Genomic DNA, 53892 nt, shown 5'->3' on the forward strand with positions numbered 1-53892 from the left:
TTGAGTCTCTCAGGACTGTTCCTTATTGGGATTCTGTTAGTAACTGTATTTAGTACTGTAGAGGCGGCAGAATCCAGCCTTCGGGTTATCAAATAGAACTCAGAGTATGTCTATACTAGTTGGGCTGCTGTGTTGATGCTCTTACCTGGTTGTATGGTCATTCATATTGATTTTAATCAGACAACAAAAAGGAAAATTGACATGTTTTGACTAGATTCAATAGTTGTTAAGCTATAAAAGCCTACAATGCACTTATATGACTTTGGGATAACCCTAATTTTAAAGCCTTTTAGACAAACATGTAATAAAATTTGGTTCAATCCTATGATAAGCAGAAGCAAAGGCTTTGTAGTGAAAACGTATTTGTTCAAAATAGATCCTACCATATAGTCAAAAGAGGAAAAAAACAAACTCTTCGGTATACAGAAAGTAGTTGTCGAATTTTCCCAAAAGTTGATCCAAGTATAAAGCATAACCACAGTTAAAATATGTTACAATTTCAAGCCACTCTAATGAGTAGTTGCCGAGAAAAGCGCGACAAAAATGTCAATTTCCTAAATATAAAGTCAAAAATAAAGTTCTTCATTAACCGGAAGTTGTCGTCGAATTTTTGGGATAATGTATCGTACCGTATGGCATACCTAAGTACGAATATAATGTGCTTAAACCTCAAGCTACTGTGATGAGTAGATGCTTAGAAAAGTGCTACGAAAATTTCAACTTTCAAAATATAGTTAAAAATAAACAAGAAACACAGACAATGGTAAAACTGTATACCCCCTCTGATTCGAAACAGAGGTTTAAAAATTACTTTCCCTATTCAAATATTATACAATCCATTTTTTATGATTTGAAATGTGAACAGAGCAAACTATGAAGGCCTTCATTGACTCAGTACTTCAGTACTTTGATTTATATTTATTATAAAAGACATTATTAAATGAAGTTCATAACTATAATACAAGGATAGTCTTTACCATATCCGACAGGTGGCTTTCCTGGACCTGAAATATGTCCCAAACTTAGCGGGAAATGTTAGTGGGGACTTTTTCGGGACAGATTCGCATATATTTGTATACGAATAAAATATACAATTGCAATACTCAACTACACATTACCCTAGTAAAGTAATTTATGCACAGAGGATTCCACGTAATTGCATACCTGATTATTGTATATTTCTGTTTATTGCATAGCATTTTCAAGAACCAAATCATTTCCAATCTCTTCATGTTAAAAACTCCTCTTAATTGCATAGGTCTAAACAGACATTCCTGTTTATTGCATATATTTTTCCCAAAATATTATAAAAATTGACACTTTCTGGTCTTAATGATGTATTTTTAACTATTACTCGATTAAAAGGTGTACATGTAACTAATTCAGCTGTTTGGTATTATGTTTCTATAGTGAAAGAGTAACCAAAGGAACCAAGATTCTTTGACTCGTTGAACAGTCAGTTTTCATTGTCCAGATGGATACACCGTAACTATCCACCAGTTCATGATGACGATCATAAAACTTCTGTAGTGATGTCTTCTATCTTTTAGCAACATAACTCTGTTCCAGAAGCAGAGTTGTAAGAAGCCTAGCGCGATACAAAAAGTCTGCGTAGTTACGATACGATTTGGCATAACGTATGAGTTGTGATATCAAAACTCTATACCCAGTTGCTAAAGGGATGTTGCCACAGATTCATGAAAGGAAAGTTGGCGATACGGAATGAAAAGTCATCGCTTTTGTCGTATAGTTTGGTCAATAGTGAATAGTTTTCCTTTACATCGTTCACTAAGTGTAGGCCAAGATATGAAGCTGAAGTTAGTCAAAAAGCCATATAACTTTATTTCTTTTTAATTACATTATGTTGGTTTAATCAGGGAAGATGTATAGGAACATAAGACCACTACACCATACCCTGATAATTACATATTCATGTTAATTGCTTATTTTTCTTCTGACAAATTAGGTATGCGATTAAGAGGAATCCACTGTATTTAGTATTACCACTGGAGACTATTAGGGTGTTGTATAAAACTCGTGGAGTATTTAAACATGTATAATTTTCTTATTTATGAAACTATGGCGAGCGTAGCTAGCCGTATTCTTTTTAAGGTTTTGCTCAGGTCAGCTGTCGCTCGGTGTTAAATAATTGAATATAAATGTCGCATCCAAGTTAACATGAGTACAAATCTACCCTCTCCACGAATTATTTCTTAATCGATTCACTAGCCAAGGTCAGAATATTTATTTTCTAGCAATTTTCAAAGTCCGACAATTTATTTCCTGGTACGATGAGGCCAGATTATTTATTTCCTACATAATCAGAGACAGATTATTTATTTTCAAAATTTGTCCCCCCCCTAAGAATCTAATGGTCGTTCCCTTAGTCCCGCCGCGCGTTTGTTTTGGATGAGACCTTTGGATGATTTCTGTATCCATTTGGACAGAACTCATTAGAGTCATTTTAAAGATACCATACATATGCAGGTTTCAGACAATATTTATTTTAATACATGTGTACACAAAGAATTCCAAAGTGGTTTATACTCATGTTCAGCCTGTGTCATTTGGGAAATAAAATAGTAAATAAAAATGCACATTATAGCTATCTTAGGTAATATACAAGTAGATGTCACAACAAAGCAATATTATACAAACGTCCCAGAATGTGACGACTCTATTCTCTACACTGCTCCATCGGATCAAATTGATACAGGGAAGATAATGTAAACGCATATTGATTTGTTGTGACATGCATCATTAATTTGATCCTCTATCCTCACAATAACACCTGAATGAATTGTTCCGTACTACCATACACCGTGTCCTAAGTTACAGCCCTAGATTAATCCTACGAGGAGGTATGACCCGGTCAGCGAAAGCTATATTTTTTATATAGCCTAGTTGTCTAGGGCGCTGGACTGCGCAGGCGATGTTGCCATAGATATCACAGCGGTACGAGTTCGAGTCCCGCGGAGGGAACGACCAAAAAAAATTTTCAGACCTTTCTAAACGTTTACATTATCTTCCCTGATCCGATGGAGCAGTGTAGCGAATAGAGTCGTCACATTCTGAGACGTATATATATATAGATAGATAGATAGATAGATAGATAGATATAGATATTAATACTGTTATTATTCTAACGAACAATTTGGATTCATTCACTGAATAAAGACTTCCAATTGCAGAGACGCAGGGCGGACCCAGAAGGGAGAGGGATCCAGAAATTTTGTAAAAAGTGGGGAGGATGGGCTCCATGTTATCATTTGCTCATTTCTGCAAAAACATGTGTAAATTGCTGTCATGACAATTAAGACAGGGGCGGATCCAACCCCCCCCCCCCAAAAAAAAAGGGAAAGGCAAAATTTTCGGTCCTTCAAAACAGGGGGAATTTCAAATTCATTTAGCCATAATCATAGTTCTGTTCGTTTCTACCTGAAATTTTGCACAGAATGCTCGTTTTTATTCAAAAACTTGTCCAGAAATTGAGACCCTAACAAAACAGCATCTTTCTGATATAGACAATTTTCATGGCTCTGAAATGCACCGTCTTTTCTCGTTGCTTTGGACGAGTTAGTAAACGGGCGATTAACTAAAACGGGTTTAAAGCCGTCATAATATTCATGAGAAAAATGACTTTTCAGGTATATAATTTTTTGTTTATCTTAGAGTTGTACTGCCTAAAATATCCCCTACATCATAAGAACGAAGAGAAGAATCCTGGTGGAAAGCCTGTTCACCTAAGTCGCATCTTGGGTAGTTTCAATCGAGTCATCACAGATATGGTTTTCCAGAACTGTCTGCCTTGATTCATCGTCGTTTGAGACAGAAAAAGAATCATTATCAATGTTTGTACCGTCTAAAATTTTGCTATTTTTCTGCGATTCTAATACGGTTTCAGCGTCGATAAAGATATTTGAATACATGGTGTCGCTCCTCTGTCTTGTCAAACCATTATAGCGAAGTGATTTATTTCAAAACGGAACCCATGTATCAAATCTAAATCATCACTAGTCCACTTAATTCCGAATGCAGGGTCATCATGTATGACCGGAGATCTTCGTTCACCGATGGATACACATATTGAATCGGCTTACCAATGATGGATCATACAGTAGATGACCAGTGGAAATTTTGACACATTAAGGAAGCTTCAAATTCAACTGCTGATTGTTTACATCGCAATCTATCGACCTCATCGGTATTAGCGAGAAAATAGTGACCATGTGATTTGTAATCATGCTATCATCGGACATTGCTTCATAAATAACAGGGTGCAGTTTATTGATCCGCACGAATATAGAGTTCGACGCAAACCACACATCTCAACAAACTTGAATGCCTGTTGTCACCTGAAAACAATAGCAAAAAGTGAAATAGTGGGCCTAGGATTGGAAAATCGAGACAACTAACTATTGAAAAATGTAGCTGTCTGGTATTATCGCTTAAAATTCATGCCGTTCTAGGCAAACAAGGAAGATTGGTTGATGTAACCATAGCTTTGAGCAAACTATTAACAAACCGCAGCTGTGAGCTATAGTTGCCGAGAAAATATTAAAATTGGATACACACATGTACACGCGTAGACAGTAGAAATCAGGGTGGAGGGAGGTCACTGACTTCCTAGTATATATATACACTAGTAAACAGACGTATTTTTTTTCACATATTAAACCATAAATTATACACATCAACATATCAAAAGATGGTAGTTTTGGGAAACCCAAATTGAATGGAATTTAACCATAAATCGTCTGCTGCCTGAAATTCACATTGTGCCATGTCAGATTGTCAGATTAAACAATTACATGATGCTGAAACATTTGCTTTAACTTTTTGTTTTCCTATTTTATCACACACTAAAGACACAATTACAAATGTAATTCAAGTGAATCTCACGGGTATTTAAATCCTTAACCTGTATCATTTTTGATCGCTACATGTAAATATTCAAGACATGTACTTAATTTGAAATCAAAACAGCACTAACTTTATAAAATTCTAAACTTGTAGTAACTTAATAAAAATGAAGGATGTTTGATGAATTCGAATATAATCATTCTGAAGTGCTAGGGATTTCTGCTGGTCATTGGAGGAAACATGGTCATATAGGAAATGTAGGGTGTCTTTTTTACCTCGGACCTAGAAGCCAAGACATTCATGAACAACAAATCATTAACTAAAAGATTTGACAAGACAGATAATAGACGGATAGTATCATATAATGAGGTACTAACACCTCAATATTTCTATCCCCGATGTAAGAATTTTCAAGTACCCCTCTCAAGCCCTGCGTTTCCTTGTTTGAAAAAAAAATACTTACTAGAAATAAAATATGATACACTGTTGTACAAATAATTACCATCACTAGGGGCCTTGACAGCGAAGTAGTCACAATCAATAGGCTTGAACAAATTCTGTTTTTTTTTATATAACAAATAACAAAATAAGTATGTATATATCTTTTTTTATTGTAAAGTTGTATATTATACAAATAAGGCAATAGCTAATATCAACTAACAATAGGATAAAAATAAGTGAAAGACTACTGTTTGTATGTCCTAATAATATACCTAAAATTAAATATTCTTATAGGAACATTCATGGAGTATATTTTTGGGGCAAAAGAACAATGCACTTAAAAAATCAAGATAATTTGCATAAGTTTTTGATAGTCTTACAATTAGTTTGATGGAGTAGAAAAGTTTCCTAAAGAAGAAATTTATTTTATCAATTATAAAGTAAAATTTCAAGCATCAGTTAAGAAAAAGCACACATGCAACCCCATTATGTATTAAGCATTGAGTAGTGTTGTTTCAAACTAAAAAAATTATTTAAATCACCAAAAAGCCATCATACAATAGATTAATACAGTCAAGGGATTAACTCTAAGACAGTTTGTTATATAAAAATATTGCAGTGGATATGTTTAGTCTTGTTTACATTTAACATTGCACCATTTTCCAAGTAAAGTTATAAAATATTGCCTAAGCTAGCAACTGAACAATGACAATAAGTGTCTGATACAAAAATACAACATTCAATCAAGTTAGCTAATATTGGAACTAAAATTCCAGAATGCTGAACTTCTTAGGAAGGAATTGATGAATTTTAGACCAATTTTCTCTAGTGTTTTAATGACAGATTATTTCACTATACAAGGGCATTACTATATCATGGGATATTAAGAAATGATATAGATAACTGATAATACAATTCATTACAAGGAACATTATTGTGTTTTGTTTTGTTTTTAATTTATGATCAGAATATGGACATACATTTTGACATCAGATCAATTGTTCCTACAGTCACTATTAATGTTACAAAAAAAAAACTTATAAAACCAAAACAAGCTAATAATTAAATAAGACAAGAACTAATAACAACTCGTATATAAACTAAAACAAAACCTTTCACTTAATAAAATATTATATACCAATACAAAACACAAGGAAAATTTGGTGTATGTGATTTTTCTTCTGTCAAAAAATATATGCAATGAATAAGGTCTCTGAATCATAAATACATAATATCTTTCTGAAATAAAATATGCTTCATACTTCTCATTCTTATCATATATCAATTCATTTGGAAAACAAAACTGCCTTTAAAAAAGTGATTTTAGTGACTTTACTTTGAGTTAATTGTTACACATTTTGCATAAACTTCTTTTCTATATACATAGCACCATTGTTTCAAAAAAAAAAAAAAAAACTTCTATCAAATCTCCCAACTTAAAAAATCAAAAACTCTCCATGTAAAAAACTTAACATGATAAATGGAAACACTCTTATATCTAAAAGAAATGTTAAACTCAAAATTCTACCACATGAAGTGACATTGAACATCAAAAATAATTTACAAAGGTACAAAAATACTAACACAATGTTCTTTGTTTCAAAATATTTAATTTCAGCTGAAAGTTTTGTAGCAGACTAAATGGGAATAGAAAAAATGCTGATTTCATTCATTTATTTATTTAAAGCCATAAGTACACACTGTTAAATGCACTATCAAGCAAGCAACTTTATCCAAGTAAGCAACTTTAGCACTAGCTCAAACAACTAATCCTTACAGTCATTGGAATTTCATGATTTAAATTCATTCTTTAAACTTAAAAAAAAAAAATTGAAAGAAACTTTTCATTAAAGCAATTTAATATGATCACACAAGACATACAAAATTTCCATACAAAGATGAATCTATGATTGTGAAGGGCATGACTAATTGTGAATAAATAAAAAATATATGTATCATGCATAACATTAAGTAAACATATAAATTATATTGAGAACACGTGCTCTTCATCACACTTTAATCAAGTATTTACTACAATTTTATGACATTTTATGCCAATTGATAGTCATGAATATTCAATGATTTCATCAAAAGCGAACAAAAATTTCTATCAAAGCCAAACAGTTAAAGATCTATTCTAAACAGCCAAACAATTTCATTCAATGAACATAGATAACTCTGTTTTATGACAATTCTTCTACTTTATTGTAAATTTTACCATTTCATACAGAGTTTAATATACATGTAAAAACATGTGTTCTATGATTAAAAAAAGATATAAAAATTTTTCATATGTGATCTTCTATGCTCCATTTAAAGAATTATAAAGTCCTAAAATCTTCATCTTTATGAGGCAGTTGTGTACCATGGTCTTCTACGATGCCAACGTATTTGGTAGCCAGAGTCGACACGGATCTTGATAGATGCAGCTTCGGCAGCTCGAACGGTTTCTTTGACAGCCTGCATCAGGTTTTGTGCATTTCCTACCAACATTTCTGTGGCTTCTTGATCCTCCTCAGAACCTGTTAGAAGCATTGTTAATTCATATATTAGTTTAAATTCAAATGGTTATCATATACAAACTCACCAAATTACTGATAAAACCCAATCACATGTATTGATAAAACTGTTTTCAACATCAAATTAAAAAAAAAAAAAAAAAAAAAAAAAAAAAAAAAAAAAAAAAAAAAAAAAAAAATGTTATATTCTAAAATTATTTTTTAAGTATTAAATTAATAATTACTTGATTTTTTGCATCTCATAATTAATTGCAAAGAGCACTCTATTTTTGTATGAATATATTTATGACTTTATCATATACCCTTAAATCAGCAGCAAATTCTATGTTTGTATACAGTTACACATGCCAATGATAAAATGTTTTCACTGTAACCATAGCAACGACCATTCCTTAGCAACCACCAATTTTGGGCCTAAAAACACATTCATTAGGAAGTACAGTAACACCTTCAAAGGGAAATGTTTACAGAGGTAATTCATCAGTTCTATATAAAAATGATTTTCTTCTGTTGTTTCTCCCAAAGAATCTAAAACATCCCTTCCCTAAATCATTTTTGTATTGACAATCTTGTCTAATATTGCAAAATCTTGAAAACATTTTATTCCAAAACATTCTAGTGTCAACACTTTGTAACACAAGGTCAAGTTTTACTTCAACAATTTGACATTTCATTTAAGGAGGTAGAACTAGAGTAAGGGACATAACTCTTACAAATCATCGAAACATTTGTTTAAAGCATTTTACATCAATCTCATGTAAGCCTCAATGTAACTTGGATTTATTTCATTCTATTTCAAATGAAAGCTTGATAGGCTTTTGATGCAAACAAATCACTGATTTCAAGATTTATGTCCCTTATCCCAGGTCTACCTCCTAAATATTGTGGGATAAGGCATTAATCGTCTCTATGAACAGAAAGCCCCTTTTCAAGAATTGCTATAAAGGTTTCAAGAACACATGTAAACCTACTAATTTGTATTCATACGATGAATACATGCAGAATCATAAAGTTACTGATATCATGCTGATACAAAAAAACTGCTTATCGATAATTATATAACTAGTAGAACTCTTCAATTGAATTTAAACATGTGTCAGTAATTAAACTGAATCACTTCTAAGTCATACATGTACCCCAAAGGAATTATGCTGCATTACACATGCTCTTGATGATAAATCTTTCTATATATTACACATGCTATTAATGATAAATCTTCCTATATATTCAAATAAAATGCTGGTAATAATGTACAACTTGTTGTAAAGATCAATATTAGTTTTTTATGAACATCAAAAACAAAAATAAGGCATCTAATGGGACATTAAATGATATCCCACCACATGGATCAAGCTGAAATTCAAACTTGCTCTGTATTTTATGATGTTCAAGAAATATACAAAGTTTGAAAAAGATTTGTCAATATCTTCTAAAGTTATCATCTGCAAACAATTAGGGGATGGACAGACAGACGGACATAACTCACTATTTTGTGCAGAAATTTGTATAAAAAAATGAAGGGATGGACATATACGGCTCTATTATAAGTCTGCACATCTAAGGATTCTGAGCATCACTGAATGAATAAATATTTGAATATTTGCCTAAAATATATATAAGAAGAAAGGGTACTCTTCTTCTAACAGTAGTTATTATAAAAAATAATCAAAAACAACAATGACCTACAAAATAAAAGGACTTTGTGTCTTTTACTCCCTCAATTACTTTATAAAAATAGGCAGTGGCTGCTTGTCCACACATTCGAGGACTATGAGCCTCTTCAGGCTTATCGTCCACACATTCGGTTTGAGTCAATAATACACAGAGTTCTGATGGAAATGCTTCATTTACGTTATGTGGAAATTGGGAGAAATTCATTTTATATAAATATATAAAAATTGTATATAAATACAAATAAAAAATGATACAAATACTACAAAAGTTATTAAATCGTACCTGATGTAACAAATATTGATTAAAAACCATTTAGAATCAAGACAAAATACACATTTAACAAACTTGAAAGACAATTTTAAACAAAAGTAACGAGAATTCCATGCATCAGCACCGTTAAAGTGCTCTTTTGTACATGGAATATTTTACATTTTCGTCCAAGACTTTATTTCAAATTTTTGAAACATCTAGTAAAGACGTGTATGATGCATTGACTTTAACACCAGACATTATAACTTCGGTGACTAGTTTTTTGTCTGACCAACATAAAATCTGTCCATTTTCAGTTTAAGCATGTGGCTCGCTTCCACTATCAAATATGCAGCTCGACATATATATTACATGAACAGAAAACTGTCCAGTTTAATAAATGTGATCACAGTTTGCAAACTCATTAATAGTCGTACATTTGCGGTTAAGTTTGACAGTATTTCTGTACCACTTCAGGCATTTTCGTCCTGATTCCTTATGTTATTGACGCAAACCTGATGTGTGAACAATTAGTCTGAAGAGGCTCCCCATCCACAAATGTGTGGACGAGGAGCCACTGTCATAAAAATGATATGTCAGGAGCTGGATGAAACTTTTGATGAACCCACCTCTACAGAAATTGCACAGGAACTAATCAATAACTTTTTTAATAAGCTACAAATGCAAGTAAATTGATGCACAGACATGTTAGATCTGCATACTTAAAAAAACCATGCTTTACACATGTATGGACAACAGTATAGCCTAACACAAGGGGCATAAAAATCATAAAAATCAAACCATTTTAGAGTTATCCTATGACTTATTGATGGATGGACATTCCTATCTCCATCAAGAGACTGAAACCTTTAATGGTAATTACAGTTGTAGATTTGAACATTTATAACAGATAACATACAACCATTCCAGAAAGTGGTCTCCCACATCCATTTATGGCTTCCAATGAAACCAGTTATATAAACTGATTTAATTGTACTTATGTTCACTATATATAAAGTTTCAAGCTAACAAGATTAAGGTTTGGGTTGTATGAGGGCTAAAATTGTTCTTTTTTTCTACTTTATACAGGCTACTATTGTTCTAATGAAATTCATTTGAAACCAGCTTCATATACAATTAATTAAGTTAATGGGATTCTCACAAAAAGGCTAAATTTCATATGAACTAGGTCACAAAATTTATTCTGATTCAGTAGAAGTCATGAGAAAATTCTGTGTAAATAATTTGCCTGTGTGGCATGTTTTTAAAACATATAAAAGATTTGTGTTACAGTCTTCAGTGAAAATAAGTACAATTGCAATTCAAGAGTACACTGAGTGTTAAAACTTACTGGATTCTGTTTCCATGGCAACAGGTTACAGAAGCAGGCAGAAATAAAAATAATAAAAAAGCAGTATTAGTAATTAATCATTTAAAGCAAATGTCATATCCCATAACAAAGAAGAACTGACTGAGACAGGTTAATGTTACCAAGGAGAAGAGGTAGCTTAGATAGAAATAAGTGGGTGATAAAAACAGTTATTGGAAAAAAAAATGGAACAAGTGTAAAAGATTGCATGTCTTTTTCTTTACAAAAATAGACAAAACTGAGAAGAAATAAACTCTGAAAGCCTTATAATAGATCATCATGTCATTTCATTATGATGAGCATTATAGTTAGCTTGGTCTTGCATTGACAGAAAGACCATTTCCCGATGAAATATCTTAGGTAGTATCTGGACAATTACAATGAAACTCTCTACCATTTTATAGGTATTGTAACCCAAGTCTGGTAGAAAATGTGTCAAATGTCTGGTTATCTACTAAAGAAAGTTCATCAAGTGTATCCCCACCTATATTTCCTGAAGATTACTATATTACTCGCTGCAAAATGAACTTAAAATATTTTTTTTTTCTGACACTAGAAGTAATAGTAAATTGCAATTAGAAATTTCAAAGTACCTTTCAGTCAGTTCAACTTATGCAGACAAGTTCATGCACTGTCAGAAGCACTTGACATGAGTCATTGATAAGCATCAATTCATATTAACAGTTCAAGAGTAAATAATCATTTGGAGGCAGCTCCAGTAAATATCATGCATATGTAAAATGTCTTCATTAAGTTATCAGCCAAGAAGCATTCAGTGAGGATAATTAAAATGATCATACATATGTCACCGTCTGCAGAATAAACATTTTGTATTTGATGTTATGTTTCCTGTTACTCATTCAACATTAAAATTTGATACAAGTGTAAAAAATAATAATAAAATCATGATCTTCCACAGTTTTGTTTGTTTGTTGGGGTTTAACGTCCTAACAGCAATATTTCAGCTATATTCAGATGATGAACATGAAATTGATGATAAAATGAACATGAAATGATGATGAAATGAAAAAGGGATGGGACACAAGGACAATGGGGTCGACAATTTTGATTGCCACTGGAAATAGGGAGAGGTCGGTAGGGTCGGTCTAGCCCCCTGCTAGAGTTCTGAGCACTATTTAGTCGCCTTTTACGACAAGCTTAGCACTGCTAAAGGCCTATTCTTTTAACACTCGGACCTGCACGGGGAGATCTTCCACAGAGATTCCCAACTTTCATGTTAAGGTTAAGAAAAATAATCCTGTTTGAACATATATGATTTGCAGATAGCAAGTACAGTTATGCTATTCCACATAATAAATTAACACCTAAGCAGTTTTTCATGCTAAATAAGGCCTTCCATTGTTAACTAAATCATCCTTACACCATCAAAGCCAAAAGCAACATCCCAACCAATATAATCGAACAGTGTAAACCATTAAGTAGCTGTCTTTGTAAGAATCATGCAAAGTCTGGAAAATGTGATACACTCCAAAAAAGGCTACATATTTTTATTTTTGTAATTAAGTTGTTTATGGGTCTATACTATGAAGTGTATAATTATTCATTCAAATCCGCCTGCTCTTAGGAGTTAATCAACATTGAAAATCCAGTAGATTCTATTGTATTTGAGTGTCATTTACCAAGTTATCTCCCTTACTTTCGAATTCTACAGTGTATTCTATACAATTTTTATCTCCTATGAGCACAGGTTATATGAGAAACCAAATGTTAATTTTTGTTTACTAAAGCATATTAAACAAAATATCAAAAATAAAAATATGTTGCCTTTTTACCCATGAATCACATTTTGCATGATTCTTAGCTGGAGTACTACTTAAAAGCTTGATAACAATAAATATTTATGAACAAGATTTACACATCTATCAGCCTGTTATTATCTATAAAAGCTATTATTTAATTGTCTTGTAAATTCAAGTTGAAACATCCTATGAACTTCACACAAATAACAGACTATGGGACAGACGGACATTAAGTGCTCACTTTTTGTCTCCATACACAAGACAGAGCATATGAGTGAAAAATAAAAAAAATCACTACAAAGTGTGGAGCAGATAACTCTCCTGACACACTATTGTAAGTGCTTTAGGTCTACAGGTTAAGTTCACATGTAAGTTTGAAATGCATGGAAAAAGGGTGGGCACATACATGACAAACTGCATTCTTTGGAAAAATTCTATCATTATTTGTCACTAAGAAAATCAGGGTAAAATTGGATTAGTTCAAAACTACAATTCATGTGTCATCCCATGCTGAATTACCACACGCTATCTCGCTTCCATCAGGGGCAGGTACTGGCTCTATTTAGTCATAAACAAAAACATATGTTATCTTTTTGTTCATTCACCAAGTTTTCCTCAGTTTGTTCCACACATTATGCTTACATTTTTCTCATGGATTCTTGGCTTTAATTGTTTGTCCTACAGAGGGTACTTTTCATGAGGTTAGCAGGAGATTGAAATTAAAACCTTGCTAATTTTTTTTAATTTAAGGTGCAAAAATTAATTACTATTAATTTACACCTCTTTTCATAAAAGAAATATGAAATATGGCATGTGCATAACTCACAGTACAGTATCTTTATTTTCTCATCAATATTTCCTGAATTTACTTGTTACAGAAGTGATACTTGTCTTAGGTAATTGTTAATTAAATATAAATCTCCGGTCTTCATAATAAAGCCAGGGGCTTGTTCAAGTGGTAGTGGGCCTGATAAATTAGCTTCTACAAGCCAACAATTTCTTTGTAAAGGTTTGTACAATGATATTCTAGGCCTGTGAACTGAAATATTAACCTTAAAGACTGCAGTTTTAACTGTTGGTATTTGTTAATTCCTTTATACTCCTTTCTGTTATTTTGGCCATGCACAAATCAAACTCTGCTTATACTCAGTTTAGTTTTCCATCCAACATTGCTGAATTTGACTTTTTTTGACAGGTTGCATGAAATCAATACATGTATTTTACAAATGTGCCTGATATTGACATTAGTAGTGGTATAAAGTTTCTTATCTAAGACTTTGAAATTAACTTCTGTTTCTCAACTTAAATTAATCATCTGCATAAATACTAGTGTATAACCTCTGTGAATATACAATGTGAAGTCTGTTTTTTTCCTGGTGTCTAGATTAGGAAAAAGGTAATTTCACCTGGTAAATTTAGATTTATAGGAACATCATCTATGAGAAAACAAATGAATAGCATTATTAAATGACTGAAAATTCAAAAATTGTTAAATCACCTTCAATAAGATCAAGTTAAACTCTTTCAAGAATAAAGGCATGTTAGATTAAAGATTGATATCAAAGAAATTATTAGAAGTTAAAATCTGAACATAATGTTAGTAGTTGTACCTTGGGCTCCAAGCATGGTGGCTTTAACTGTTGATAAGATCTTCAGCTGTGTACCAATAGTAGGAATTCTCTCACAGACTTGCAGTAGATTCTGTAAGTTAAACATATGCTTTATAAGTCATAACATAGGCAACTGAACCTCACTGTTTTCACTAATTTTAACACCAATGGAAAACATTCAATGATAAGAAGAATAGGCATGATTTAATTTTTTTCAGCAATAGCAAGGCAGTATTACAAAGCATTTAAATTTGCCTGTTTAACTAAACCTTACTAAAGTATCAGGGTTACGCATGGCATCAGGACTGAGAGGCTTAATAATTTTGTCTTACCATTGGTATCATACTAACCTAACCCTTTAGCAAGACACCTAAACACTTGTAAAGATGTTCAGCCATTTTTGTCAGATTTTTTTTTAGTTTTTCAGTGTTTTCAATAGATAAAACCTATGGAAAATCTTGAAAAATCCTTTTACCGTCAAAATTTCAAATGCTTATATTTCAAAAACTACCTATTTATAATTGTTTTCTATCTATACTATTCTTGCATTAAAGATCTTAAAAGATTTTACAACCCTATGAAATCCTTGCCATTCTTAAATAGAGCAGCAAACATCCTTAAAAAGGAAAGTAATACACATATTTTTTTTACTCAATTTCTAAAATTTAAAAGTTGTGCTTGCAAGCAAGTCACATACAAGTCCCCTCACATTCTGCAAATGATCACAGAATCCAAAAATTTAATTCAGTGTACAATTTCAAGCCTATATACCAAGTTTCATAAAATTTGGATGAAATTTACACTGTTTTCCAGTGGGGCAAATTATTTTAGATGGCAGCCATGTACAATAATCCAAAATATGAAACTTATTCACACTTGGATGGTTTTATATATCCTTTAAGTTTGGTGAAGATATCTCAAGCAACTTTTCCTACATAAAGGAAAAGCATTTGAAAAATCACAAAAATCAACCAAATTTTCATTTTGTTTGTTACCATGGTAACACATGAAATATCAGTTCGCTTCTTATATTATAGAGATCATCAAACACTACCACAACACCAAGTTTCAAGTTGATAACTAAATACATTTAAGAGATATCACCATGTCCTATAATATGACCTATGCCTCTTTTCGATTGAAGCACCACTTTTTGTGAAGTGATCATCTATGTGTTAACATTCCCAAAATGTTAAATTTAGCATACAATTTTAAGCCTGAATATCAAGTTTCATAAAATTCTAATGACATTTACACAATTTTCCAAGGTGGCACCTTATTTTGGATGGAGGACATTTTAAAATGGTGGGTATCTAAAATAATCCAAAATATGCATTCAATCACATTTAGACTGTTTTATGTAGCCCTGACGTTTGGTGAAGATATCTCGTCATTCTTCCTACATAAAAAAACTGACATCATTTTTTGTTACCATGACAACACAAAATACATCGTTTCACTTTTTTTTGCATAATATTGTAGAGCTTATCAAACTCTATTACCACACCAATTTCCTGGCCACCTAGGTTTCCCAGATATCCACTATGTCCTAAATTATGACCTATCCCCTTTCTTGCCAAAGTGCCACTCATTTCAATTTTTTTTGGTTGCATGCACATCTGTGGGGAGAGGCCCAACTTCTGAGAAAGTTTTGTTTTTTTCCCTCCAGTAGTTTCTGAGAAAACATGCCGACAAGTTCATCAGTAAAAAAAACGTACAAAAACAATAAGTCCAAGACACTTCGTGTTCGGGGAGTAAATTAATAACTTGTTAGGTCCTCGAACACGAAGTGTCGGGGACTTATTAATAACTTGTTTTCTTTCTATATCTATCAATCTATCTATCTGTCTATTCATCCTTTAGGTATTATGATTGTAGGCATTGCCTACAAGTGACAGAGATATTTGTACTAATTAAACATTCAAGTTTGTTGATAATGTGCCACTACATTGTTATATTACTGATGTTTTGATCAATAGGAAGACGTGAGACTTCCTATAACACAATAGTGACAAACTGTGTGTCTGTGTTAAAAGTTCAAACTATCACTTCCAAACTGTGTGTCATTTCTGAAATATATCATTTCTGACCAAACATTTTTGAGCTATTCAGAGCATAATTGTGTGTGTTTTCAGTAGTTATAGCTTGTGAGGGTCTCCGGGAAGATTAGCATCTAAAGTAACTGCATAACCCTCTGGAAATAAAAAATTCATATTATTATTATTAACCGGTATATATGTGATGTTGCTGACACTTCATCCCTTTTACCAGTATTACAAATAGCCTTCCTCTAATTACTTACTGTCCTCATTTTCTTATCAGTGCACTCAGCAGCCAGCTTCTGTGCTAGTTTAGCTACCTCAGAGGAAGATTCAGCAATCTGTTTAGCTGTAGCTATCAGATCTTTCTTTGTTCCACCTTCTCCTCTATAAAGACATCAAAGATAAAAATTTTCCAAATGAAAAATATAATTTAGAAATATACAATCATTTGAATGTGTAAAGACAAGACAGTATAAGAAAGGCATATTTTATCCACTGTCCTATAATACTACAGTATTGCTTCCTCCCATAAAACAACTGTAAATTTTTTCCACTTAATCCAAATTTTCTTGACTGCTATAATTACCAGTAATGATTTTTTTAAATGTTGGTGATGGAATAGTGTTGTTATCACATTTTGCTGTTTTTTTTCTCTTAATCTGTTTAGCTATATAGGATGTCCAGAAAATAACACATTTAACAACAGGACTTATCTATTGCAGCCAGGTTTGGCTCTTGTGGACTTTTTAGGTTACATAAAATCAATGATACATTAATCCAATATTTATATGCACGGGACATAACTTATTACTTTACTGAAAATTCTAGTTTTGTTTATTATTTAGTATAATAGAACAAATATTGACTGGTAATTTGGGGAATATCAAGTCATATAATGTTTAATAATACACAAATGCTTGCAAAGGATTTTCACAGTAAAACATTATTTCTGCATCCATAAAACTTAAAAGCCGATCATTTGTTGGTTTAGAACAAATTTGTCTAATTAAATGATTAACTAACATTTTAAAAAAATTTAGTATAATTGAGTTCATAAGTCATGCAGAGAACAGTTTGAAAGTAGCTTAAGACATATTAATGGCATTTAACATCATTCATGATAAGATTTATCAATACACTTGCCAGTCACAGTAAAGCTAAGCATTATTTCTTTACTTTATAATAAATGCTAAGTCTAGCTAAAATTGGTATACAGACAATTAAAGATGTTTTTAACCAGAAATATGACATAAGAAGGTTGAAATTGGCAGTCAATGCATGCTTTAAAACAGTAAATGTGACGTGATCAAAGGAAAGGACCAGTGTGATGGGTCATTTATTGGTTATAGGATTAACGCAAAAGAACCTTATAGAGTATTTCAGTAAAAAAAGCTAAAAAGAAACAACTTTGACACATAGCCTTTACAATCATAAAATGGTTTTTGTATTTTTGTATCATTAAAACAAAGGATTTAATGAGGTAACACAGGTTTGGACTAAAGGTTCTCCTCTTTTTTACCGATAGAAATACAGTTGGCTTTGATATGAATATGGATTCCTCTTTTCAGTAATGTATATATGAGTTTCACAGCTATAAATAAGAAAGATGAGATATGTATGATGAAAAGATAGAACATATAGTAACATTCATAATTTAATATTTACTCTTCCCATCTGAAAATACAGTAAATAAATATGGATTTCTAAATGAAAAGACATCCTAATACTTCAGTAGTAATAATAAAGAATGAACTAACATCTATACAGGCAAAATTTCAAAGACCCCATCTACAATAGTCACAATTTAAAAAAAACGGGGCATCTAATAGGACATTAAATGATACCCTCCCACATTGTGTTGTATTTAATATACACAGACACATGATAAATTACAAATCATAACATAGCCTAGGAACAACTTTCACAGTTCTATACAATTCAAAGAAAGATTCCAATTCATCAAAAAATTTATGGGGGTAAAACAACATAAAATGGCCTTAACTTCTGCATAATGTGTATAAATGATCTGATCAAACTGAAATTCATCTGGAAACCATTGGCATAGCCAGATGGACAAGCAATTTTTTGAAGAGTATCACATAATACCCACTCCCTTGGTTTAAAGTGGGCAGTATATAGTGTTCAGGATTAGATTTTTATACCTTCCCCATCATTGTTGTCTAATTGATTTATAAAATTGTACATAAACAAGACAGATACGTTAATAGTATATACAATTATACCACATTTACCCTTGTAAAATTCTGAAATACAAATCAATGTAACACAATATCACATGAAATGGTCATATGGTATCTGCAATTTATCATATCCACATAAAAAATATCCCTGCCACAAAATAACTGTTACATGTTGGTGAGTACCAATTTTTTTCTTTTTTTATTGTAATCCCCCCTTAATTATTTTTCAAACATAGGATAGTACACGGAAACCCAAAATTTAAAATACCATAACCAAAAAATCGATTCCCCATTAAAAAATGCCAACAATTTAAATTCTTCTAGAGAAATAACTACAGTCTTTGTATGTAATTGTTTTTACCATACAGTCTGTATACCTTTGCTGATACTTTGGTTTATCAGAATAAAGCATTTATATTTCAATAATTAATTCTAATCTATTTGTAAAATAGTTTTTATACATGTATATGTTCAGTAGTTTGATATGCAATTCTCCTTTCTAAATCCTCTTTCTGACATCTGATACTTTCATAGTTTCACTTCAGATTTATTTCAGTAGGGACCTTAGCTTTTGAAGGATAAAATAATTCTTCATAACTTCTTAAGCTGCAAGGCGTAATAAAGAAAGTGGACCCCTGTTACATGTAATTTAGATTTAAATGTGCAACTTAAATCAACCATTACACAAGGGGTAACACAGTTAACCACAGGAACTAGACTTGTTCTTCCACTGATGAAATTCTTAGGTAGTTAAATGAACAACTATGTAACTTGCTACAATCAAATATTTTTCAGTATTTAATTTATTGTAGATATTAAAATATTGCTGTTATCTAATGATATAAAAATCTAAACTATTGGGCTTACCTGACAAGCTGACTGAGTTTTGCCATCAGCAATGCCATTCTCTTTGCAGCAGCAATAATTTCATTGTCTTTACTGGACCACTGTTTGGTTTCCATATGCAGAGCATGAGCTGCCATCTACAACATTAACATTTGTATATGAGAGGTCAAAACAGCAGTCAGTTGCACATTAAACAACTTGATGATATCATGTGCATACTGCAAAAATTACTATTTTCTACAAAGAAAAGACTAAAAATTACCAAATAACAAGATACTAAAAATTGGCATTGTATTGAAAGACTATTTCCTTTTGAAAACACTACTTAAAATGTACCATCATTACAATATATAATAACTACAACTTATAACACTATTACATGTATGTAGAAGGCTGTGCTCAGCTTATTTGTTGATTTGGATTTGATTGTCAAAATTTAACCACAGGCTATGTAGGCTAAGACAGTTAGTTGATGGTCCTACTTGAGATATTTTCTTGACCTTTATCACTGATATGTAAAATAAATTGTTGAAAACAGTATGTACTGTTAACAGTACTGTTGTCTTGAGTGATGCCTGGACAATGCTTGTGAATTATTATATTGATAGCAGTGATTTTCCCTGATTAAAAATTTATGACAATTCACAATGTGAAATAAATTTGCTAATTTCATTCTCTACCTCATGCTAAAACATCACAAAAGGTCACAACATGAATATCAATCTGCCGTCCACAAAATTTAAAATTTATGTTGAAAAAAGCATCCAATAACGGAGAAAATCTTTATATTACATAGGATAATCAATTGGTTATATTGAATAAACATAACATTATTACTTATGCTAGAAACACATTAAGATTGAACTTGTGTGTGGAAAAAGTTCCGCACTCATTAAAACTAGGCATTCTTCGTCACTCGTGATGGTTATTAACACTTACCAATTAATTATTCTATTATTTGATGGACCTACCATAATAGGTTGATTAGCCTGTGGAACAGGGAAGTCCTCTTCATCATCTGTGTCAGGGGGTGGTGGTCTGGCTGGGGCTGTCTCATGTGGCAGGGGAGGCCTTGGTGGTCCCTCTGTAAATATTACTGCATGTGTAATATATCTGAACAAACTTATGTGTGGATGAGGTTAGTATTGTAGGCTTACTTCTCTGAAATATTACTATTTATACTAATGTAATATATTCGTACAATAAATTCAAAGAAAAATTTTCAAGAAGTGTACCTTAATGGGGACAAACTGAACTTAATAAAAGCGTTTCAAATCAACTGTTACTTCAAGGTTAACTAACTTTTAACAATTGCAAAGTGGATTCTCTCAAAAACAGAAAAAAAATAACATACTACAGTACTTCTATATTTAGATTGTTCTCATTCCATGTATACAGTTAGCGGTTATTCAATGTCATTATGACACCTTAAAGTATAAAACATGAACAATGAATTACAATCATATCATTTATCAACATATAGATGTGTTAAGGATATTAATTGGGAATACTATCAGATCACAGGGAATGGGAGATTGAGGGAGAAAATTGGTGATATGCAGGGCCAATAACATGATAATGTTAATTTATATTCAAAATAACTCCTCCAAAAATATAACAATATCACTCAAACAAAATCTGTATTTCACATTGTCATATAACATTTCAGGCAATTCAAAGAAAAAAAAAATGATTCAAAACTTCCGCCACACAGCAACTGAAACAAAACAAAAAAATGTCATTCATAAAAATAAAGTATTAAAAAAAAACATCTTTAAAAGGAAAATAACAAATGGAATTAAGATTTGAAAAAAAAAACCAAAAACAAAAACACAAACAAAATACCAAAAAAAACCCCCAAAAAAATGATATTAATGTAAAAATCAAATACACATGCAATACTTTACATAAAAACTTCTCTAATTAGATATAAAATTTACATAATTACTTTAAAAAAAAATCATATTAATCCTTTTATTATCCAGTCTTATCCCAAGGATTTTGGATAGTACTGTATTCAATGTGTAATATGAAATTAATGGGTCCTGAGGTGCCACTTCATATTCCATGTACTTTTTACCTCCAGAAAAATTAATTTGTGACCAAGAAGGGGTGACTTGATTAAAAATCTTGTCGGCAATATTATAAATATGACTGGCTTCAGACACCTATGCAGTGATCAACAGACCTGTGTGTTTACTGCTATCGGTTGACCTTATAGGATGCTGTTAATGTCCTCAGGCAAATATGTTTCCTGTCATATTGATTTTTATCAAACTTTAAAGCACAGCACTGTTAGCAAGATAGCACAGTACTTATGTCAATGTGCAGTGCTCAAACTGGACAGTGCTGCAAAAAGCAGCTTTTTAAGAGCCTGGGGAGAACACTGTCGTCCCATCTATTTATTCTGAACCTTCACATGATAGCTTACCCATGAAATAGAGAAGTTTTTATGTGTTTAATGAAGGGTTGAACAAGTAGTATAGTTTTTTTACTAGCAGTTCTAAACACATGCTTTCCATCATTTTAGTATTTTTTTTTTAAGTTTTCGCTATGTCTTAATGCTTCATACAGGAAATGACTTCCATTGCTAAAACACATTACACTAACCCTTGATGTACTAGGTAAAATTGAATGGGCTGCATTTCAAACCAATGGTCCCACAATAAACAAAAATCATAGAATTTTCTTTATCTTTAAGGTTAAATTTAGCAACACTTAAAAACTAAAAAACTAAAATTGCACATTACAGTTAAATTACCAATAAAAGGAATAAATGACATTTTGTTTTAGATATTGACTTCATAATACCATGCCAACTCTATTGGGCTCATCTGATACATCACTATCATAATACAAAATGACATTCACTCAACATTTAATCATCCTTCCACCATTTACTATAGAATATGTAACTCTCGTCACATGACTGTTGTTTTACAAGACTGGGTCCTAGTCTACCATTCAAATGCATGGAGATTTGTCATTTAGAAAGTGTTGAGTTTAGTATTAAAAACAAAACATATTTTTTGTGTGAAAATACCGATTAAAAATTACACAATATCCAGTTTTACATCATAAAAATGTACAGAAAAGCACAAAGTAGAAAATTTTGCATTGTAATGCAGCATTTTGAGAACCTGGAAGTAAACAATAAGATGCAGATCGGTCATCAGATTTCAATACGTTCTACATTGGAAATTCTGTAAAGGAAAATGAAACTAGAATGAGACTAACAAACCCAATCAGGAGTAGGATCGAGAATTTCAATTTCTTTCTCTGAATTTGATATTTAAAAAAATACAAGGGTAAAGTTCTCTTACCCCTTGACCAGAAATTAACATACATATTAACCCTTCAGATAAAGTCTCAGTCTGAAATAATTTGTTCAAAATATCCAGGGTTTTCAATAAGAGGAGGCACCAGTTGAATTTCACCTCTTCATTACAATGAAATAACCTGTTAAAATCTGAATTTTGTAATAAAACTTATGCAGAAAAATCTAATTTCACCTGTTCAAATCTTAATTTGAAATTCATGAATATCTAATGTTTGTTCATTATTCAAAATATACAATATATGTGAGGGAAATTATATAATTACAATGAATAAAGATAGCAGTTACTTATTCAATGTTCCGTGTAACAAATTTGAATAATTCCCATGTGATATACATTGTAAATTTTATAATTTCACTCTCAGACTTTCTCTGGCCAAAATGTCACAACACACACATCAATCTGCTGATTGCAAAATTTAACATTCATTTAAAAAATTGAAATATATTATGGAAAATTTATATAATAAATAGAATGCACAATCAATTGGCTATCGTAAATAACTAAAATATAATCACTAGTGTCAAGATTTATGAATGTTTGAAGATCTAATTTCTAAATAATCTGGTCGCTCTTCAGCACTTGTCATCATATATTTGATCTTTAACTCTTTCCAATTACCAGTAATTATCAATTATCAGTAATTATCAATTAAAATTTCTTCAATTTGAGAACTCCGTGTTAATAATCAGTTTGTTAGTTAAAACTTGGATGCACTTCCCAAATCAAAACAAAGGGAAAATCCACAGGTTCAGCCTTGGATATTTTTGTGTTCAGGCTAACTTGACATTTCTTGAGTTTTTTAACACCACCATTATGCCAGTTTTTAAGATTTAAAAATAAAAAAGTTTGTTATCAAAGTGACTAAATGAACACTATAACAATATGATACCAAGCAATACAATGTCATAGAGATATGTTTTAGTTCTTTCCATTAAATTAATTCAGATTAGATAAGTACGTTTATTTATTTAGCAATGTCAAATATAAAATTCCTCATTTTAACAATAACAATAATTCTTATACTTAGAGAAGGTGGGTAAAAAATCATTAAATTTTTAAGCATAATATTATCAAACTGAAAAAGAGACTCATGAAAAAGCATCTAATTAACTGACTATGAAACACCTGTAATTTTTCTATTAATGTTAGCCTTTACACATATTTTTCTTTGGCCCAAGATGCACAAGATTTCTGAACTCTAAAAAAAGTTCATATCTACCATGATCATAGTAGCCATAATATGGATCCCTTGGGGGAGGGGGAACTGGTGGTGGGGGGATTGGAGGGGCAGCATGTTGCCCTTCATATCCCTTCTCCTGCTTCAAAGTTGCTGTAACATAAATAGACAATACACACATAACAAACAAAGACAGAGTGCTATAAACTTCACATAAAAAGCCAACTGTGAAAGTATCATTCTTTGTACTGGATTTCATTCTCATTCATTACAACTTCAAACAAAAACTTAGTCCAAAAATGAATATGTCAACCACAAACAATGATATTTTCACAGTTTCTACAATCTAATGTCTTAATCGTACATTATATATACATACATCTTTGTGTGATAAAAACACATTTTTGTGCAATATTAATTACTGAACATTATTTAAAACATGAATCAAATATGACATAAACATATATTTACTACAAAATTAATGTTGTAATTATAATACTACTTATTACAATTGTATCTACAGCTTACATTTAAATAAAGCTCTAAGAAAACAATATACAAAGCCATCTTACATGTACAAGATATCTATTATACATATATTTACAAGTGGGGAATAATGCTGTGTTTTTATTAATTTATATTCTAAAATATGCCAATTATTATTTGTAGTATTACTGTGTACATAGTAATATCCATTTGATCTACCTAATCATTTCTAATTTGCTTTTGGTTAAAAAATCATGCATAAAAGTAAAAACAGAAATTAAAATGATCAAAATAAAAAAAGCATAAAACTCTAAGCATTAACAGCTAATGAAATATCCTACAAATTAATTTGGATGAACATGCGTGATATGATGGTGATGAAACAAAAACTGCTGCAAATATGATCCAACTAAATAATAATTAAAAAGGCAGCTCATCCTAAATTAAAATCTGTTCAGGTGTTTATTAAGGGGAGATAATACCTTCTGGTGGGACCATAGCATAATGGCTGTCGGCAAACTGATCTGGAACTGTGTGAAGAAATGAGAGCATTAAAACATGAATGAAGATGTTATCCACACGAATCATCTCTCCTGTACAACAATATATAAAATTTTATCACTTCTCATGACAAAAAATAATTCTAGTATTCCTAATATTTGATAGATGAGGTACTGAAATACAGTTAGAACTTTTAATTGACGCTGTTGCAATCAAAGGAATAGGGAAAAAATAATCTGCCAAGGAAAGTTAACAGCATGTTTTTTAGAAAAGAGATTACCCACTACATATGTAAAGACATATCATAAACTTGATATATTAAACAAAAATACACTTGAAATATGCTCAAGGCTATTGTATGTTATATCTCATAATATAGTTATATTCTTCTATTTAAAGATAAATAATGTATATTCAGAAATCACTGTATACTACAATTTAATGAGATTTTTTAAATTTGAAAGCAAAATACAGTTTAAACTTTGATGATATGGAAAAAAAATCCAACTTAGGTAAGCACCAATATGATTCTTCCTCATTTGGTGAATAACAGAGAAACAATTGTACTGTCTGTCTATAATGTTTCTATCAAAGGGTTCAAAATGTAATTACCAAACACAATACATCTTATTCAAAATTTAACATGAAAAATAATATGAATGTACGTAACAGTGAATTATGTGGTAAATGGAAATAATTCAAGAATAACAAAATATATTTCACACGAAGTAGAATTCTGAAAGCCTTAAGCATTTCTAATCAAGGCTAACATCAATCAAAATCCGATTTGCTATAGTAAATAGTGAATATTCTTCCTAAAAATATTTCTAACACCTTACTTTGTCATTCAAAATATCAAGAATAAAAATTCTAGACATAAACAAATATTTAGTGTACAATGAAGTGTTGATTTTATACAGGATACATTTTAAAGCTGAAACATGAATTTGTTTTTTAACAAAACCATGCCTGAAAATATTTGAATAACAATTCAGTATTGTAAAGGAAAGAATAATAAATAGAAGAAAACTACTCTAAACAAACACAAACATGCAGACAACAACAAATCATAGGATCTGAACAACATAAAATCACAAACACAGATAAAAAAAAGATATGGAGTGATTTTTTTAAACTTCTTTAATAATATGGTCAGGTCTTATCAAATAGTGACTCAATAACTTTCTAATGTCAATTAAAGCATTTAAAAGGAAGTCAAAACCAAATTTAAAATGTTTTTAAAAAATGCAATCTTGATAGATTTTATACAAGAATGAAACTGTATATTATTTTACTGACTAAAAATAGACTGATACATAGTGCATTGTAGTGGAATGGATAAAAAGGTGAAGGTACTGAAAAATTAAAACAAAGTTTAAGATATTCCAAGTCAAAATGTAAGTAACCAATAACTAAAAATCTTAAAACTGCATTAGCTGTCAAATTCGTAATTTTTTTTTTCTGTTGAAATATATCTTAACTTTAAATTATGTCTACTAATTTGTACTTTTCCTGTATAATTTCATTTGATATCCACACATAAAATGCATTAAATACATGAAATAGGTGTCTATATATTTATTGTCTTGCAAGACAAAAAATCGACCTAGATAACTTCGTATGCATGTGACTTTTGGTGACCTTAATCCGTGCATATGCTGTAAGGGTTGCTTCTTTAGTAACAAATCTGATAGCAAAGCGAAGTGGTTATTCAACAGCAAGGAAGACCAACAGACTCAAACCTTATAAGAAAAAAATTCGAAAATAACGCAAGGATCCTTTTGTAATTTACGTATTGTGATATAATAAGGCTCAAATATGGTCATTATTCATTTGAAAACTAATCAAGAAATAGATGAAATGAAATGAAAACAAAACATGTGCTTACCTGTGTATCTGTTATTGTTATTTTTTTTACCAAGATTAAAGTATTTTTTACCCACATGTATGTCCTGTCGGGAATCTTTAGAAATAATGGCGAAAAATAATTAGATCAGAGCTATCGATCTTCTCTGATTAAAAAAAAACATTATTTTCACAATATTCTGTAGGTATTATTGACATTGGTTGCTTCAATTGCAATACTACAAACTTATTTCATTGAATCAGCAAAATTGAGTAGAATCAAAACTGAACAAATTTGACAGCTAATGCAGCTTTAAGATTTCTACCACTTAAATGATGCAACATAATTCAACTTCTATTTTCTTTGCAATTCTAACACCAGTTTTGCCTGTGGAAATTCTTGTATAAATCTACATGTACTTCATTTTTATGAAAGATTCAACACTTTTACCTATTAAAAATGTAGCATCACGCCCAGAAAATTCTTAAATAAATATAATAAATATCATATTAAATGCAGGGTGTAAATTTCATTATTTATATAAAATATATTCTATTCTACGATATAATAAGGAATAAAATGAAGTGAACAAATATGAAAATATACAGTGCACAACTTTAAAAAGTAAAAACATGTTTTATGGAAAGTTAGAACACAAAGGGGTGTTGCACTCTAAACACATGCTAGGATCTACCTCTAGCTATAACCCGTGGTGATTTAGGGGCAACAGGAGGGGGCCGTGGAGAACTAAATGTTGAACTAGGTGTCGCTGAAGCTCCTATTGGCCCGCCAGTATTCCATAGGTCATTAAACTCATCTAAATCTATTTTACAATATCAAAAACAAAATATACTAACTATAATACTCTACAACAACATAATGCATAAATAATTGATAAATTTGCTAAAACAATGGATAAATTTGTGAAGCTATTGGCAGCTGTACAAATATGACCACCAATTTATCTAATGTATAGATACTGCATAATTAAAAATATCAGTCATGATTGATTTCACAAATAATTTTTCTAAGATATTGAGAATGGGAATTACATTTGATTATAAATTCTTGTAAAGCTGCATGAAATGAGTTACAATCATGTTAAGAAATTTTTATGCAAAAATCTGCAATACAATTAAAACAAAGAAATGGGAAAAAGACTATGTGTGATATGAAGACATTTAAGTGTCACAAGCTGAAAGTTATAATGCAGTGTTTGTTTTCATATACAAGTATGTATAAATTTTGCTTGTATACAAGTATTTATTAACCAACTACCCAAAATATGTTACAATATGTCAAAAACTGACCAATTGATATGAATTCAAACCAGGCATCTATACGGAGCCAATATGGATCACACCAGGACCAATACAGCATCATAACTTCCGATCGTTTGACACCGCCATTTTGAGTTAGAATTGGATTTCATGAACTTTGATCATCAGGACTAAAAGCTGTAGAAACTCCAAAAAATCTTCCGTTTTATACAAAAAGGATATTTAAGACTGATTAATGCAAAAAAACCTACTACATGTTTTTGGTAAACACGAAAACAACTGTTCTACAAATCATCTAGTTGAGTTGGTTAATAAAATTGTAAATAAATATGTAATTTCCTATTGGCCCTGTTATAGGTTTCAGTCAATCATATTGGCTTCAACAGCCGTATTGGCCCTCGGTGATGCCTCGGGACCAATACAGCCGCCTCGTAATATGACAGACATCAAACCTGTAACAGGGCTAATATGAAATTACATATTTATTCACATATAGTATAAATTTTGCTTTTAAGGCATATACATGTACATCATCTGTATGCTTTTGAATATTAATTTTTACACTTTTGACCTCTCAAGAAAAAACTGTATATTATAATGTGAAATTCAACCATAACTGACAGTAATAACAACATTAGAGAGATTGGCTGCATGTATAAAATGAAGGAGAGAATATAAACTGAATATCAGCAGGTTGCAGTATAAATGCTCTGTGTGATAAGGAATGTTGTTTTACCAGAAATAGAGATAGGAGAGTATGTTCTCCCAACTGCTCCTTGTTCTTCCTCTTTAGTTAAGAAAATTAATATAGTAATGTTACAACACCACATTCACATATGGTACACTTTAAGTTTGATATATTACATTGATTTAACAAGCTATATACATGTATATATATATATATATATATATTACAACATGTTTACACACACATGTATTATTAGTTACTGTAACAGAAAGACCTGAGTCTCTGAAATGTTTATTATTGTTGAAAGAAGGCTAAAAAAAGAATAATTGTAACACTGAAACTTCAAGCAAAAGCAGTGGATACTTATAATTACTGCAAAAAGCATTAAATTTGATCATTTACACTATTTTAAGTTAAAAGGAAAAAGTACCTAAATAAAATAAAAAAAATTCCAGTTTTTAAATTTGCTAAGTGTCCATTCCTGAATTTACTGAAATTCTAAAATACAGTTCCTCTAGCAACACTAATTTCTACTGTATTAATTAATTTCACAGTAGATTCAACAACTACTACTAACCAAACAAGCACCTGTTAATAATAATTATGTACTGACCATTAATATTAAGTTGAGACATATCGGGTGGTGGAGGGAACATCTCAGACCCTCGGCTAACTGTCACTGCATCCTTCACTCCTCCTACTCCATTTATTAACTACAAAGTTTGTTGAAGAAATGAGTTACAAGCAACAGCAGGTAAGTAGGTAGCAATAAAATCAGAAGTTAATAGACAGTAAAATGAAGAACCATAATGGTAGAAAAAAAGGAAACTATGAAAAACATCACAGACCTGACATTGGGTTGTCAATGAAATGGCTTCCCAGTGATAATGCTTTTATAATATATTCACCAAATAGATCAACAATACTAATGCATGTGTATTAAAACCTTCTATGAATAGAATCCATAAAAGAAGCAATAAGCCTTTTCCTATTAATAGTAAAACATTAATTGTAAATACTTGGACAAAGGATAACTTGTAAGACGCTCTTGTGATGAATTCCCGAAAATGAGTCTATATAAAAAAAAAATTTTTTCAAACCCAACAAAAATTTTTTTTTATTATTGTCTGCTTCATATATGTATTTGTCAACACAAAGTTTTGAACATTTTCACCTGTTGGACTGTTGGAGGCATAGGAATAGAGTTTGAAGAAACAGACTTAAATAAAACTTCCTGGTATACAAATAACCAACTTACAGCTTGATTAGCCTTTCTCCAGCTGGTTGCAGCATTGGCATCTCCTGGATTCATGGACAGATTCTTGGCTTGTTGTACCATAGGGGTAATTGCTGGAAAAAAAAACAGTATACATTGATATACAGTCGAACCTCGTTAAGTCAAAGTCGAAGGGACCTTTCAAAAATGTTCGAGTTATCCTAGGTTCGAGTAATCCGAGGTCGAGGATAAACAGGATATACTAGTAGTTTGGTCAATGATTGTTTCTGCATAAACATCATTTGTTGTGCTTGTACATGTACATGTATTTCACTTTACACAGTATTTCATAAGGACTTGCATTTCATATCGGAAGACATTTTTCATATGTTGTATATCATGTTTGAAAAACTGAATAGCACCAAGTGTTCTAGTGAAATTTTATTTTTATTTTTTCTACATCGAAAACGTCATAGTTCATAACATCCTGCTTTGTTTGACTTACAATCAGGAGTATTGTCCAACCATGTGCTTCACATTACTACGATAAAAACGAAACGAATGCTTTTGTTGAAATATACTTCCTATCGTCTGTTTGATGTTTCATTAAATTGTTAGATACCATATGTATTTTTTTTAAATTATCAAAATATCAAAATATCCAATATCACTATTAGTGTGAATTCGGATGTGTAATTAATGAAATTTGTTTCTTTTAACCACACCTGCAATTTCGAATTAATAAAATACACTAATCAAGCCAAAAAGAATGTCAACAAATTAATTTCAAAAGCCACACTTATCATTGTTAAAACAAACTTTGATCATGGTTTGTTAGAAAGCAATCAGTTCTCTGACTAATTAGTTGACTTTAAGACAACAAGGTTAATTAACCTCAAGGTCGACTAATCCGAGTGCGACACATCGAGGTTCGACTGTAGATCATAAAGTAGTCAAATTCAGAGAAAGGACTACTTGGGTAAATATTTGAGGAGGAATAAATCAAGACAAAAACTGATCATCTACAGTCCTTGAACCAATCTGTGCAACTTCTTGATGGATTGCTGACCACAGACTAAATGATTGCTGACGGATCGATAACTAATGACCAATCTGATCACAGTTTTTTTTATGTAAAATGACAGGTGATTGGTTCATGTAAATTTTAGAATTTCCATTGGAACATATCCATTATAATACCACATTTAATTCATTTTAAATACAAGACATAAAATTCACAAATTGTATTTTGTTTAAAAATAAAACAAATGTAAAATAAAAGGAATTAATCGATGTTTAATTTTATTGCATTTAGTAAATAAGTGTAAAAATTGACAAACAAAACAACAGAATCCGTAAAATATATTACCACGGAAGTGTTGTGATCAATGGTTTTACAAATTGGTTTGCAGATCGAGGACTGATCGCAAACTGATTGGCTATCAAGGACCGATTGCAGTCATAGTTGCACAGATTGGTTCAGGTACTGTACCTGTAACTGTAGCATGCATGCTCAGCATCCACAATAAAATTACTTATTAGTAACTTCAATGGCAAATTTTCCATTTAATGAAAAGTGTTCAATGTTAAAGAATTAAACATATGTAAACTTTTTCAAAGAATCAAGTATTGAAAATCAATATACAGATATTGCATTTATAAAGTGATTTGACTTACTATCTCTAAGAACATTGGCAGAATCTTTCACTTTATCAACATAAGCTGGATCTTCACTGTTCTCTGCTTCCTGTTCAGCTACTTGCAGCACTCTATAAGCCCTCCTGGCAATGTTGGAAGCATTTGCTACTATCTTTGGTGGATCCCTGCCACGAATACCTTCCTCGACACGATCAGTATCTCGAAGAATTGCCTCCTCTGATAAAAAAAAGAAAGAAAACCAAATATATGCTTTACTCCTGAGTGGGTACATGGAATCTCTATTTACCTACATAAACATAAGCACTTTCTGTATGAGCTTTGTCACAAACAGTTGTCATATGAATTAAAATCATATAAGACATAAGAAATATTCTATGCTTCATTATGATTATTAACAGTAACAAAAATCTTTACTTAATTTGTTTTTTAAACCTCAAACTATGTTGTATATTTCTACCTACTTGTGATAAATGCCAATAATTGTATAATACATTACCTTCAGCATTAATGAGAGCAGGGGTATCTACAGCTTCATCAACTAAAGCTCGAAGTCGTTCCACATTACCAGCCCAACGACTCTTCATCTGATCAAAGTGTTCTACTGCAGCTTGGTTGTTAGGGTTGGCAAACAATACTCTGGCTGCTGTTATCACTTGTGGTGTCAGATCATTCACCTGTAGGGTAGTAATCAAGTTCACGTTATGCTGACATGACAATTTGATAACATTCCATACTTCACTCGTGGACTCTCCCTAGTCTTTTACTGATGTCAATTGGTTTTTTTCTTAAGATTTCTATTTTAAATTAGCAACTTTTGAAGCAAGGTCATAAGAAATAATAATCAAATATTGTGATCACTTAAAAGAGTAATATGTTGTCTGGTAAGCTTTATCCCAAATTTTACCAAAGAAAAAGCAAACATTTTTAATAATGGTTAGTTGGAACAATTATTTTTAAGTATAAATATATACATGTATTATTAAGAAAAATCTATATAATTTTTTTCTTTCTTTAGACAAAGGGTAATTTTTATACTCACCTCTATACAAACAAAATTGTCAAGGGTTAATATGCCACTATAGATGCCTAACACCGTATAATACTCTACCTGATTAGATGTTTTAAATATCTCCTGAACAGTTTGTTTATTATTACATCCTCCTGCAGTGGCTACCATGTTAGCTGTATCAGCCAATTTAGATGCATGGGATTCAAAGTTTCTGGCCCTGTCATCAAATTTCTCATCTCTTCCTGGCACTCCTATGTTATAAAATACACATTCATATACAGTAAACTGGGAAATCATTGTACAGTATATTTTCAGGGGTTCTGTGATTAATCAACATTCAGACAGTTTTAAATTCGCAATCTTTTCCTAAATTGTATTATTAAGTTCTTTGAAGAAAATATTCATGACAATTTAATTATCTTGTTACAGCTCTAACTGCGAAAATAGAACTGCTGCAAAAAATTTCACGGTTTACAGTATAATGAAAACATAACACTGAATAGATACTAAATAACATTTGTACAAATGAAGTGAAAGAAGCAAAACTCGTTGCTGTAATTAAATCTTTTAATTTCCAAATTTAGTTCACTATCATATATGCACACAAACTACCACTTTACACCCAAATTTCAGCTTTGTTGTTATTTTAAAGTTTTACAACCATGGTAACACTCTGCTTCATATTCATTTAAAAACATCAAATTACAATTTTAAGTTTTTTCTTCCTCACAGTTTCAATACTAACCCAAAGGTGTTAATGCAGCATCATGTAACTGTTTCAGTGGTCCTGTAACATCAATAAAATCTTCAGCTACTTGATTAACTAGAGCTTCCTGTATCTTAGACTTCAGATTGTGGAGTTTTTCACTTAGCTGTCTGGCAATAGCTTTAGCCTGAGGTGTATCACCCTGAAAGTAGAGAAACAAATTATATTATTGTATTCCCTAAAATTTTCTTGATGTCATCTAGAATTTTGACAAATTGATCAATGTCCAAGAACAAAAACTTTACAATGATGGAGCAATTTCTTTCTCTGACCAGGGGAAGATAAAATAAACAGCAAAAGAATTCAAGCTAAAAAAATATGGTATTATTCCCAAAGTGCCTGTGGTAGAGGGTATTAATCTGGAATTTCATACAAGTAAATATACCGCCTTCGCCTGTGTCATAGGTTATATATTTTATGAGTGTGGAATTACACATCAACACCTTCCACTGCAGACACTATGTGTTATATTATTCTGAATGCATTAATCCCTGCCATTTTTTTTTCAAAACAAATAACAGTGTTCTTCTTGGTGATATATCACAGATATGGTGATGTATTTGGGTTCATCATTCATTGAATGTGTAGGGGTGGAGCAAGTGAGGAAAAAACAAAACTAACACATGCTGATTATTCAACAGAATTCTAGATTTTTCTAGAACTAATATGGTTTCTATTTTTTCATGGGTATCAATTTTATATTGTTAGAGTAAAAAAGACATTTTTGCTGAAGATTTAAAATGAAATCTTTTTAAGCATTTAGTTATTTTGCAGATACATATTTCCCAACATTGACATTTAAAAGGTATCCCTTGAAACATTAGTTAATAAATCATTTTCATTACAAAATATGCATAAATATGTGTCATGGAATCATGACTCCAGTGTTCATTTCTGTGCATATGAAAGCTTCAGGCACCATTGATGGATAAGAGGCAAACAGAAGGTGGTAAAATCCCAAGTAAACAATTGACATTACGTTTAATAAAATAATTAAGGGTGACAGGAATATGACCCTTAGATAAGGCTTCTTCCCATGTGTCCACTGAAATACTGAGATTAATCTATTGGAGTAAACATTCATCCACAGATATTATTGTTTCTTTGAATCCAAATTTCATAGTTCAATGCCTCCCATGACAAACCACAAAAATTGGTACCCACAGAATAATTCAAAAGCATATTATCTAAAAATGAAAATCAGTTAATCAAATGTATACCTGGCCTCTCCTTATCATATCAGCAAGTTGATTGGTTAGTATTTCTGTCTCATCACAAAGCCTTAATAATTCAGATCTTTGAGGACCAGTGCAAGAATCTGCAACCTTGCGACCTTCGGCAATCACTAACTTTGTTGCTTGTTCACCTTAAAATATGGAATTAAAATTTATATTTGTGTTACTTTTAACATAACCATTTCCTACTCTATTTATTTTCTCAGGTATTTATCTTCTACAGGGTGATATATCTGTACCTTTGGTGAACGTTTCCTTTTTTTTTAGTACTAATTAATGAAATCGTACTGTTTTTCATATTAAATCCTAAAGGTATTTCTCCTGAACCCTGTTACTGTTACTTTATTTTCATGAGTATCAACAATCAAAGAGGCATGTTTAAAAAACATTGACCATCCCATTATTTAAATCATTATAAGCAAATCAAATCAAAACTATCAAGTCATAATTTTCAGTATGTATCAAATCCTACTATCATTATATTTTCAATTATAGGAATATATATCTATGCACACACAGGTAGCTTACCCAGACCTCTGTCATCCAGTGCAGGATTGGCAAGCCATTGCCTTGCCTGTTCTACCTTGCCCTCTACTGTTGGGGCAGGTTTACGTATCCCTGACCTTTCAGTCTTCATAGTTCCAGCTTGTGTTAGATTCTGCAAGTCCTTGAGCTTGTTCTGTATTTCTCTGGCAAGAGACATAGCCTGGGGACTGCTTCCCTAAAACATACCATCAACTAAGTATATGTTAGATTGTCATTCAATTTCATTTAGAAAATCAGAATATGAAAGATTTTATAAAGAGATCAACCATTAACCAAGCCAACATCAGGAGCACATTCAATCAAATATTTCCAAGGTGTTTTTTTGCCGTATTATCAACAGGTAATGCTTATATTCTAACATATTAAATTTTTGTTACTTGGTTGATATAGGTGATTAATTACCTTTCCTTGGACTCTGAGTTCTGCCAATGCATTTTTCATAGAGTCTATATCACCTATAGTCTTTAGAATCCTGTCCCTGTCAGCAGGGTCTGTACATCTCTCTGCTACTTTACGAGCATCTTCTAAAATCTGACCCAAAGCTTTGTCACCTAATTAAAGCAACATAGTATTACCAAATCAATAAATTACTAAATTACTAAATTACTAAAAAAAAAAAAAAACAGCCTTTGAAAACTTACTTATAGGTACCAAGTTCATTTAAATTACGTTGAGGCATGAGACAACTGATGAAATTTAACATGGTGTATGCTGTAAGATGCTGTGAGATGTAAAAGAGGAAACTTTTTTTATACATGTATTTGTTTAAAAATAAGATAAAAAGATATTGAAGATGAGCTGGAAATAAAGCAATACATATGTATTGAAAATAAACATTTCCTAAACACTGTGGGTGCTAAATCATCTATAAACATAGTTTTTACCTGAGCTTCCCACTAAAGCAGCTGGATCTGCCAACCAATCAAATGCTGGCTTCATCTTTTGTTCAATGGCATTCTGAACAGAAAGCAGTTTAATTACAATTATGCATATTACAAAATAATCTTAACAAATAGCAAAGAAATATATTATTACATTAATAAATCTACCACTAAATTATATTACAAATTACTAAACATAATTCTATAATGTTATTTTTGTTTTTGTTTTTTTTTCACAACACACAAGAATACCAGTAGATACTAACATTACACTACATGTATTTTAATTCTGAACACTCAAATGTCTAAATTACAGAAAATTCATACCAAAATGTAAAGGAGTACCCATTTTTTATGGAAATTTGATACTCATTTCAAGGTAAAGTTTAGAAATTTGCTTGACCACTATACTTTAAATAATACTACATTTGACCCACCACAGCTTTCTTCATGACAGTAACATCATCAGCATCCCATTCTTCCTCGTCATACGTGGTCAGTTGTAGGACTCTGATGATTTCCTGTACTTCGTCAGACATCTTACGAACAATGTAGTCTCTGTTTGCTTGGGCTTCAGGGACACCAGCATCTAGAAAGTATCCATTCAGACTGTATAATACACAACAGCCAGCCTAGTAGCAGCCTAACTATACAAAATAGGTAATGATATGCCCAAGACAAGAAAGAATACATGTAGGTGAAGTTATACTTCAAACAACACAGAATACATGTAGGTGAAGGCATGCCACAGACAACACAGAATACACATAGGTGAATGTATGCCCCAGACAATACAGAATACATGTAGGTAAAGGTATGCCCCAGACAACACAGAATGCACGTAGGTGAAGATATGCCTCAGACAACACATAATACATGAAGATGAGAGTATGCCCCAGACATTAAAGAATACATGTAGATGAGAGTATGCCCCAGACAACACAGAATACACAAAGGTGAAGATATGCCTCAGACAACACAGAATACATGTAGGTGAAGGCATGCCCCGGACATTATAGAATACATGTAGATGAGAGTATGCCCCAGACAACACAGAATACATGTAGGTGAAGGTATGCCCCAGACATTACAGAATACATGTAGATGAGAGTATGCCCCCAGACAACACAGAATACATGTGGTGTGAACATATATGCCACAGAAAACACAGAAGAGGTGAGAGAGGATAGTTGTGCAATGCAATGTGTTGTGAAAGTATTATTGGTCAATAGCTACCAGTTCTTTACATTGCATACTTAGTATGTCTGACATACCCTGAATTTAAGAATTTTTAAATTAAGTATCTAATTCTTTGATGACACAAAGGGTGAAAATATGCACACTTTATTAAAAAACAAATACTTTTTTTTCAAACCAGAACAATGGATGCTTTTGAACCAAAGTACTCCCACAGTATCTGAAAATCAGTCAAGACAGCAGTGTCACAAACTTGTGAGGGTACTTTGAACTCTTTTCATAAGTAATTCACCATATCCAGAAGAAGCTTGGGGATATTTTCTGGTTTTAGAAATGTCTAAATGACATGAGTCTTGTATGGGCTTGTCTTGACATCATATAATACATACTATATAATCATGGAAACAAAAGTAAACAAAAAAATAAGGAAGCATAATATTAATAAGGGTATAAAGAAGTTATCATTGGTTATATACTATCTCATAAAACTTAATCTTTCATATACATATTGTACATCCCTCTTTTGTTTTCCACTTGTTAAATATTTTACTACTTCATGTTGGTTGTCCAGAAAAATACATTTCCTAATTTTCTCAAGACATCCATTTTAACTAAATATACCAGTTGTCATCAAGATATTTTTAAACACATCATCTTGAAACCTGATTCAACATTTAACTTAAAGTGGATAGATCCTATTACTGCAGCTGTTCTTTTTGAGTAGTCAAAATGCACTGACTACATTCATATACAAATAATGAACTGTCACTGACTGAATACACCACCATTTTGTTGAGATGTGACAAATTGCTGTGTTAGTGTTTTGTCAGGACATCACTTGCTTTGAATCTAAATCCTTGCTTCTTTGGCTTAAGTTTTTTGTTAAACTTTGATTGCAATATAAAGACAATAATAGTGCCCTACCATTACTTAACACAAAACTGATAAATGGATAAGTCTTCCAACTGTGAGAATTTATGAGGTTATGCTGAGCATTTTCACCAGTTTAAGCCAGACTTAAATAGGTGTTGTCAAGTCAAAGCACTGTTATCATCTTTTTACTGCAACTTAAGTAAAAAAAAAACCTTAACCACTATTAACGTCCTTTTAACAAGTGGATAACATAAAAGGGGAAACAATACGTAAGATTTAATCATAACGAGAACGTAAAGTAAAAAAAAATATTTACATATTAACTGTAACTAAAAGTACTCAATATAACTAACACAGATACTTCATAACAAAGTCAATAGAATTGTAAACAAGTAAATATAAATCTAAGAAACACATAAAACAAATACACAATGCAAAAACATACTTAAGTAAACTGTAACAAGAACACATATTGATCAGTACAAATAACACACAAACAAAATTTGATTGACCACCACCCCTTTATCTAAATGACATATTTTTACAATATGAAACACCAAATTTCATGATTCCTATATCATTTTCTTTCATGGAGAAGAAAAACCAAACACAAAAACTCATATTTGCATGAATTTTTTACCACCCAAGATATAACCTCATAACCATGTAACCATAAATGTAAACTCACAGATGTAACATCACATCAATGTTATCTAAAAAGTTATTTCAAAACAATGTTACCAAAAACAAAACCTCAGAACCATTTTACCACTGGTAAAACCTAAACAAAGTTACAATAAATGTAACCTCAACCAAGTCCTTTAAGATAAAATCTCACAACTTTGTTACAATGAATGTAACCTCAACCAAGTCATCTAAGTTGTAACCTCACAACAATGTTATCAAGACATAACCTCACAACCATGTTACCAAAAACCATGTTACAATAAATATACTCTCAACCAAGTTATCTAAGATGTAACCTCACAACTATGTTACCAGTAATGAGAAGGTAAAAATTACAACTTATTCTCAAATGAACATGTAGGAAGATTTTTAATTTTTAATTTGAAATCAAACTGTATAGACAATAACAGATTTTGTAGATTTTTTATGTGATAATACGAAACCAACTTCACAGAAAAATCCTTCCAATAGGCTGTGAGACCCACAGCCATATAGACAAAAACATTAACCAAAAAAAGGGCATCTAATGGGACATTAAATGATACCCTCCTTTATGCTGTGTAAAATAGACAAAGAACGAAGTTTCACAATTCTTTAATGCATGTTCAAAGAAAGATAACTCTAATTAATCCCCCCCCCCAAAAAAAAATTGAGGTAAAAACAGTTTAAAATGGCCATTACTTTAGTGTACATGTTCCAATCAGACTGAAATTCGAACCTAATATGTTTTTTATGATACTGAGTAAGTACACAAAGTGTGAAAAGGATCCTTCAATATCTTCTGAAGTTATCATCTGGAAACCTGGGGGGGAGGGGGCAGACATGCAACTTTTTGGAGAGTACCACATAATATCCCACCACTTCATGTGACAGGCTATAAAAAATATACATCACATAATTTGTTGGTGAAACATACAAACATTAAATCAAAACTGTTTCTCTTAGTTATAATAAATTACAGAACTTCATCCTAACATATAAACTAATAATGGACAATTTACTACATTTCTAGAAGTGTAAACTAGTGTAATCACAAAATAGTATAATATTTACAGCTCACCACCAATGCCAATGCTATAATTATGCATGTAGTAAACTGATTTGCTATCATAAGATCTGATGTGCATTTCTAGATGAATTTCACTTTCAAATATCTTTAACAATCTCCTAATGACTATACAAGTAGTTATTAACGGCCAATTTTAAGCTTTCAACAGTAACTCATGCAACTTTCAGTAACTTACCCAAAGAAAATTCATCTGGAACTGGCACTGTTCATTTAAAATTATTTATAACATCAAGAACATTCCAGTCATTCAGCTCATTTAAAAAGAAAATAACTAATTTATATCTCAAGTGGCCAGAATTATTGGTACTAAGTTCCATTATTTAAAAGACAACTTAAGAAATTCAATAGATTACTTTTTTCAAATAACGGCATTACTGCTTAACTCACATAAATACATGTACATTTAACTGTTTTTTTGGGGATCTTTTTACTGTTTTTTTTTTCTCCATGACTTACTAGTTTGTTTACATGTGATGTACATCTTCACACCACTGATCAGAACAGGAGTCAAATTCTTGACTTCATCCAGTGACCTGACTAGCATCATTCGGTGGACCTGGTGGGTCAACTCCTTCTCTCTTCCATCAACAAGCTTTGTCATGTTTGTCAAAACTGGGCTGAGATTCTATACAGAAAAGATATAGTTATATGTAAATGGAATAAAGTAAAAAAGTTGTATAATAAACTCAATACAATATAAATTAATTTGAGATAAATACTGTAATCTGATTGGTTAAAATAATTTTGTTAAATCTCAATGAATAAAAAGAATATTGACACGCCTCTATTCAGTTAAATTCAGAGCTACTTTTCATGTTTAAAGATAAAAATATGTTTTAAAATCAATTTATAAGAATTGGCTATAAAAATTTTGTCTATTGAAAAATAACAAATTTTCTATGTGCATATTTTGTTTATCGCACTTCACGTAATAAACAATATGCCCATGGACAATTTATGTAATTTTTCAATAGACAAAACTTGTATTATTGCCAATTCTTAAAAAGTCCTTTATAACACAATATTAACATGGTAAGGCACTGAATGAGCAGCTTTTTATGTTAAGTTTACAATTTTCACAGTCTCTTACCAAGGTCAATAAAGGGTTTAGGCAAAAAAATAGAGAATAAAAAAAAAACACAAGCCCAAAGTGACATTGACCTTTGAAATTAATAGGGTTTCCTATTTTTCTATAGAGTTAGAATTGGTGTATACCAATTTATAATTTCAGTGAACGTTTTTTAAGTTTAATTAAGAGGAAGTCATCTTACAAAAATTTGAAGATCCAATGATATGTTGCCACCTTTAAATTTTAGCAAACTTAGCAACCCCTGAAATCAACAAATGTTAATTTCAACAAGCTATGAGTATATACAACTATACATTTCTTATCCGGGTTAAAAATGAAACAAAACAGAAGTTTCATACAAGATGTTTTGGGCCAGAAAAACACTTCAAGCTAAAATTGTAAACTTGCCACTTAAAATTTAAATGAAGAGGCAACTATATAAAATCCCCAAAACATTTTAAATGCACAATACATACATGTACATGTGTATGCCAAGTCTTTTCAACAGGAAAATAAATGTCCAATTTTATAAGGACTCAACACTGATCTAGATCATTAACTCCCATTATTATCACATGAAAATATGTTCAATATACAGGTCACTGAAGGTCAAATTGCAGTCACAAAACAGTCACACTACAACAAAACTGAAGATATTCTGTAGGTACAGAATAAGTTACGGTAGTTCCTTCAATCTACCAGTGTGATGCTATGATGCAAATTTATTACATATGTTGAATTTTTTAGTACATGTCCAATAATACAAACCTTCACAAATGTGACCAGATCTTCCATGCTATCCACCACCTCAGTAATGGCTAGGTATTCTAATACACCTTTACAGGTACGAATTATCTTCCTTACTTCAGATTCATCAAAACAGAACAGTAACTGTGAGGTACCTTGTAGAATACCTGACAAAAAACAACAATACTATAAGACTGAAAGTAATTCTCATATTTGTAACTTACCTAAAAAGAATTTGTAAAACATGAGTTTGTAAATAACAGTAGAAAAGTCAGTAATAAAGTCACAGGCCACAAAGTATTGAGGACAAAAAGATTAGTCAATAATAGCATTGTTACCACAATAAGTTCAATTTAATTAGCATATGTCTTGTTCATGCATTATGATTGGTTCTTCACCTCTACGGCCTCCATGATGTGTTTTTTTTTACAACAGTGTAAATTCCATGTTCACCTCATAAACAAATATGGCTACAACATACTTGGAGACGTGAAACACTATTATCTGAATCATTTAATTTCTTTTCCAAACTGTATTCAAAAGAACAAATTTGAAATAATACTCAAAAGTATTATATCAAAATTGACAACCAGGCCATGTTGTCATAGGGATGCATCATCAGTAATGTGAGTTATGATAGTCAATTTCACTGATTGAGGGACTAAAAGAAAATAATAAGCTTTACAGAGGGCAGCATGATACGACAACACTAGGGACAAGTGTGGATACAGTATTAGTTTTTGTCACACTTAAGCATAGGAACTTACAATTCAATATTGACACAACAACTGGTGTGGACACTATATTGCACTAAATTTGAAATTCAATTTAAAATTTTCAAAATCAAAGCAACAATTAAAAAGTCAATTTTTTTGGGGTGTGACCCCTATGACCTCTTCTAACTTAAAAACCATAAGACATATCTGAAATCTGAATGAAAACTGCCAGCAGGGATTTTCATATGTAATCCAAAGAAATATAAATTTTGAATTCCGAAAAAGATTTTTTTTTGGTTTGTGACCCCTTTGACCCTAAATAACTAAAAAAAAACATAAGAAGTATCCAAAATCTGATTGAAAAAAGCAGGCATGGATTTTCATAAGGTAACCAATGAAATTTTTTTTTTGAATTTGGACAAAAAATAAATAACAGTCAAGTTACTATCTTAACATCTGGAAAATGCATGTTTATAGCTCCCGTTTTGGTGCCCAATTTCTAAAAAGTTAAAGTCCTTACACCCAAAATCAATCCTAGTCAGTCCATTGTGTTATGGAATATTGTAGAACAATATCTTAGACATTCCTAAGCTTTTGCTGGAGCTATATAGTTGAATTCGATGAAATGCTTGTTTTAAGCCCCTTATTAGCCCCAAATTCTAAAATGGTTTGGGGCTATAAATTTATAAAGATCATATAAGTTATCACACAAAAACCAAGTGTCTTGGGCTGACGACACAAGTCAACTAAGATGACAGCGCCATACCAATACACTACCGCAATTTTGACGTGGTCATATAAAAAACGAAACGTACATTTCAGAAAGTACGGGATTGGAATTATAAAGAGTAAACAGAGTTTTTCCAGGATTATATGGATGTGTATTTGACAATTCACTCACAAACCTGGTATGAAAATAAATTAGACTTTTATTTATTTCCTTAGTCTGATTTTACACTTCAATAAATTCTAGAAATAAGTGTTTAATTCTATATTGGAAACCTGAGTTGCAAACTAATGTCAAAGAAAGTTTTTCGAAAAAAAGCTGTAATTTATTGCCTGAAAGACACCATTATAATCCTAATTAGCATAAACAAATTTATATTTGCCCAGTATGTATATGTACCACATATTATCAAAGACAGACAGACACACAGACCAAAGAAAACCTGTAAACAAACATAATTTTCCTATAACTGCATTACTGTTATTAATAACACACTGGGTGCATACATTAATACATGTACATATATTTTTTTCAGCCAGATAAAATACCAAGTAATTAGATTACTGTTACCTGGTTTCACACTGGGCACATACATTAATACATGTACATGTATTTTTTTAGCCAGATAAAAATACTAAGTAATTAGATTACAGTTACTTGGTTTCACACTGGGCACATACTGTACATGAACATGTATTTTTTTAGCCAGATAAAACACCAAGTAATTAGATTACTGTTACTTGGTTTCACACTGGGCACATACATTAATACATGTACATGTATTTTTTAGCCAGATAAAACACCAAGTAATTAGATTACTGTTACTTGGTTTCACACTGGGCACATACATTAATACATGTACATGTATTTTTTAGCCAGATAAAACACAAAGTAATTATATTACTGTTACTTGGTTTCACACTGGGCACATACATTAATACATGTACATGTATTTTTTTAGCCAGATAAAAATACTAAGTAATTAGATTACAGTTACTTGGTTTCACACTGGGTACATACTGTACATTAATGCAGGTACATGTTATTGCTTCCTTAAAAACAGTCCATAGAATTTTTAATAGTATTTTTCCTGGTGTTAAAAAGTCATTGAAACAAAACAAACCTCTAGATCCTTCAATCAGCTTTTTTCTAGCAGCTGCTGAATAAGGATCAGTTCTAAGCATTTCAGAGGCTTGTAGAAGAAACATGGATGCCTCATCCACACGGTTGAGACATGGTGGCATGTCCTGTTTAAGAATTTGGTCATCACTACTGTTACATGTATCATAGCCAACCCTGACCAAGTTTTCTACGGCTGTCTTCACAGTCATTACAGGCTGACTGAGGTCAGGCATGGCATTCCCATCCTCTGCTTCCTCATGTAAAATTACCAGTCTAGACACCTGTCAAAATAGCAAATAAATACTAAACAAATGGCAGTATAACATTAGACTACACCATCTTCTTCTGATTGGGAAAATATACATCATTCTTTCTGAATTAGGAAATTTGACATATATTAGTACAAAACCTTGAATTTTACTTTATAAAGAATAACAGGAATGTGACTATGTATAAACAGTTTATCACTGTTATTATGAGTAGAAACAACACATCCCCCTGTTTGACTATAAATTGTGATGTAACTTACCTTACAAGTACTTGATGTATTTGAAAAACTTTTTGAGCCAATTTTGTTTAGGACAGATTTGTTTTACTAACAATATCACAGAATTGCTTATTCTTTATGAACAAAAAGAAACTTTATGAGCACATCGTGATAGGACCACTGAACAGTTGGGGCAAGTGTGGACACATATTAGTATTTGACACACTTAAGCAAGGGACTTACAAATTATGGACACAATATAGCAAAAGACTTGAAATTCAATTGAATTTTTTATGAAATCCTTGTTCTTTCTTCTGTGAATTTGATAGATAAATATTAGGAGAATGGATATGGTGAATATGTCAATGAGACAACAACCCCACTGTAATGAAAAATCTCAGTTCAAGGCCAGCCATGGGTATCAAATGAACGATGAGGAAACCCTATCACCACTAGGGGGGCTGCAGCAGGCCCCAAAACAACATTTTATACAGGTACAGCAAAATAATTGCCTCTATATACTCCAGCAACATAAAGTAAATTGAAAGTGAAAACGAAACAAGACATACAGAGGCCAGAAATTCCTGACTTGAAACAACCTTATTAACTAAGACAAAACCTTGAGAAATCCTTTTCATGCCAAAACTTCAAATGCTTACATGTACATCTCAAAACCTCACTGACCCATCTTTTATTTCTTCTTATATTGTTCTAGTATGAAGGACCTTAAAAGATGTCACATCCTTTGAAATCCATGTTATTCTTGAACAGACAAGAAGTGAACATCCTTAAATTAAAGAAAGCTTTCTTCCATCAATAAAAAGGTGATATTACGGACCAATGATAACTGACAGTCACTGGCTGACAGGACTACATATGTTTTTGGTATGACATTGGTTGTGTCCTTATTGTATGACTTATGGTGTACTATAGTACACAAGCCCATAAGGGAAGAATTGGGATTGATATTGTCAATGATTAGGTCGTCTGAATATAGCTGAAATATTGCTGCTCGGATGTTAAACCTCAACAAACAAAACAAGCCAACGATTAGGACAAAATTGATCTAGAGCTGTAATGTCAGTTAACTTTAAGTAGACCTTTCTTTGTGCATTTGTGTAACTTATAATCAATTTCTTTATATCAAGGGACTCGTACCTTTTTGAACTGATTTTTACCAGTATGTGTGTTTAATTCTGTAATATTTTTTCCATAGTGACTTAATTCAAAAGGGGGAGGGTTGTGATCACCCAAAAGTACTTAAACCTGCCACATCTTTTGCACCTGTTCCACGTCAGGAATTTCAGGCCTCTGTACGTCTTGTTACGTATTCACCATCAGTTTTCTTTTATGTTGCTGGAGCCTATAAGGGCAACTAATATGAAAGTACTTTACTTTGTGGATATCAATTTTTGTGAACTGCATACAAATTCTTAGTTTGTGGGTTCTTTAATTAAGAAATAGTTTGTGGAGGGGCAGATTTGTACTCATTTTAACATGGATACAGCATTTATATTCGATTATTTAAATGTATGTGTGCATGAGAATGAGAATATAAATGCTAAACCCATGTCAAAATGAGTATAAATCTACCCCTGGAAGGAATTATTTCTTTTCTAATATGACAAATATGGTAATTTCTGTGACAAAAATTCCCTAGGCGTAGCCAAAATAATCTATGGAAGTTGGATCAAATTTGTACAATTATGTCATCGTTTGTGTTAAATGTGTGTATTTATATAATTGATTTCAATTAGATAACCTCTCAGCCGTTTAACGTTTTTAAATGAGTGTTTTGTCTCAAAAAGACAGCGAAAGAAAAGAGACAGTGTGCAAGTGCAAAAGGTGGGGTTGTACCGACATATACTGTTTGACAATATGAAGACTTCATATTAGAATTCGTTGTTCAACATTTTCAACAGTACAAATCAACAGAAAATATGTATTTCATCAGGTATTTTATATATACATATTTAAGTCAACCACGAAATCCATGAAAATTCGTATCCCATGAATAAAAGTATTTTCACAGTATTTCACTGTACCTGTGTATTACATTGTTTTGGGATGAGCTGCAGCCTATCATGTGAAGTGAGAATTTCCCTAATAGTTTATTGAAGACCCATGGGTGAAATTGAGCTAACATTTTTCATCCCTTGGGGTTGTAGTGTCACTGACCAGTGTTCTTGGATTCCTATTTCCCATTACCCAGGGCAAGTGAAATTTGGGTCAGGGAAAGTTAGGTACTTAATGACACTTTCCTGTGGCAAGTTGAAAACTTCAAACGCTGTAAGGGTTACAGTGGTAAAGTTGATTTTATATGGATTTTTGCCCGAGGAAACCTCAATTTCTGAAAAATCCTAGAACACTGCTGACATATTCACCATATCCATTCTTATCATATTACTTACAGTCACACTGATTGAGACCAGTCACTGGTTGGCAGGACTACATAGTATATAACTTACATATGCTTACTTTTAGTCACAATGTCACTGAAAGTGACCATTCACTGGTTGACAGAACTACTGTGAAAGTACTTTAATTCATGGATACCAATTTTCATGGATTAGGGAAAAAACACAAGTTTGTGGATTCTTTAATTCGTGGTTTTGTGGTTTCCAGTATACACTTCAAAGGAAATCTCATTTCATTGGGAACCAAATTTCATGGTTTGGCCTACCCACAAAAAATATATTGTATAGAATATTGTAATTGAAGTAAATGTGACATATTTGAGTGCTCTTATCAAGTTTCCTACAGCAAAGCATTCAATACTAGTTTTACTTAAAGTTTTCTTTGGATAGGATGTGCCTTTTATACATGTAGTTCACTGATAACCTGATAACAATAGACAGAACAAATTTTTGCTGTGAAGTATTTGTGGTTTACACAAACTAATATCTTCCTACATAATTTATGATCATTTAATAAAAAAAACCCAAGAAACTTGAATCAAAGAATGAATGATCTCTTTGTGCATCTTAGAAGAACACATTTTCCCTTCCCTGATACCCTACTATTTATTTTTAGTGATTTATCAATTTGCTTAGCTGTGCATGAACAAAAACAAAAACAAGAGCATGAAAACTACCATGGGCTGACCGTTCATACTGTCTTATTTAAAAGTAAGCGAAAGTACAGAGCTTACTTAAAGGTGTGTGTACACTTACTGAAGACTTTTATAAATGGCTATATTATGGTATAACAATGACCAAATTGAGTCTCCGTGAATTATTTCAATTCTAATAGGACTAGTTTCTTTATGTTTTTGTTGTTGCCTACATGTGTACACATGCTGCACAAAATGGTAAATAGTTGAATATTAGGTTAAACTTATCAATGAGGTCTAAACTAAGACCATCATCATACATGTGTGTCTATGACATTGGTCATGTGTTTATCATCATTTTACCAAAGCTACAATGTATGTACAGAAGACTTTTGAAGCTTATCATATTAGAATGTTAGTTTAATATTGCTGTTCTGTTCTTCATATATTTCAGTGTCATTGTTTGGTTAATCTTGCATCATTTTATCAACACCACAGGAAACATTATACCAGGAAAACACTTAGTATATCCCACTTAAAGTACTTAAACAGAAGTAAATGTACATTGTACTCATAAACCATGCTTGCTTCTCAGAATCACCCTGCTAGAACCTTGCATATTTAGGAGTTCACCAGGCAAAAGATTCTGATCTAGTCTCTTCATTACTGAGTACATTGTCAAATCTTGTCAATAAAGAAAAAAAAACAAAACTAAGCACACATTTACACTATATTAAATTAGACAGAGGGAAACATGCAGTTAGAAATCTTATTTGTTTATTTCAATCAAGTTTATCTCCGTAGATTGATTGAATGATTGTTGGGGTTTAATGCTGAGCAGCAATATTTCAGCAATATTCAGACGACATCTCCGTAGAAAGTACGCTGTGAAAGACATATTCTACAGACTATACATTCTAGTGCATGAAGATAAGTTCAATCGAACACTAAATTTTTGAAAACAATCATAGAGTGATATGTTTTTAACTACCGGTATAACATGTATTAACATATCTGTAAATCTTCTCGTTCTACCAAATTTTTATCACACTTTGCATAACTATTTATAATTTAGTCATGAGATTGTCAGTTAATTTTTTTACCACCTATAATAGTGACTTATCAATGCAACAAAATAGACCACTTAAATTTAAGAAAAAAATAAAAATACAAATTAAGTATCCTAATTAGATCATCTGATGCGATGTATATGGGTTGATAAAGCTACAATACTTAATGTCTTATTATAATAAATCTTGTAATTTACTTATACAGTTATCTTGGTGAAATGATTTTTAATGAGGACATTACTACATATACCTATTCATGCAAGATTATACAAATGCAATGGTCAAAAGGTCTACAGGTACTGTGATTATTACTTAATGGTTATAATCCAACAGATAATTTTTTTTAACTTAAACATACATGTAACATAGGGCACAGTGGGTGTTAACAACATACACTTAAACAATAGATAACAACACATCCTTCTTTTACAAGTAACAATCACTTTCATTCTTAAATTCTTATACAGATTTAATGGTTCAGCTTACTGTTCCTAATCATTTAATTCCCTATTAAATTCAATAACCTATGTTAAAGCCTTCAAAATAAATACTAAGTCTACTGTCCAGATTTAACCCCAAAGAGAAATTTAAAAACAAACTTTATGAAAGAAAGAATTTGGATGTCAATGATTCATTGCAAATGTTCATACTAACTAGTAACCTACATGTACATGTACTATTCAATGTTTACTATCAAAATGTTTTCTCTACATTTTCAGATCAAAAATAAACAAAATGGAAAGAGAACCCTTAAGAAGAATAAATAGGGGGTTCTAAACACACTTTTGGTATAATTATAATTATGATATTTCTAGTTTTGGCTAAAAAAAGCATTTCAATTAAACATACATGTACATGTACAGATGATTTCAAATTTTAAGTTAAAGCTCTATGTTTATTTCAAGTAGGGCCTAATCTAGAGGGAGAAATGGGCAAAAACGTCTCCTTGTTTGTGCTCACTTTTCCCATGTGTTTGTAATAGATTACATAGACATGAATGACAATATTGTTATTTTTCAAACAGAATTTACAAAAACTTCTCCTTGTCATTAATATTTAGATTAGGCCCTGATTTCAAGTTATATAAAGATGCTTATTGCCTCTATTTCAGACTTGCGAGGCACTGATGTGATAATGGGATAAATTCACAAAGCTTGATACTATTTTGACACACTTGCCCACAGGAGTCCTAAAAAATAAGCTACAGATGTACAAAATGTAGGATAATAGCAGCACACTAGAACAATGACTAGGATTTCAATGATAAAGAAAGGGTGTTTGAATAAATACATGTAGGTATCTCCTCTTACTAGTACTCCTACACTCTTCTAGTCTCTGGCTGTTCCAACAAGTTTAAGTTACCTAATTTGTAAAAAAAAACTTGCTCATTGTCAACATATTTATAACATTTGTACATGTATGTACATGTATGTGCTTGATTCTTTGGTTGTTATAATCAATTTAATATCTAGTAAATGAGTAGCTTCTACAGGACATTTTGGAAATGCAACATCTTCATCAATTAGAAATAAGACCTTATTATTTTTTTCATTGTAGTTCCTTCCTTCTGGGATTTTTAACAATGGGTCAAAGACTTTCAGAGAAAATAACATTAGGAAAAACTTTACTCTGCATTACATGTGTGAACCAATATACATGTACATGTACATTGTATCACACATTTTCATGGGTCACTCTAATTTAATTACCCATCTTATTTCAACAAAGTGTTATAGGTCATTTTCAATTCTTATAGGAAAACCTGATCTGTTACTTATCACATAGGTGTTAATCTGCAAGTACAAAAGCGGGAGATCCCCCACTCAAACTATCTCAAAGCAGAAGATTTGCCAAACTTTGTGGCATGTTTTGACAGAAATTGTAGTAATGCGAAATGTGGCTAAATCTCTCGGTTGACACACATACGTGGAGGGTGAATTTTTCATGAAATAAAGGGAGGCTCCCACCATAAGCAGGAATGTTTACACCTTTGTTATCATCAATTTTGCATCCTGCTTAACTATTAAACATATGGGGTATAAAATAGAAAGTATTAAGACCAACCTCATGAACCACTATAGCTTTTATTGTAAAGTACATATAGTAATAAAACTCATAGGCAAAACCCATAAAAAAATGGATAACCTCTGTTTTTAATGCTTTTGGGTGAGATTCAATGTACAACCAAAAAGTGGCATGTGATGCTTTAACAGGCTTTATTGTGATACTTGATATCATTTCTTTCTGATCATTTACAGCGAATATTGTTTGATGCTTTACAGCTAATAATATAATGTTGAAAAACTCAAAATAAGTCTGAAGATTGTTTTAAACTTTTTACAATATATACCGCGGCTCAAGTTACTTGAAAAGTGACTTCTCTTTCTGAGAGATGTCAGGGAGAAGTAGGAAGGGGTCAGAAAGAAATGAAAAGAATATTATAATGCATATGTGCATTATCATTAACATTTTTTTCATTAATAATATGTTACATACATGTACACAATTAGCAAGCATTACTTAAAATATTTAATTATGATGGAATAGTAGACTGTATCATATATCAGTATATACAATTACAAGAGATTTAAAGAGTAATCAAGGGAACCAAGGTTATAGCGGTAATCAAAAGAATGCAATCCAGGGAGTAAGACCAGACATGGAAAACAGACATACACAACCAAAAAAGAACATAAACTAACTAAAATCATACATGCAAAGTAACAAAAGCAAAAGAGCGTCTTGGACTCAACTAAAAACTGGGAGCATGGACCATGTGCACGGGTTGGGTAAACGTCCCCTGCTTTTCTAGAAACGCCCGCCGAGTTGCTCATAAAAAGTCAAGTCCGGGGTAGACAAACAAGGAAAGGAAACCATGACCTGTTGAATAAATCAGTTTTCATGGTGCAGATGGATACACCATAACGACCCACCAGTTCGTGATGACAACCATAAATAGGATGTAGTAACTATACTTCTAACCCCTTTCCAAATTTATTATAGTATGATTAATAAATGAATGATCAAAGCAAAGCTTCTTGCATTTGAGCATTAATTATGATCTCTAGTAATTTTTTCCCCTTTTTAGCAGTACTGTGTTTGAAAATTCTTTGATATCATATTGTATTTTTTCCTGGTTCCAGAGTTTGAAATATTAGCCAGCCCGCCAGCCCATGGCTGCCTATTTTTTGGCAGGGCTGGCTAATTTTAGCAAAAATCTATACAGTCATATATTAAATATATTGAAAAATTGTATTCAGGACTGGATAGAATTTGAGTGAGTTTCCTACCCTACTGGGTCCCACTTAATCTATATGGTGTTCTTAGTTAAATATCCTATATATTTAAGTTGATCAAGAGTGTCAATATCATGCTAAAAATTCATTGCTGACTTTTCATGATTGAAGACTAAATTGACACATGTAGCAGTTGGTCTGAACTTATCACAATCTGAAGCCAGAAGGTATATTTTGTTGAAACGGAGAGCTTACTATCCAAATATGAAAAAAGAAAATCAAATAAAATGATATGTGTTTTTTTTACTGAATTATCACTTGAGATAAATTTACTCATACAAGAAACAACAACTTTAAACATTTCTTTACAAAGTTCATTACAGAATTAGTGAAGAATGTTTATTGGTATGGTTTACCTCATGTAACTCCATTCTACAGTACTGTACATGTACATAGACAAAGCATAAAATCATATCAATACACTTGTAACAATGAATTCCCAAATAAAACAGTTAAGCTTCAAAGAAATAAACATTACACATAAATTTATAATCATTATAAGTACATTGGTCATTTAAAGAGCTCTTTAGGGCACATATTTACATCTTAAAATTGTACACATCTCTATCATGATACAAAATGTATCTTTGTCCTTTATGAGAGGGATTGTAAAATTTGTAGTCCAGATAATTAAGATGTTCGCCAAGGCATTTATTTATAATCTGACGTTTATGGCATAAATGTCTAATTACAATTTTTTATGCCTCACAAAGTAAGGCAACCAAGCAAAATAAAAATTAGCCTCCCAAGACGGCATAATTTATTATTTTGGACTATCGTGGCACCATACTGTCCTAATCCCTTTTGGGATTCAGGCTGGAGACATTTTTTTGTTTTGACATTGGTGGTGGTGGTCAAAACAAAATGTATCTCCAGCGCCCAATCCCAAAAGGGATTACATACTGTGTATACTTGTACAGAACAGAAGCCAAGACGCAAGAGTAAAAAAAATATAAAATGATCTTTTATAAATATATACTGTGAAAGTTTGCAAGGCCTGAAATAATCAGCATAGCTCTACGCAGTAGCGAGACTATCAACACATTATTTATCCCAGCAAGCTTGAGATATATTTTGAGAATGATTCAATCTCAATTCTCAATCAGTCAATGAGGCAAGTTCGGTATTTCTCGATATTAGTACATTACCTGTTGTGCTACTGGTTCTAAAATACTTTCGATGGTTTTCGTGTGAAACACCGGCATTTTGCCTGTTCCACGACACTGTCTCCCTTGAAATGGATAAATAAACACAATACTTTCAATATTCGACCCAAATAATGACAAATCGTCTGGCCCCTCAATAATCTACCGGAAGTCAGGCTTTGTTGATAAAATTAGTTTCGTATTTTCGGTTCTACTAACTATGGGGTTTTCTTATAATTTTACTGTGACTTTATATTATTTTTCATTCGTTTGTGCAATATTTCTTTACAAAAGATATTATTGTGAATTTATCTATGAGTTTCGACGAATTTTGCTGTCTTCAGTAACTTGAGACCTCTGCAGCAAGTTGCATTCCTTAAAAGGAGAGGCGTGACCTTGACGTGAATATATTGCCGTGTTATTGTTTTAT

At 31.7% G+C, this 53892-nt stretch overlaps 1 protein-coding gene across 15 annotated transcripts; it reads right to left on the reverse strand.

Moving 5' to 3' along the window:
- Window positions 1-5454: 5454 nt before the first annotated feature.
- On the reverse strand, window positions 5455-53638 carry LOC148609204 (vinculin-like). 15 transcript variants are annotated; one of them, XM_088540831.1, is made up of 25 exons: window positions 53466-53636; window positions 44414-44693; window positions 41869-42014; window positions 40488-40656; window positions 40207-40233; window positions 36643-36794; window positions 36209-36281; window positions 35727-35875; window positions 35307-35499; window positions 34764-34909; window positions 33523-33685; window positions 32877-33028; window positions 32265-32442; window positions 31787-31984; window positions 30152-30243; window positions 29507-29606; window positions 27620-27748; window positions 25061-25108; window positions 24135-24245; window positions 20546-20658; window positions 19596-19711; window positions 16788-16911; window positions 14486-14576; window positions 11916-11927; window positions 5455-7826 (listed from the first exon to the last, which is right to left on the reverse strand). In XM_088540831.1, the coding sequence occupies exons 1-25, from the start codon at window positions 53520-53522 to the stop codon at window positions 7651-7653; spliced, it is 3195 nt and encodes a 1064-aa protein (XP_088396957.1). In that variant the 5' UTR covers window positions 53523-53636; the 3' UTR covers window positions 5455-7650. The 15 variants fall into 15 exon arrangements, with proteins under 15 accessions (XP_088396957.1, XP_088396953.1, XP_088396960.1 ...); XM_088540827.1 differs by lacking the exon at window positions 11916-11927 and adding an exon at window positions 13395-13433; XM_088540834.1 differs by lacking the exons at window positions 11916-11927; window positions 27620-27748 and adding exons at window positions 13395-13433; window positions 28942-28992.
- Window positions 53639-53892: the final 254 nt, after the last annotated feature.

This window comes from Perna viridis, chromosome 8, assembly GCF_037379345.1.
Source record: "Perna viridis isolate PV_CMFRI_1.1 ecotype Kerala chromosome 8, ASM3737934v1, whole genome shotgun sequence".
Classification (NCBI taxonomy): domain Eukaryota; kingdom Metazoa; phylum Mollusca; class Bivalvia; order Mytilida; family Mytilidae; genus Perna; species Perna viridis.

What these genes read in the sequence shown, in the direction of transcription:
- LOC148609204 (XM_088540827.1), bottom strand. Translation starts at nt 53,522, where the DNA reads ATGCCGGTGTTTCACACGAAAACCATCGAAAGTATTTTAGAACCAGTA. An exon ending in ATCTGGTCACATTTGTGAAG is followed by an intron (nt 40,657 to 41,868) that starts GTTTGTATTATT and finishes TTTTCTGTATAG; the next exon opens with AATCTCAGCCCAGTTTTGAC. An exon ending in AGGCTAATCAACCTATTATG is followed by an intron (nt 19,712 to 20,545) that starts GTAGGTCCATCA and finishes TTAATGTTGTAG; the next exon opens with ATGGCAGCTCATGCTCTGCA.